At 43.1% G+C, this 72,089-nt stretch overlaps 2 protein-coding genes across 3 annotated transcripts; one reads left to right on the top strand and one right to left on the bottom strand.

The window, feature by feature from the left end:
- The first annotated feature begins 47,860 nt into the window (after window positions 1-47,860).
- LOC136539421 (uncharacterized) lies at window positions 47,861-50,438 on the top strand. Its single transcript, XM_066531375.1, has 5 exons — window positions 47,861-48,064; window positions 48,462-48,713; window positions 48,812-48,955; window positions 49,040-49,765; window positions 50,009-50,438. Exons 1-5 carry the CDS (start codon window positions 47,933-47,935, stop codon window positions 50,252-50,254), a joined length of 1,500 nt encoding a protein of 499 aa, XP_066387472.1. The 5' UTR covers window positions 47,861-47,932; the 3' UTR covers window positions 50,255-50,438.
- A 977-nt stretch (window positions 50,439-51,415) lies between these two features.
- LOC136539420 (uncharacterized) lies at window positions 51,416-56,821 on the bottom strand. Of its 2 annotated transcripts, none has more exons than XM_066531372.1 (14): window positions 56,568-56,821; window positions 54,848-54,959; window positions 54,642-54,754; window positions 54,388-54,510; window positions 54,041-54,306; window positions 53,413-53,488; window positions 52,844-52,930; window positions 52,661-52,741; window positions 52,538-52,570; window positions 52,387-52,440; window positions 52,250-52,291; window positions 52,017-52,095; window positions 51,833-51,903; window positions 51,416-51,762 (listed from the first exon to the last, which is right to left on the bottom strand). In XM_066531372.1, the coding sequence occupies exons 1-14, from the start codon at window positions 56,736-56,738 to the stop codon at window positions 51,700-51,702; spliced, it is 1,371 nt and encodes a 456-aa protein (XP_066387469.1). In that variant the 5' UTR covers window positions 56,739-56,821; the 3' UTR covers window positions 51,416-51,699. The 2 variants fall into 2 exon arrangements, with proteins under 2 accessions (XP_066387469.1, XP_066387470.1); XM_066531373.1 differs by having other exon boundaries at window positions 54,041-54,270.
- Between the last annotated feature and the right edge of the window lie 15,268 nt (window positions 56,822-72,089).

Here is a 72,089-nt window from a genome sequence, read left to right as displayed (position 1 = left end):
ATTTGCCAGTTTTTTGGTGAAAAATCATTGTAGTGTTAACCCTAACATAATTATACGTAGTATAAGTAGCATCTGAGTAGTTAGTTTGTTACTAAACTCTTTGGCCTTGGCTAGCCCATAGTCCATAGCGTCAAGCGCAGAGCCCATGCACGTGTAGGAGGAATTGGCGTGACCAAGGAACCATAGCTGACCACCCCTAACGCAGAGCGCAGAGCCCATAGCATGTGTAGGGAGAGATCGGAGACTGGGTCTTCTCCATAGAGAATAGAGCGGAACGTGTGTTGCTCAGCGGTTGGCAAAATAACTTGGAGGTATATGTAGTATTAGTAGCATTCAAGCAGTTAGTTCTTTACTAGGCTCTTGGCCTTGGCTTGCCTATAGTACATAACGTCAAGCGCGGAGCCTATGCATGTGTAGGAGGAATTGGCATGATCAAGGAACCACAGCTGACCACCCATAACGTAGAGTGCAGAGCCCATAGCATGTGTAGGGAGAGATCGGAGACTGGGTCTTCTCCATAGAGCACAGAACTAAATGTGTGCTGCTCGGCGATTGGCAAAACATTTTGGAGATATGGAGAAAATAGCAGAGCATTTATGGTGATCACATATTGGAGATATGGAGAAACATGGCAGAGCAGTTATGGCGATCACATATTGGAGATATGGAGAAAAGTGGTGGAGCATTTATGGCGATCACATATTGGAGATATGGAGAAACATGGCGGAGCGTTTATGGTGATTGCATATTGGAGTTTATTAAGGAGTAGCTTAGAGCCGGTGACCATAAATGGAGATTAAACCATCATGGAGAAATAATGGAGACAAGTTATGGTGACCAAAACTTTATTCATCATGGAGTGGAGAATACATATCTGGAGCGTTTCAAGGATAGAAACGTATAAGGTGCTTGATGTGCCATGAATTGGGGATATCAATTCCGTCCAAGTCATATAGACGATAAGACCCTGGTCGGGTAACCTCTTTGACCATATAAGGCCCTTCCTAGGGGGAGGAGAGCTCATGCATCCCTTTGGCTTTTTGTTTTCTAAGGAGAACGAGGTCGCCGATAGCAAATGAACGACCTTTGATGTTGTGGTTGTAGTATCTTCGCAAGCCTTCTAGGTACTTGGCTATACGGACATAGGTGATCAGGTGTTCTTCCTTGGCCCTATCGACGTCCTTAGTCTGAAGAGCTACGGCTTGCTCTTCATCACAATGTTCCACCCTAGGTGCTTGGAAGGTAATGTCCGCTGGAAGTATGGCTTCGGAGCCATAGACCAAGAAATATGGAGACACATCGGTGCTGCAACTAGCTTGAGTGCGTAGTCCCTAGACCACAGCTGGTAGCTCTTTGAGCCATCTACCCAGATGCTTTTATTCTTTCTGATATAGCCTCTTTTTTAGGGCATCAAGGATCATGCTGTTCGCCCATTCGACCTGTCCGTTGGCTCTAGGATGGGCAACAGAGATGTATTTGATGGAGATGCATCGGTCTTCGTAGAAATCCCAAAAAAGATGACTAGTAAATGTAGTTCCAAGGTCATTGTTAATGCTGTTTGGGAGACCAAATTTGTGGATGATATCTTCGAAGAGCTCGATAGCTTTCTTTGAAGTAGCCGAAATAAGTGGTTTGTATTCGATCCACTTGGAGAACTTGTCAATGGCGATGTACACGTACCAAAAACCACCTGGCGCTGGCTTGAAGGGCCTGATCATATCTAGTCCCCAGCATGCAAAAGGCCATGAAGCTAGGATGGTCTACAGCTCTTGCGCCGACAAGTGTATTTGCTTGGGGAAAAATTGGCATCCTTCACACCATCAGACGAGGTCTTCTACATCGAAGATGGCCATGGGCCAGTAAAAACCAGATCAGAAAGCTTTGTTGACCAGGTTTCATGAGGCTACGTGGTTGTTGTAGGAACCAGAGTAAATTTCAAGAAGTAGTTTCACTCCTTCTTGGGTAATGCATTTCTGCAGTATCCCTTCCTTAGCACTTTTCCTCATCAAGTTCTCATTTACTAGTACGTAATGCTTGCTTTGACGGATTAGGCGTTTGGTTTCAGTCTTGTCGGTAGGTACATCAGCGCTAGTGAGGTACTTGATGAACTATTCCCACCAATCGGCAGCCGGCGAAGGTACTACAAGTACCAGCTGCTCAGCGGGGGGAATTTCCTAAACTTCCTTCTCTTCCTTAATAGACGACATAAAGAGGTCTTGAATGAAGACCCTCGATAGAATCATGGCGTGAGAAGAGCCTATCTTAGATAGGTGGTCGGTGAGCTGATTCTAATCTCATACCACATGGTGGTACTTGATACCGTAGAACTTCCCTTCGAGTTTCCTGATTTCGGCGCAATATGCGTCCATCTTCTCACTAGAGCAGGACCAGTTTTTATTGAGCTGGTTGATGACCAGCGCGGAGTCCCCATATACCATGAGGCATTTGATGCTGAGCTCAACGGCTATACGGAGTCTGTGGAGACACGCTTCAAATTCGACGGCGTTGTTGGAGGCCAGAAAATGTATTCGGAGAACCTATCGGAGCTTATCCTTGGTCGGCGTAATGAACAGAATGCCAGCACCAGCACCATTGATGTTGAGGGCGCCATCAAAGTACATCACCTAGTGCTCAAGGCAAGTAGCGGGGATGGGCTCTTGGATCTCGGTCCACTCAGCAACAAAGTCAGCAAGCGCCTATGACTTGATGGTAGGCCTGCTTCTGAATTCAATGGAGTAAGTGCCGAGCACAACAGCCCACTTGATGATGTGGCCATTGGCCTCTTTATTGTAGAGAATGTCCCCTAGAGGGAACTCAGTGACCACAGCAATCTTGTAGTATTCAAAGTAATGGTAGAGCTTGTGTGACATGATCAGAATAGCGTATAGCAGTTTCTAAACTTGAGGATAACGAGTTTTGGGCTCATTAAGGACCTCGTTGATGAAGTAGACCAAACATTGCACCTTATGGTGTGCCCGGCCTCCTCGCATTCGACGACGATAGTTGTGCTAACGACACAAGAGGTGATGATGATTTAGATCAGTAGAGTTTTGTCTGGTTGAGGCACTGTCATGATCGGAGGCTTTGTTAAAAACAACATGAGCTGCTCGAAAGCTATATCTGCCTCCTTTGACCAGGAGAAGTGCTCGGAGGCCTTGAGGAGTTTGAAGAATGGTAGTCCCTTTTTGCTGAGGCGTGATATGAAGTGGTTGAGAGCAGCCATGTAGCCCGTAAGCTTCTGTATATCCTCTACAGACATTGGTCGTTTCATGTTGGTCATGGCAGAGACCTTGCCGGGGTTGGTTTCGATGCCACAGGTGCTGATGACGTAGCCTAGGAGTATGCTAGATGGAACTCCAAAGATGCACTTTGAATGGTTCAACTTCCATCAGTACCTTTTTAGGTTGGTGAATGTTTCTTTGAGGTCGACAATGAGATTATCGGCGGTCTTGGACTTGACAACCACATCATCGATGTAAGCTTTGATGTTGTGGCCTATCTATTGATTGAGGCACATCTAGATGGCCCTTTGGTATGTTGCCCTAGCGTTCTTGAGTCTAAAGGACATGGTGGTTAGTAATACGCACCGAAAGGCGTGATGAACGATGTCTTGATCTGGTCTTCTTCCTTGAAGGAAATCTGGTGATAGCTGGAGTAACAGTCAAGGAAGGAGAGCAGTTCGTAGCTGGCGGTGGAGTCTACAACCTCATCTATCCGAGGTAGACCAAAGGGGTCTTTAGGGTAGTGTTTGTTAGGATCAGTGTAATCAACACACATTCTCCATTCTTTATTCTTTTTTGAACGAGAACAGGGTTTGCTAACCACTTAGGATGATATACTTCTTTTATGAATCCGACAGCTAGGAGCCATTTTATTTCTACCCTAATAGCCTCCTTGTTTGGCGCGAATCGTCGGAGTTTTTGCTCGATCGGTTTGGTGGTCGGTGAGACATTCAAGGAGTGCTCGATCTTCTCCCATGGTACCCCCAGCATGTCTATAGGTTTCCAAGAAAACACATTGGAGTTGGCACATAGGAAGGAGATGAGCATGCTTTCCTATTTGGGGTTGAGGTGAGCCCCAATCTTCATGGTCTTGGAGGGGTCATCGAGGCTGAGGCGGACCTCCTTGGTTTCCTTAGACTTGGTGGAGGCACGAGGAGGCTCTAGCGATGGGATCTCTAGGTCATCGGCGAGCACCGTCTTGGCATCGGTGACCACTCTGGCCATCCAGATGGAGAGGTCGGTGGCTTCAGTGAGGGTGAGACTCTCTGTCTCGTAGGCATAGGTGATGGAGAGGTTGGCCCACAGGGCCAGGACTCCTACAAGCGAAGGCATCTTCAGCACCAGATAGGCATAGTGCGATATAGCCATGAACTTGGCCAGAGCTAGATGACCAAGTATGGCATGGTAGGCAGTGTTGAAGTCGACGACGTAGAAGTTGATGTGCTCGATGTGGTAGTTGCTAGCCATGCTGAACTGTACTGGTAGGGTGATCTCTCCAAGCGGTTTTGATGCCTTGTCAGGTACCACACCCCAGAAAGAGGAGTCGGAGGGTGTGAGATCTCCTATCCTGAGCCCTAGCTCCATTAGGGCTCTAGTGAAGAGGAGGTTCAGAGCACTCCCATGGTCATCGAGTACTTTTCTAAAAAGCACTTTCTAGATGGTTGCATCGAGGACGAAGGGGAAATGCCCTGTGCAAGGGATGATTGCCCACTGATTGGCCCTGCTGAAAGTGATGGGGACCTCAGACTAGGGGTGATAGCTAGGGTTGGCGATGGCATCTTCCGTATTGACGGCGAGCACCCGGCAGGGGGTGAGCTTCTGTTCTCTTATGCTTTTGGCGGAGGCGAGGCCCCCAAAGATGGTGGCAACCACCTTGTCATGATCCTAGAAGGCATTATTGTTGCCCCTAGGTGGTCAGCGGCCTCTGGCTCTATCGTTGTTGCCATTGTCTGGCTTTTTGTCTTGGAACTCCTTAGCCAAACTGAGGCAGTCCTTCATCTTATGCTTGGCATTCTTGTGGAGAGGGCATGGGCCATCGAGGATCTTCTTGTATTGCTTGTCATAGCTGCGCTTGGTGCGAGGTTCATCAATAGCGGCGATGATATGGTCTGGTCGACGGTGACAATATTGACCAGACTTGGATCCTTCTGGCCAGTCACGACTGCTGTCTCGATGGTGACTTCGGTCGTCATACCGGCGGTCACTATGGTACTGGTCATCATAGCGATCGTCACTACGGTGAGTTGGGCGATGAGTGCCCACATCCTCGTTGAAGCGCACCTCAACTTCCTCGGTGTTGACGTACTAGTTGGCAGTCATAATCATCTCGCCAATCCTCATTGGTGGCTTATGATTGAACTTAGAGTGGAGGCCATGGTGATGGAGTCCTTGGATGAAGGCGGTGATGACCTCAGCTTCTGTGATGTTAGGAATATAATTTCTCATCTTGGAAAAGCATCTGATGTAGCTACGGAGGAGCTCGGACGGCTTCTGGTAGATATGGTTTAGATCATGCCTGATGCCCAACTAAGTGCATGTATCCATGTAGTTATCAGTGAAGACCTTCTTTAGCTCTTCCCAGGATCTGATGGAGTCTGGGGCAAGGCTTGTGAACTAGTTCATCACGGTTGGCATGAGCATAATAGGGAGATGGTTCACCATGATACTGGTATCTCCTCCAGTGGCATGAACAGCAGTGGCGTAAGCCTATAGCCACTGTGTGGGGTTCATCCATCCCTCTTAGGGCTCGACCCTAGTGATTTTGAAACCATGGAGCCACTGGAGTGTTCGAAGTGCCCTCATGAATGCCGAGGGCCCTTCAGGATTGTTGGTGCCATGATCTACAGCATTGCCAGCATTGAGCGGCTCGAGAGCTAAGTCTGGGTTACCGAACTCTTGCTCATACTCTTGATGGTGGCGTACTTCTTCTTCATGATGACCGAAATGGTGCTCGTCGATGCGTCATCATGTGTCTCGAAGATTGTTGAGGTCTGCTTGGATGTCCTGGTCGTGTTGGTGAAGGTGTTCGATGCGGTTGCCCCTAGCTCCCCCTGGAGGGGTTGTCTATTGTCATGATGCTGGTTGGTGAAATGACTTGGGCGGTAGTCAGATCTTGGCGTGGCTAATTGGCAAATTGAGCTTATGGAGTACAAAGGCCTCTAATCCTAGCGGATCTCGTTGACCTAGCAGTGCACCGCTTTAAACATGGCGGTGATCTTGGTGATCTCCGGTGTCTGTGGGAGCTAGGCGAGCTCATTGGCAGCCATGGCCAAGTTGGCGCTTGGAGTCTTGTAGACGTCGTGGCCGTCAACACAGACAAATTCGTCGTCGAGGTCGTGTTGGAGTTGGCGTGGCCTTCCTTGTGAGTCAAGCTGAGCCTCGACCATCGCAAGGGCAGCCTCGTTTGCTCAGTGCTGTGCATGGTTGACATTCCTATTGATGCAGGCAGCGTGGTCCTCCTCAGTTTCCCCTTCCCATGGGGGGCTGTCGACGCTGACATTGAAGATTGCACCCCCACAGAAAGGAGGGAAAGGAAGTTGTTCGGTGGTGGTTTCGACGACTATCTCCGTAGAGCCCTGGGACTTGGAGTCTAGATTCTCCTCCAAGATGGCTTGGAGGGATGCTTTGGGGCATTGGCTAACGTGTAGCATGTTAACTGTTGGTGAGGGCTGGTCAGCGATCTGGTTGGTGAGAGGATGGATATCTCCTACCCGGTCAGTGAATTTGCCCCTTAAGGCATCTTGGTAGGTGGCGGCGATGTTGGTGAGCCCGAAGGGTAGAGCCGTAACCCCTGGAGTTTTCTGAGTAGCCTCCATTAGATCTAGATCAGAGGGTGGTCGGCGCTGAACCAGAGTGGTCAGAGCCGATTCTATAATGGAGAGGCAATCGATGAGCTTCTAGACGACCCTATCGATGGATGCGATCAGATCATCATTATTGATTCACCTCCTCTAGTAGCTGGGGAGTGAGCAGTGAATTGTCGACGAAGACAGCCTCGGAAGCAGTTCCAAGATTGGATCTACAATCGCAGGTGTTGGGGTGATCGGCGCAGTATTAATCTGCATCGGCTCAATGAGCTCTCTGACTCTGTCAGCATTGATGATCCACGAGATCAATCTGACCATGAAGATCTAGCCAGGCTATGGGAGGGGAGAAGAGCTTGTGGAACGTACCATCTTGTTCGACATGGAAATAACATGCACACCCCTACCTGGTGCACCAACTATCGACAGAATATCATCGGCAGTCCTCCAAGGGGTATCCAATGAAGGTAGATTGATCGGTAGAGATGCATGTAATTAAGAACAAGAAGGCAATAGAGACACACGAGTTAGACAGGTTCAGGCCATTAGTATGACGTAATACCCTACTCCTGTAGTTTGTTGGATTGTATTGGCTATTGTATGATATTGCGTGAGTTTGGAGGGGTCCCTGCCCGCCTTATATAGTCCGAGGGGCAAGGTTACAAGTCGGTTAGATCTAGGATATAACCGCAAAGTAATAACAGATTACAGGAATCATGGGATCATACGTATCCTAACAGATCTTGTAATATCTTTAGGATATCTTCCTAGTATCTTGTGGGAGGCGCCGAACAGCGTCGTGCCCTGTAAGGCTTCATCTTGTGGGCTGGGCCACCCCTGGGGGCGCAGCCCATGTGGTCTATCGTGGGTATTCAGGGTTGTACCCCCCACAGTTGAGGGTTTAAAATTGATGTTAGTGACCATCAACAATTTTCACCAAGATTAACCTTTGGCAGTCCCTGAGCAAAGCTAAACTCTGTAATGGATCAGGAGTTGCTACAATGTGTTCACGCCTCAAAAGTACACAGGTGTTCAATCAAAAATTCTCCTCCAAATTAGAATAAACTAATCTGACTTTCAAACTTACCCATATTACCTTCAATCATGGGACTTCTCAGCCTTCACTTGGGTCTTGAGCAATTGAAAGACTGAACGATCAAGTCAAGCACTATATCTCAAGTTCTTTGTTCCACCATTGTTCTAGAGTTTTTATAAGTTTTTAAAAATAAAACTCAGACATTTTAGTGTATGACACTCTCAAGTCTCTCAATATATGTGGTATTTGTGGATCCTCACCAAGGTAATAAAGATGTTATGCCTTTTTCTTCCTACCACTAAGGCTTTATATGGAGTTCATAGGTAGGGAGAAAGCTAGAGCATACTTGCAATGCATATGTTGTAAAGTCAAACCTCGGATCCAAAGAGAGTTAAGTCATACAATCAAATCAAGATATGCATGTGTGTGGATATATGGTGGCAAACCTAATTCTACTTTGCTCCTTGAAAACTTATCTCTCTTTTGAAAACTTGGAAACATTTTTGCTAGAGAGCAGGGGCTATCTTATTCATCTCTTCTTTTTTTCAGGCGGGCATCTAAGTACCCATTGTTTTAAATATCTCAAACACTTTTGTGTCCATTTTTTCTCATCATCATTTTTTCTCTTCTTTTTTTATGAATAACTTTTGCATAGCCCCATGTCTCTTTTCTGCAACAAAACTTTGAGAGATAGCGACAAGAACTTGGAGCATTTATTTGGTGGATGAAAAAACTATCAAGCATGTTTTGTGTTCACTCCTAGTGTGGGAGTAAAATATTTTTTTGGTGGATCTAGATGGAAGGCATGTTTTTGCGCCTACCCCCAGTGTAGGAGTAGTGCATATTTGGGTGGTGTGTATGTGGTCTTGATTTTAAGAGCATGTAAAATCTCACATAAGGGTCAACAAATCTTGACAAAACTCAATGCAAAAGCAAGAAACATATATGTGGAGGTTTTCCTAGCCTAACTAACATGTAAGGCTCTCATGGGCATTCAAGCTTTGTCATACATGAACTCATCATGTAGCATTTTTGTGTTTTTTCAAAAGATAAATCTCTAGAACTTTAATGTCACTTAGAACAAGATAAATAGTAGCTCAAACCATCTCATATCATGTCCATCAATGTGGGGGATATGAACCCCGGTATCCATAAGACAAGACATGGGCCGCACCATCAGAGGTGGCCTAGCCCACAAGATCAAGGCGTGCATGGCACTAGTCGACGTGCACCGCAAGATATTGTATAGTACCAAATAGGATACTTTCCTTGTAACCCTACCCCTCCAGAGTATATAAGGAGAGGCAATGTAACACCCCAGGTGTTTGCCTTCCACATTTGCACTGCATTTCATGAACATGAGCATCATTCATCCCTTCGTGAACTTATATCACATGCAACATGATTTCGAAACATTGCAACATGTTGTATATTTCATGTGTGTTGTCTCTTTTATGAAATATAAAGTGTGCAACACTTGAGTGCAACATGTGCCACTCACTTAGTGAAACAAGATTAGTTAATACTATGCAACAAGATCATGCAACATGTGAAACATGACTATGAAACATTTGCAACATTTCTTGTGTTTTTCATTGTTTCAGTACATACCTTGATTGATTCTTGTGTGACCAATGCATGGTGTGGCTAGAAATGCTTGTAAGTAACTTAGTTACACATAGAATGCCTTTTGGAACATTGTTCATATTGATCATTTTGCCTAATTAGGTTTCCAAGTCATGGTTGACCAATTTGGACCCCTAGAGCTCCTGTGTTTGACTGTTTAAAAAGTGTAGCTTAGGATGTTTGCATGTCTGGGCAACCTAAAGCAAAGTTGTAGAGAATTATATAAGGAACAAACTTTGTTTAGAAGTCAAGTCTTGAAAATGTGCACAACATGTTCAAAAAGGTCCCACAAGTCAGAATTTGTGCTGATTCAACACTTGGAAAATTTCCTAAGTCTAAAATGCAATGTCAGTTTGATCGAGCCGACTTTGGCTTGATATAACTCGTGATCCATTTAGAATTAGGTCTTGGTCCTTTAACATGAATTGTAGCCAGTACTTAGGGCTACAACTTGTATCTGGACAGTTTTCGCTGTTAACCAATGGATTAGGAGAAGAAGGGCCATCATGTATCGCTGTCAGGCGCCGTTGGTTCACTGAAACGAAGCTACAGTGACCGACCGTCTTCAGACTGTCACCGCCATGTGTACGCCACGCGTCGCCGGCCGTCTGATCACGCAGGCCACGCGTTGCGGCCGTCCTGGCGCCGCTGCCACTGTCCATTGCTAAAGCCGCGCCTCTCAGCCCTTCCATTCACTCCTCCCTTGCCTCCTCTATTCGTCCGAAGCGCAACAGCGGAGCCACCGCTCCACCATTGCCGCCGAGAGCAAGCGCCGTCGCCCAACTCACTCGCCGCCGCGAAAATGCTACCACCAATTAGCCCAAAGCTCCACCATCATCTCACCTAGCTTGTCCAGCACGCCATTGGGCCAGTGAACCGAGGTAGGGGTCGCATTTAGCCTTTCGCCGCCGTCCGGACTTCGCCAGAGTTGGAGCTCCCTATGGCCATCGCTGCACCACTTCTCTCTTCTTTCCCTAGCTCCCGTATCACCTTCCCCATCATGCGCTGTTGCCCGGGTGATGATGTCACCACCCACGCCGGTCCAGCCAAGCCGAAACACGGCTGCGCGCCGCCATGTGCCATGGCCGAGCCGCCGAGCTCCGTGGCCGGGGTACCTAGAGGTCGGTAGGGTTTGCGGTTAGGGTACCAATCGACGTAGTAGGTCTAGGCGGTCACGTTGGTGCCGTTCTCATCGCCGGTGAGGTCACCGTCGGCGAGCTACGCCGTCTTCTGCGCATCGCAGCCGCCTCCTCTGCTTCGCTGTCGCTGACCAGTGGGGTCGGTTGACGGCCGGGTCCCAAACGTCAGTGACTGAGTTTGTGAAGATAGTTCAAAAATACAGTTTTGAATGCTTATTTGATATTTTTGTATCTCCTGATATGTAGATCCAAATTGGATGGTTCCAATTTTGTGAGACTCACAGTTAGGTCTAGTATTTAAGAAAAATATGTCTTGAGCATATTATGTAGAAATTTTGGATGAATTAAATAGGAACTTGAAAAGTGTTTTTGCATGCATGCAAACTTGTTTAAATCATATCATGAGTTTCTTTGATCCAAAAATTATGAAATTTTGTGGGTAAGCTAGTCTTGTATAGTAGAAGCTCTGGTTAAAATTTGAGAGTCATTGCATGTGTAGTTTTTGAGTTATAGATTTTCCTTTTATCATCAGTAGATACTTGGGTGAATTTTAGTAAATTATTTATGAATCCGTTGGCCATGAAGATTGTTGGAGAGTATCCTAGTACCCTAAGGATGCTAGGAAAAATATGAAATCTGTTGCTCGACACTTTTCACTAAGGTTTCCTAATTATGCCATTTTAAGTCATTCTGCCTTACCATTTTTGTGTAGGTTGTTATACTTACTCAAATGGTGTGAAATTTTTATGGTAGTCTACTTAGAGCATGTAGTGTCTACTGTAATTTTTGTAGAATTAATGGTGTAGTTTTCATATATGTTTACTATTTCCACTAATTAATTAAATAAATTAAGAAAGGTATTAAAAGAAATGTTTTGGGGATGAACACCCTACTTTCTGGTGTGCTTGTGATATGTGTGATATGTCAGTAAAGTTGGTTTTGTCCAATTAAGTGTTTATATCATAAGTTAATAATTATTTGTTGCATCATGTCCCTCTGGATAGATCTGGGGACTTTGGAAAGTTCCCCATGATAAATTGGTTTTATGTGATTGTGATGAATACAAAAGCTGTTGATAACTTATGTATCTAGCTCCTGTCAAAATTTGAGGGCATTTGGCCCAGTAGTTTAGAAACTACAGCTGTTTAAAGTTAGGTTCCAGTCCTTGCTTGTTCTCTGCCTTGTGAGGACAGAGTTCTATTGATTTATGAGTTCGACCTGGTAAAGGTTAGAATCATGCTTTGAGGTCTTAAAATGTTTTGTAGACAATTTTATAAGCTTTCCAGGTTGTCTTGTTGCATATCAATTGGATTTATAAATCTCCAGTTATGGCTAGTTTACTGTACCGATATATAGTCTCCATTTGGTTGTAATACAAATGCTTGAGTGTATGCTTGTGCAATGTTCTCATTGATTGTTTTAGGGGTTAGCCTAACTTGAGAATATGCTTAGGTGCAGGTGCTAGGTCATTAACGGAAGATGAGCAATTATACCTTAGGTTATATAAACGTGGTAAGTGAAAGTGATTTGAATAGGGCTTAAGTTGGAATATGCAAACTACAGCGAACATGTGCATTCCCCGAGCATCCCCGACATTTGTACATGTGCATCCATGATATTTATCTTGCGCATTCATGCAATAGGTGTGCCAGAGGGAGTGACATTGCTGGAGTTCGAGGGAGCCAACCAGGAGGAGGAACCCGAGGTGCAGGAAGCCGATGAAGCAGTCGCCGCGGAGGAATTGCCCGAGTGCCCTGACCACCAGCCTTCCTCGTTCCTGAAAGGCAAGCCCCGGAGCATATTAAGCCTCCTATGTTTTCACAAATACATTGAGTATCTTTCATTGTTGATGATGCATTAAGTATAGGAATTGGTTGAAACCAATTGCTGCATTATATATCCTTCCTTGTCCAGATATCGCACTGGAATCCTATTTAAGTTCAGGAACGGGTTAAATGCTTAGCCATGCTTAGTGCGGTAGAAGTCAGGTGATTTCCTGTCACCTGCGAGCTTTAGGATGAGGTGGATCACGGTTGGCTATATTTGCTATCGTGGAAAAGAACCATGTGAATAATGAATTAAGACCGGGCGGGGTCTTGTGTAGGTTTGAACATAGTGACTCCATCTGAGTCGTTTAAGGACCGATACGCTGTACGTCCTCATGTCATGTTGAACGCAGCCTAACACTTAGCTGGCCGGATAAGTTGTTCCGACCGTGAAGCCTAGTAGCTCGATTTAGGCCAGGAACACGAGCAGTGGTGGCACTCTGGAGGTAGTAAGGATGTGCGGAGAGCCATTGGCATAAGTCCAAGGCGGGTTAGAGTCCCAAACAACCTTGGCAGAGTGGTTCTCTGAGAATGCCGATCTGTTCGGACCCGTGACTCCTGAATTGTACCAAAGGTGACTTGTTGCGACCCTGATGGGGGAAGCAGGGTTTGTGTTTAGGAATACCCTTCCAGCTGGATAGGAATCAATTCGAATCGCTGTCTCTCCCGGATAGTGAGAACTTGACTGAGCAGCGGCAACGTAGATTCAATTAACTTAACAATATGGTTAAATGGATGATGATAAGGTTGCCACAATGAATACCTGATATGGTTATTAATGTTTGCACCCTAATAAAATGATTGCTTAGTACAGGTGCTAATATAGATGACAGGTTAATGGCTAAAAAGTTACTGCTAGTTCAGGTTAAGAGTTGATCATTATTACTTATGCTTTTCTGCAAAAAGAAAGTGTCAGCCAGCTCCACTACATTAAGCTATGCATAATCTTTGGTGTCATTTGTTTGGTTTTCGACGGGTAAGTCTAGCTGAGTACATTCCCATACTCAGGGTTTATTCCCTCTTGTTGCAAATGACCTCCTATATCAGGGATTCTGCAAGTATTGTCTCCACCGGCAGGTGATGAGGACTAGATCATGGGCATGATCTCCTTTCTCTTATCTGAATGCTTTTGCGGTCCGTGATCAGCAAACCAGTATGTGTATTTGAACTCGGTGTGTGAGTTAAACTATTTGCTTCCGCATGTTTACAAGACTTGTTTTGTAATAACAATGACTCTGTGATGATGTAACCTATTTGCGAGCGTATGCGAAATGTTGTAACGTACGATATGTTATGTTGAATTACTGTGATCTTGGTTGCATGCAAGTTGGTTTGAAATCCTTCGAGATTTCGGTTGACTACCAGGTTTATATGGGCTCAAGTTCGAGAATTTGATCGTTTCGGCGATTGTTTTTGTACTTGTGCTCTTATAAATTGGTCGGTTCTGCGACAGCTGGTATTAGAGCTAGATTCAACATTAAACATGTCTTATGGCTATTTAAAACAAAAAGCTTTTGTTGTTAAAATGGTTTTCAAAACTTATAGTTATATATAAGAGTTCAAAAATCAAAATTTTTATTTTATACTGGTGATCACATCCCTTATAGCCCACTTAAGGACTTCTAGGTGGCTTATATATAATTACTAACTTGGGGGAATTGATTGTCTCTATTTCGTCGTCCATGCGGCGTGATATTGCATGGATACCATTCGTTTGAATGGTAATGTATGGATCAATTGCCTCTACGTAAGGTAAGAGTGAGTTGTGAGAGCATGACCGTCCAACCGTCGGTCTAGGGGAGAGCTAGTTGTGGTTACTGGAGTATTTACATGTTGCATACATGTATATATGAAAGTACTTAATTGTGGGTACATTTCTCGGGTAGTTTGGATGCCGAAGTATATATATTGGGGGATGTATATATGGAAAGTATCTTAGTACTGCTTGTGTAATTAGCATTACATCTTGTTGGGTTGGGCTGCAATGAAGTTTTTCTGCAGGTACGCTAACAACGCACTGTGTAGATCGACTAGTTACCGCTATTTGAGAGAACGTATGTATGCCACCGTATATTCCGCTAAAGCTTAAATTTTCTTAGGTTTGTGAGGACGTACGGAACAAGCATGCATCATATTCACTCATGACATTCATATTGCATTACTCCCTCCCTTATAATTGCTTATCCCAAGTATAAAGTGAAATCTCTCGGCAAGAAGTTAGAAGGAGAGGAATACCCAAAAGAAGTCCAAGGTGTCTCCGATGTGGACAGTGATCACTTCGACGAGTAGTTCGTTAGCAAGTCTCAATAGTTAAGCTTTTGCAGTCATACTTGAAATGTACTTTAATTTGCTCCCTTCGGGATGCGTAACGTTATGGTAAAGTTGAAAACTTGCCATGTTGGAATGCACTGCGTATGGCGCTAGTAATCTACTTGATGATGTGGTGATTGGAGAATGAATTATTGCCTCTGTTTATTGTATGAAGTTTCATTCTCGTCAGTAAATACAGTTTGGCACGATTATGTTGTTCCTCTCCAATGTGCTGACATCATCAATAATTACTGGTTGCGCATTGTGCAGATGCCTCGTACTCGTTCCACTGGTGCGAGTGATGATGATGATCTTCCGCCACCACCACCCACACCCACGGAACTTATAGCAATGCTTGTGGAAGGACAGCGCACTATGGCCGAGGCCCTCCGTACGATTGCGAATCGTGATGGCCGTGGTCCACGACAAGGACCGGATCCAAATCAATACAGTGATTTTGAGGATTTCCTTGATACGAAACCCCCAATCTTCAAGGAGGCTGAGGAGCCTCTACAAGCTGATGAGTGGTTGAATACTCTCGAGCAGAAGTTTCGTCTGCTCCACTTGACTGAGGTGCTAAAAACTGAGTACGCATCGCACCAACTTCATGGGTCTGCTGGCATCTGGTGGAGTCATCATCGGTCCACTATGTCTGCTAATGCCCAAATCACTTGGGATCAGTTCAAGTCTGCTTTTAGGGGAAATTACATTCCTCCTGGTCTTATGGCGATCAAACATACAGAGTTCATGAAGCTGACTCAGGGAAGCAAGAGCCTGAACGAATACCTGCAAGCTTTCAACAACCTTGCAAGGTATGCTACCGAGTTTGTGGACACAGATGCCAAGAAGATTGCAAGCTTCAAGCGGGGACTTAGCCCCAAACTGATGAAGACCATGGGCAATTGCAAGTGCGCTCATTTTAATGAGTTTGTGAGTGATGCTTTATCACAAGAGAACAACAATGCTGTATATGCGGCTTCGAAAAGTTGTAAGAGGGCCTATGAGGCGGGTGCCTCACAATCTAAGGCTCCCGTCGCACAAAGGACTCCATTCCGTCCTCCAGCGTCAGCCGCCAAGTTTCGCCCACCACAGAAGAAGAATCCCGCCAAGACGGGGTTCTGCAAGGCATTTACAGTTGCTCTTCCCAAGGGCACTACCAGTCAGGGCAGTTCCAGGGCTCCACCAAGCAACATGCCATGCTGGAACTGCAACAAGATAGGCCACTGGGCAAGGGAATGCCCTTACCCTAAGAAGAATAATTACCAGGGTGGCCGTCAGGGACAAGTGAACCACACTAATATTACTGAGATTCCTTCAGGAGAGGTAGTAACTGCCAGTAAGTTTCTGATTGACCAACACCCCGCAGTTGTACTATTTGATTCAGGTGCTTCGCATTCCTTCATTAGTCCATCATTTGCATCCAAGTTTATGCAGAAAACATATACTGTTGAGGGTGAGGGTTATTGTATTAGGGCTGCCAGTGGTATTATCCCAACCAAGCTGGTAGTTGGGGATGTACAATTTGTGATAGAGGGGCGAAGTTATTGGGTCAATCTGGTAATTTTACCGGGGCTAGGTATCGATGTGATATTGGGAATGAACTGGATGAGCCGTCATGGAGTGCTTATCGATACATCGACTAGGGTAGTTATGCTCAGAGATCCTGGTAATTAGGAGGGTTTTCTTGTACAGTTACCCCGAGACATCAATCTTTCTTGCACAACCAATGCGGTGCAAGCAAAGTCTCTGGCAGATATCCCTGTCGTGTGTGACTTTCCGGATGTTTTCCCCGATGATTTGCCTGGATTGCCCCCGGATCGAGAAGTAGAATTCAAGATAGAGTTGCTTCCTGGTATAGCTCCCATCTCTAGAAGGCCATATAGAATGCCTCCCAATGAACTAGCTGAACTTAAGACCCAGTTGAATGAACTGCTAAAGAAAGGCCTTATCCGCCCTAGTTCATCTCCGTGGGGGTGCCCAGCCATCTTTGTGAAGAAGAAGGATCAATCTCTACACATGTGTGTAGATTATAGACCCTTGAATGCAGTTACAATCAAGAATAAGTACCCTCTGCCATGGATAGATATATTGTTTGATCAGTTATCTAAAGCAAAAGTCTTTTCCAAGATTGATTTGAGATCTGGGTATCATCAAATCAAAATTCGGCCTGAGGATGTCCCAAAAACTGCATTCTCTACAAGATATGGTCTATATGAGTACCTGGTTATGTCTTTTGGATTGACTAATGCCCCCGCACATTTTATGTATCTGATGAATTCAGTGTTTATGCCCGAGTTGGACAAATTTGTGGTGGTATTTATAGATGACATCCTGGTCTATTCTAAGAATGAAGAAGATCATGTTGAACATTTGCGAGTGGTTCTTACTAGATTGCGAGAACACCATCTGTATGCAAAGTTCAGCAAATGTGAATTTTTCCTTCGTGAGGTACCTTTTCTTGGACACGTGTTGTCCGATGGTGGAATTATGGTTGATCCCACCAAGGTGCAAGAAGTATTGAATTGGAAGGCTCCCATCTCGGTGCACGAGGTTCAGAGTTTTCTGGGGTTGGCTGGCTATTATCATCGCTTCATCCCGGATTTCTCTAAAATAGCCAAGCATATGACTCGATTGCTGCAAAAAGACATGAAGTTTGTCTAGACTCCTGAGTGTGATGCGGCTTTCCATACCCTATGAACTCTTCTAACATCGGCTTCAGTTTTGGCGCAACCGGATATCGAGAAACCTTTTGATGTGTTCTGTGATGCATTAGGTATTAGGTTAGGAGGTGTTCTTATGCAAGAGGGTAGAGTCATCACTTATACCTTTCGCCAACTTCGGAAGCATGAAGTGAATTATCCAACGCATGACTTGGAACTCGCTGCAGTTGTTCATGCTTTGAAGTCCTGGAGATATTATCTACTTGGCAATGTGTGCAACATCTACACTGATCATAAAAGTCTCAAGTACATCTTCACTCAACCAGAGTTAAATATGCGTCAGAGAAGATGGCTCGAGTTGATCAAAGATTATAACCTTCAAGTGCACTATCACCCAGGCAAGGCAAACATCGTCGCGGATGCCTTAAGCAGAAAGTCTCATTGCCACTCGTTGATTGAGAGTGATGTCCATTTGTCAAAGCTCCTTCATCCTACAGTCCTGCACAACATCACTATCAGTTGTACTCTATAGAGTCGAATTATCGAGCTACAGAAGACAGATGCAGGTGTGTTTCACATCAAGCGCAAGATGAAAGAGCAAGAAACCAAACATTTTCGAGTAGATGAGGAAGGCGTGTTATGGTTCAAGGATAGGTTGGTAGTTCTGAAGGATAGAGAGCTTAGAAATCAAATCATATCCGAAGCTCATTCCTCTAAACTATCTATTCATCCTGGTAGTAGTAAAATGTATCATGATTTAAAGCCTCGATTTTGGTGGACCAAAATGAAGAAAGAGATAGCCGCTTATGTGGCTAGGTGTGACACTTGTTGTCGGGTCAAGGCTGTGCACATGAAAGCTGGATTACTTTAGCCACTCTCTATTCTAGGTTGGAAATGGGAAGAGATAAGTATGGATTTTATAGTTGGACTCCCTACCACACAGAGGAATTTTAACTCAATTTGGGTAATTGTGGACCGACTGACCAAGTCGGCACACTTTATTCCTGTCCGCATAGACTTTCGTCCAACCGACTAAGCGGAGTTGTACTTCAACCAGATAGTCCGACTTCATGGGATCCCTCATACTATTGTCTCAGATAGAGGACCACAGTTCACTGCTCGCTTTTGGGAGCACTTACACGGATTATTAGGGACTAAGCTCATAAGAAGTTCTGTCTATCATCCACAAACCAATGGGCAAACTGAACGAGTGAATCAAATCTTAGAAGATATGTTGAGAGCGTGTGTCATCTCGGCTAAGGGCTCATGGGAAAAATGGTTACCCCTAGCTGAATTCTCGTACAATAATAGTTATCAAGAGAGCATAAAGATGGCACCGTTTGAAGCTTTGTATGGCCGGAAGTGTAGAACCCCGTTGAACTGGGTAGAAGCCGGTGAAAGGAGATATTATGGAATTGATTTCGTTCAAGAAGTTGAAGAACAAGTCCGTACTATCCAAACCCACATGGCCGCAGCTCAAGCTAGGCAGAAAAGTTATGCTGATCGACGTAGGAAACCTATTGAGTTCGAAGTTGGAGACTTCATTTATCTAAAAGTCTCACCTATGAAGAGTGTCCAACGCTTTGGTGTGAAGCGAAAGCTTGCGCCGAGATATGTTGGTCCATTTGAAATCATTGGACAAAGTGGTAAAGTGGCATACAAGATTCAATTACCTCCTAAGATGAGCGCTATCTTCAATGTCTTTCATGTATCTCAATTGAAGAAATGTCTTTGCGTCCCTGAAGAGAGAGTTCCATTGGGGGATATCGAGTTAAAATCTAATTTGACCTTTGAAGAAAAGCCGGTTCGAGTGATTGACACTCGTGAGCGAGTGACTCGGAGTCGGGTAGTCAAGTTCTACAAAGTCATGTGGAGCAATTAGGGTAGTGAACGCGATGCAACGTGGGAAAGGGAAGACTATTTGAGGGATGGTTATAAGGAATTCTATCAACAATGGTACGCTTTTCAAATCTCAGGACGAGATTTTTATAAGGGGGGAGGGCTACAACACCCCAGGTGTTTGCCTTCCACATTTGCACTGCATTTCATGAACATGAGCATCATTCATCCCTTCGTGAACTTATATCACATTTAACATGAATTCGAAACATTGCAACATGTTGTATATTTCATGTGTGTTGTCTCTTTTATGAAATATAAAGTGTGCAACACTTGAGTGCAACATGTGCCACTCACTTAGTGAAACAAGATTAGTTAATACTATGCAACAAGATCATGCAACATGTGAAACATGACTATGAAACATTTGCAACATTTCTTGTGTTTTTCATTGTTTTAGTACATACCTTGATTGATTCTTGTGTGACCAATGCATGGTGTGGCTAGAAATGCTTGTAAGTAACTTAGTTACACATAGAATGCCTTTTGGAACATTGTTCATATTGATCATTTTGCCTAATTAGGTTTCCAAGTCATGGTTGACCAATTTGGACCCCTAGAGCTCCTGTGTTTGACTGTTTAAAAAGTGTAGCTTAGGATGTTTGCATGTCTGGGCAACCTAAAGCAAAGTTGTAGAGAATTATATAAGGAACAAACTTTGTTTAGAAGTCAAGTCTTGAAAATGTGCACAACATGTTCAAAAAGGTCCCACAAGTCAGAATTTGTGCTGATTCAACACTTGGAAAATTTCCTAAGTCTAAAATGCAATGTCAGTTTGATCGAGCCGACTTTGGCTTGATATAACTCGTGATCCATTTAGAATTAGGTCTTGGTCCTTTAACATGAATTGTAGCCGGTACTTAGGGCTACAACTTGTATCTGGACTGTTTTCGCTGTTAACCAATGGATTAGGAGAAGAAGGGCCATCATGTATCGCTGTTAGGTGCCGTTGGTTCACTGAAACGAAGCTACAGTGACCGGCCATCTTTAGACTGTCACTGCCGCGTGTACGCCGCGCGTCGCTAGCCGTCTGATCGCGCAGGCCACGCGTTGCGGCCGTCCTGGCGCCGCTGCCGCTGTCCATTGCTAAAGTCGTGCCTCTCTGCCCTTCCATTCACTCCTCCCTTGCCTCCTCTGTTTGTCCGAAGCGTAACAGCGGAGCCACCACTCCACCATTGCCACCGAGAGCAAGCGCCGTCGCCCAGCTCACTCGCTGCCGTGAAAACGCTACCACCAATTAGCCCAAAGCTCCACCATCATCTCACCTAGCTCGTCCAGCACGCCATTGGGCCGGTGAACCGAGGTAGGGGTCGCATTTAGCCTTCCGCCGCCGTCCGGACATCGCCGGAGTTGGAGCTCCCCATGGCCATCGCTGCACCGCTTCTCTCTTCTTTCCCTAGCTCCCGTATCGCCTTCCCCGTCATGCGCTGTTGCTCGGGTGATGATGTCACCACCCACGCCGGTCCAGCCAAGCCGGAACACGGCCGCGCGCTGCCGTGCGCCATGGCCGAGCCGCCGAGCTCCATGGCCGGGGTACCTAGAGGTCGGTAGGGTTTGCAGTTAGGGTACCAATCAACGCAGTAGGTCTAGGCGGTCACATTGGTGCCGTTCTCGTCGCCGGTGAGGTCACCGTCGGCGAGCTACGCCGTCTTCCGCGCGTCGCAGCCGCCTCCTCTGCTTCGCTGTCGCTGACCAGTGGGGTCTGCTGATGGCCGGGTCCCACACGTCAGTGACTGAGTTTGTGAAGATAGTTAAAAAATACAGTTTTGAATGCTTATTTGATATTTTTGTATCTCCTGATATGTAGATCCAAATTGGATGGTTCCAATTTTGTGAGACTCACAGTTAGATCTAGTATTTAAGAAAAATATGTCTTGAGCATATTATGTAGAAATTTTGGATGAATTAAATAGGAACTTGAAAAGTGTTTTTGTATGCATGCAAACTTGTTTAAATCATATCTTGAGTTTCTGTGATCCAAAAATTATGAAATTTTGTGGGTAAGCTAGTCTTGTATAGTAGAAGCTCTGGTTAAAATTTGAGAGTCATTGCATGTGTAGTTTTTGAGTTATAGATTTTCCTTTTATCATTGGTAGATACTTGGGTGAATTTTAGTAAATTATTTATGAATCCATTGGCCATGAAGATTGTTGGAGAGTATCCTAGTACCCTAAGGATGCTAGGAAAAATATGAAATCTGTTGCTTGACACTTTTCACTAAGGTTTCCTAATTATGCCATTTTAAGTCATTCTGCCTTACCATTTTTGTGTAGGTTGTTATACTTACTCAAATGGTGTGAAATTTTTATGGTAGTCTACTTAGAGCATGTAGTGTCTACTGTAATTTTTGTAGAATTAATGGTGTAGTTTTCATATATGTTTACTATTTCCACTAATTAATTAAATAAATTAAGAAAGGTATTAAAAGAAATGTTTTGGGGATGAACACCCTACTTTCTGGTGTGCTTGTGATATGTGTGATATGTCAGTAAAGTTGGTTTTGTCCAATTAAGTGTTTATATCATAAGTTAATAATTATTTGTTGCATCATGTCCCTCTGGACAGATCTGGGGACTTTGGAAAGTTCCCCATGATAAATTGGTTTTATGTGATTGTGATGAATACAAAAGCTGTTGATAACTTATGTATCTAGCTTCTGTCAAAATTTGAGGGCATTTGGCCCAGTAGTTTAGAGACTACAGCTGTTTAAAGTTAGGTTCTAGTCCTTGCTTGTTCTCTGCCTTGTGAGGACAGAGTTCTATTGATTTATGAGTTCGACCTGGTAAAGGTTAGAATCATGCTTTGAGGTCTGAAAATGTTTTGTAGACAATTTTATAAGCTTTCCAGGTTGTCTTGTTGCATATCAATTGGATTTATAAATCTCCAGTTATGGCTAGTTTACTGTACCGATATATAGTCTCCATTTGGTTGTAATACAAATGCTTGAGTGTATGCTTGTGCAATGTTCTCATTGATTGTTTTAGGGATTAGCCTAACTTGAGAATATGCTTAGGTGCAGGTGCTAGGTCATTAACGGAAGATGAGCAATTATACCTTAGGTTATATAAACGTGGTAAGTGAAAGTGATTTGAATAGGGCTTAAGTTGGAATATGCAAACTACAGCGAACATGTGCATTCCCCGAGCATCCCCGACATTCGTACATGTGCATCCATGATATTTATCTTGCGCATTCATGCAATAGGTGTGCCGGAGGGAGTGACGTTGTTGGAGTTCGAGGGAGCCAACCAGGAGGAGGAACCCGAGGTGCAGGAAGCCGATGAAGCAGTCGCCGCGGAGGAATTGCCCGAGTGCCCTGACCACCAGCCTTCCTCGTTCCTGAAAGGCAAGCCCCGGAGCATATTAAGCCTCCTATGTTTTCACAAATACATTGAGTATCTTTCATTGTTGATGATGCATTAAGTATAGGAATTGGTTGAAACCAATTGCTGCATTATATATCCTTCCTTGTCCAGATATCGCACTGGAATCCTATTTAAGTTCAGGAACGGGTTAAATGCTTAGCCATGCTTAGTGCGGTAGAAGTCAGGTGATTTCCTGTCACCTGTGAGCTTTAGGATGAGGTGGATCACGGTTGGCTATATTTGCTATCGTGGAAAAGAACCATGTGAATAATGAATTAAGACCGGGCGGGGTCTTGTGTAGGTTTGAACATAGTGACTCCGTCTGAGTCGTTTAAGGACCGATACGCTGTACGTCCTCATGTCATGTTGAACGCAGCCTAACACTTAGCTGGCTGGATAAGTCGTTCCGACCGCGAAGCCTAGTAGCTCGATTCAGGCCAGGAACGCGAGCAGTGGCGGCACTCTGGAGGTAGTAAGGATGTGCGGAGAGCCATTGGCATAAGTCCAAGGCGGGTTAGAGTCCCGAACAACCTTGGCAGAGTGGTTCTCTGAGAATGCCGATCTGTTTGGACCCGCGACTCCAGAATTGTACCAAAGATGACTTGTTGCGACCCTGACGGGGGAAGCAGGGTTTGTGTTTAAGAATACCCCTCCAGCTGGATAGGAATCGATTCGAATCGCCGTCTCTCCCGGATAGTGAGAACTTGACTGAGCAGCGGCAATGTAGATTCAATTAACTTAATAATATGGTTAAATGGATGATGATAAGGTTGCCACAATGAATACATGATATGGTTATTAATGTTTGCACCCTAATAAAATGATTGCTTAGTACAGGTGCTAATATAGATGATAGGTTAATGGCTAAAAAGTTACTGCTAGTTCAGGTTAAGAGTTGATCATTATTACTTATGCTTTTCTGCAAAAAGAAAGTGTTAGCCAGCTCCACTACATTAAGCTATGCATAATCTTTGGTGTCATTTGTTTGGTTTTCGACGGGTAAGTCTAGCTGAGTACATTCCCGTACTCAGGGTTTATTCTCTCTTGTTGCAGATGACCTCCTATATCAGGGATTCTGCAAGTATTGTCTCCACCTGGCGGGTGATGAGGACTAGATCATGGGCATGATCTCCTTTCTCTTATCTGAATGCTTTTGCGGTCCGTGATCAGCAAACCAGTATGTGTATTTGAACTCGGTGTGTGAGTTAAACTATTTGCTTCCACATGTTTACAAGACTTGTTTTATAATAACAATGACTCTGTGATGATGTAACCTATTTGCGAACGTATGCGAAATGTTGTAATGTATGATATGTTATGTTGAATTACTGTGATCTTGGTTGCATGCAAGTTGGTTTGAAATCCTTCGAGATTTTGGTTGACTACCGGGTTTATATGGGCTCAAGTTCGAGAATTTGATCGTTTCGGCGATTGTTTTTGTACTTGTGCTCTTATAAATTGGTCGGTTCTGCGACAGGCAAGGTCCCCTAGTCGACACCTACATACATCCCATATTCAATACAATACACTAAAGACACAGGACGTAGGGTATTACATTGATCAGATGGTCCAAACCTGTCTAAATCGCTGTCTCTACGCCTTGTGTCACCATCCGGTGCCTATCACGCGCACCTCCACCGATCAATCTACCTTCATGGGATACCCCTCAGAGGACTGCCGAGCATCTTTTGTTGATAGTTGGCACCCACTATGGGGCATGTGCGTGCTGATTCCATGACAAACTAGATGGGATCTCAAGACTTATGTCCTAGCGAGATCGACTTTCATCTTGCCTATGATGTCTACATGGAGATTTGCTGCTAAACTCAAGTCGTTGTGTGAAGACCAATAGCCTAGATCAAAGACTTGCATGGTCATGCAACAATCAAACCCGACGTCTACTCCAATTAAGGTGGGGCCAGCAGGTTTCCATTAACTTGGTGAAGGCATCAGGCGAGTACAAGAAGGCGCTAGATCCAGCCAACAAGCAACGACAAGCAGACAATGAAGGAATCTATACACCATGCAAGCTAATCAAATTAGTATGGGCATACTCATGCACATGTGTGTACACCGAATTATTTCTTTGGCTGTACTCGGTGCTTTTGGGAGATCTGGCTACATACAAGCACGAGCTGATCAAGCCTCCATCGAGTCACAAACGAGCTGTCTGAGCCGTCAAGTGAGCTATTCGTGCCGCATCTATCTACTCGGACATCATGACTTGCTGGCTCCTCTACTCCACTCAACATCAATAAAGCTAAGTCACGCTTTAATATTTTTCTAAATATGCTCTGATCTTCGTATATCGCCATAATGTTTCTCTGAGCTTTTTTCTCCATGTTTGCTCTCCAAACGATTTTCTCTGCGTATACCATCTTAAAGATGACATACAGCTAAGCATAAGGCAAATCCCCGAATAGTCATGTTGACGCTCGGATGTCCCCAAAGACAGCCCTGTCTCTGGCTTCTCCCTACACGTGCACGAGCATCTGCCCTCTGCATTACGGGTGGTCGGCAGCGGCTCTGTGGCAACGCTTTGTTCTTCCTACATGCACATGGGCTCCATGCTCCGCGTTATGGTTAATAGGCTAGCTAGGGTTGGAGACTCAGCTACACACTAACTGGTCGGGCAGTTTATATTAAATATAAATACATCTTCACACCAATTGATCACCGAGCTACATACGTTATTTCATCACCATTGCTGATTCTTCTTCGGAGTTCATATATTTTTACATCACGTACTACACATTCTACATATTTGTATTGTAGGATCATTGTTCAGGTGATCAGACCACCTGGTGCTTGGACTTCTCCACCAATCAACTAGTTGGACCACTAGGTTCATAGACTTCATCGCCGACCAGTTGATCGGACTATTCATTGGTCGCTTCTACTCAATACTCGCTTCGCCATCGACTAGTTGACTAGATTGTTTGTCACTCATGCTTCATCATCAGCTATGCTGGGGACTCCTCAGTGCTCGGACATCACCAGCTACGCCAGGGACTCCTCAGTGCTTGCCATCGCCAGCTACGCCAGGGACTCCTCGGTGCTCGGACATCGCTAGCTACATCGGTGACTCCTCGGTGCTCAGACATCGCCAGCTATGCTGGGGACTCCTTAGTGTTCAGATTCTTCATGCAAGCATTGCTAGCTAAGATGAGGACTCCCTTGGTGGTTGGATCTTGCTATGTCTTATCGGTGTGCTATCAAGCTGCTCCATGCTGTTCGGATTAGGGTGCTAATCTTGGGCAGCACATCTGGGGTCTTGATACGTGCATGTCAGATGACGTCGGCAAGCTTTCAAACTTCTTTTCTTTGACCCTGCTACAAGATTCATTCTTCATATTCCAGCAGGCTCAGAGACTAAGTGGCTACACTTCACCTAGTGGTGAATGTAGTGCTTATTTCTTGATTTACCCTCCTTATTGATGGAGTCTAAGTGGCTACACTTCTCCTGAGTGGAAGAATTTTCAAATTTTATCTTAAGCCCCTTACATTCTTCTAGCAAGCCTTACTTGGCTAAGTTTGAGGTCTCCTAACCAGTTAAACTAGTTGGCATCTACTTTCACCACCTAGGTCAGCAGTTAAACTGGTCGGTTTCTACTTCCACTGCTCGAATCACCAATTAAACTGACCGGCTTCACATCAAAGTGCTCAGACTTATTCAAGACAGCGTTGCTTAAAGGATACAAGGCACTCGGGGACTAGCTGTGGGGCATATGACCCCCGGTATCCATAAGACAAGATATGGGCCACACTATCATAGGTAGCCTAGCCCACAAGATCAAGGCATGCATGGCACTGGTCGACGTGCAATGCAAGATATTGTATAGTATCAAATAGGATACTTTCCTTGTAACCCTACCCCTCCATAGTATATAAGGAGAGGCAGGGGTCCCCTAGTAGACATCTACATGCATCCCATATTCAATACAATACACCAAAGACACAGAATGTAGGGTATTACGTCGATCACATGGCCCAAACCTGTCTAAATCATTGTCTCTATGCCTTGTGTCACCATTCGGTTCCTATCACATGCACCTCCACCGATCAATCTACCTTCATGGGATACCCCTCGGAGGACTGTCGAGTATCTTTTGTCGACAGTCGATTACCTAGACTTAGATCAAGCATTCGCTACCCACGACTTTCAAGTTTAGAGTAAATCTTTATATCAAATCAGTCATATCCAAAACTCAGAAGAATTCGAGGCTGAAAACTAGGTACTTGAAAGAAATTACAATAGAGCAACTATTCATCATTTCCATTTAAGAGATTATTTTGAGTCCTCTTTATTTTATTTAGCTCTTAAAAACAAATTAAAGCAAACTAGATACACCCTTTTTATTTTGTTTTCAATTCATCATTTTCTTAACTATTTAAAAGAAACTAAAACTAGAACAAAGGGAAAGCATACTTACCTGGATACACGAGAGTGCTTCTCCCCCAAGCTAGCTCTTTTGGTGAGGGTTTGGTGTTTTAAGTCCTTCAAACTAGACTTCTCCTTGTGAAGTTCATTGATCAAGTACCTTGGTTCGCTCTAAAGATGAGGATTCTTGTGGTGGTGCCTCTAATGGTGATGTCACCTTTTTCCTCCAAACCCGTCTTGGTTTTGAGTTTTGATTTTGGGTTGACAGGTTCAGTGCTTCCACTTATAGAGATTGGGGAATCAATGACTCTCACACACTTTGCTTGAAGTGTGTCCTGCTCATAAAGACAAGGTAGAGATCAAATGCATGGGCTCTGTTGGTGAGAAAACACCAACATAACCAAAACTTTCCTTATTCTTCTCTAACCTTAGGAACATTGAACAAGATGAAGTTGATGTTATGTGCTGTGTTCAATTATGTCATGGGTGATAAGACCAAAAGATTATTTAAGTTCATTTGATAGAAAAGATTGAGTTGTTTAACCTATGGAAGGATTGTCTATCTTTACATAATGTATCAAACTTTACATGATTATGACTATCATCTTCCAGAGATAGGATGTGCAATATTTTAGCTCATTTGGTTAAAACTATGAAATCAAGAAAGTGGTGCTAGGAACAAGCTTGAAGAACTAAACATGTTGAGTTAATCAGGTTGGATCAAGTAAATTTGTAACTCAAACATGTTTTATTCTTATTTATTGCATATCAGAATCAAGGAAAAACTTTTTAAATAATTATCATTTACCTTTAGATGTTACCTTTGTCATTAGAGCGTGATGACACCATGTGATGAAGGGTAGATGACTCGTGATGGTCCTTCCTATTTGCTTGAAGTTTTCCTTGTTTTGCTAGAATTGCAGTACGAGGTGTTCATGAGCTTCTTGTTTCCTAAATTGCACCCTTTCTTTCTCATCCTTTTGTCATGCCATTTTTTTGCTCTTTGATCTTTTAACGCCTTGTTAGACCTTCCGCCTCACTCATTGTTTTATACCTACAAAGGATTAGTGGACAACACATACCCGAAGGAAAATACAATTTTGAAACATGGGTTGTTTGTCCTGAATTTTGTAATTTCCCTCTATGCTAATGAAAAGATAGTGTTAGAAGTATTTTAGCATAGTTTTTGTTTATCATGTTCTATACAAGCATGGCTTCAAGGCAAAGGTAACTTGTAGCTAAAGACAAAGTGAATGATCTTTAATACTTACAGTTCTTTCATCCATGATGAATGAGTTGTGTCTTCTTTGCGCCATGTTATTGGAGTTCGACATGTGTCTTACTTCATCTTTGATTTGAATTCATCTCATGACTTACCCAAATTGAATTGAGAATTTCCTACAGAGGTTAGTCCAACAAAATATTCAGTATCTACTAAAGCAGTTTTTAGTTCAATAACCAAACTAGACTCCATGTCTAATTTGATTAAGGAAGGCATTTTAACCTTTGGAAGTATGTTGAGTACTTCCAAACCAAAACTTACTATGGTAGACAAAGGTAACATGAAAGCATTATAGATATTTACTCAAATGGGGATGAAAGAACATGATTGTTATTTAGCAAATTGAGCATGTCTTAAAGGTAGAGACAACCAAAATAATTTAGCAACATGGTAAGAGATGTATTTTTAGGGAAGTCTATCCCCCAACTTGCATTTTGTAGAAAAATCAAGTTTGGATGGATGTAATTAAATGTTGCATGATAAATGGTTGGACATACCTTGGGTCATCATCCTTCATTCTTTTTGCTTCAAACCTGGAATGGTTAGTGACCAAAATAACCAAAGGAATATTTTCATAATTATATTTATATTCTCATTTCACAAGAGCATCACAACAAAAGATGAAAGCTCATGTTGTCTCCCGAAAGTGCTTGTTGTAGGATAGAAGCTCGTCCTTGGGAAACCTTCGAATTGTGTTTTAAATTGGTGAAGTGGTTTCCCCTCCAACACCAACCTTTGGGTACCTATCTCAAGATGCACACAACAAGATCTACAATATTTATGATAAACATATGCATCTACAACCACCCTTTCAAAGTTTTTATAAATAGAAAGTATGAGGGGGTTGAAGATCTCATGTGTGGCAATGTTGGAGAGACCAATTAATTTAGAAGATTTCTCATGTGAGCATGGATTTGATGAGGTGCTAATGAAATAACTTCCATGGTCATCGATGTCATCTTCCTGCTCCAATGTTATTTCTTCATGAATGTCTATAGGCGGAAACATTGTCTCCATCATTCCATGCCTATGACATTCATTGGTCATTTTGTTGTCCAAGATTTCCCTTGGATTGGTGACTCTCGGGTTGATCTTATCTAAAGCCTCATCCATCCATTCAATGGCAACATCACATAAGTTCTTAATATCCTCTAGCCATTGTTGTTGCTCTTCTTAGTCTTCCTTGTGCCTTCATGACTCCTATGCTTGGGGTGTCTTAGTAGATTTCTAGGATCATCATGAGTCTTAGAAGAAAGAGCATAAGAGGGATCATCAGAGTCAAGGATGGGTTTAGAGATATGTTCAGATGAGACATCTAATATGGGCATAGAAGGGGAGAGAATAGGAATGGCTTCTAGATAGCTTGGCTCTCCTTATATGGTTTCACTAGATATGCCACCCTTGTGTTGTTCCTAATGTCCTATATGGGAACAATGATGCTTTCTAAGAGATCCCTTCTTGAGAGGATTTGAATTATATTCGCTCGAAGGTCTCTTGTGGAACTAGAAGTTTAAGCTTTTCCCAAAATCAGCATAAAAAGATCGTCCTTACAAGAAATTTCAAAAGGTTGAATTTCTCCTTCCCTTGGAGGATTTTGAGGTATTGATGGTTCGGGATTGACAGCTAAATCTTGGGATTAGAGTGGTTGTGATTTGGCTATCAAAACTTCCTCTTCTTGTTCGAGAGATGATTCCTTCTCTTCCTCAAGGAGTTCATTATGAATGCTAGTGCGGGGAGTCTTTCCACAAATTCTATCAAGCATAGATCTTGCTTTACTAATAGACAAATGAAGGAAAGCTCCTCTAGAGGCTTGATCAAGGGTTTGAGCAAAATTCTTGCTAAGACCCATATGAAATATTGAAGGAGCATCAGGTCTAAAATACCAAGGTCGGGGCCAGTGGTAATGAGGTCATTAATATGATCACATGATGTGCCAAGAGATTCTTCTTCTAGTTGTCTAAAATTTAAAACCTCTTTCCAATGGCTAACTACTTTAGAGATAGGAAAGAAACGTAAACAAAATTTAGAATATAACATTTCCCAATCTCCTTGCATACTTCCTATGGTTTGACTATACCATTGTTTAGCTCTTCCCATTCAAGAGAATGGAAACAACTTCCATCTTAAGGTCTTGTCAGACATGCCAGCGATATGGAAGCATGCACAGGTCTATCCAAACTCTTGTAGGTGTGAGTATGGGTTTTCGTTGCCTTCTCCCAAGAAGAATTGATCTCGAATCAATTTTATAAAACACAGACACAGCTCATAGCTAGGTGCTAGTGTGATAGAACCGCCCAATTGATACAAGATCAAGTACGGCTATCCCCGTTTAACATGTTGACGCATGCATACTTTCACCTATATAAACCTGGTAGTCCACTGAGTGTCACGAAGGACCTCAGTAAATCAACATCATAACCAAGATCACATGATTAAGCAAATACACATCACATACATAGAGTTGCAGCAGAAATAATATTACAAATGGGTTCACAAATAATAGTACAAGTATGGGTTTCAAAACAGATTAGGAAAACAACATAGCTTTCAAATGATTACATTAATATAAGTTCCAAATACATTGCTAGCATAAGTGACATCCTCTGATAAAAGTATATAGATGAGAAATAAATATAGGGTCACTAAGCCCACCGGTGGTTAGCCACCATCTTCAACAGGTCGAGAACTTCACCAGCAACATGGTGGGATAAACCCTAAGTACTCGAATGTACTCAGCTAGACTTACCCATCATAAACCAGAAACAAAGTGACACCAAGGAGTATGCAAGGCTTTATAGGTGGAGCTAGCCTGACAAAATTTTGCATAAAAGCCACTAGTTGAGCTATACATTTATAATTCGGTAACCAAGTTAATTATAGTTATTCATCTCTAGATTAGCACCTATACTAGAGCAATCATGTGATTAAGCTAACAAGCATTAGTAACCATATCCGATGTAACATTTCCATATTCATCATAACCATCAAATTCCATCAATTAATGGTACATTGCCACTGCTCAGTCAAGTTCTCACTATCTAGGAGAGATGGCGACTCAAATCGATTCCAAACAGTTAGGGAGTTATTCCTAACACAAACCTAGACATACCTATGCCAAGGTAGTCTTAGGTCACCTTTGGTATAACTCAGGTATAGTTGTGGGTCTGAGTAGCGCCGCACCCTCAGGGATACTACCAGTCTGCTAGGAAGTTCAGACCTGACCTGCCCTTGGACTCATGTCACTGGCTCCCTGCACATCCTTACTGCTTCTAGTGTGTGCACTTTTACTTATCGGGTCCTAGCCTGAGTTGAGCTACTCAGCTTCGTGGTTGGAATGAGTTATACGGCCAACTAAGTGCTAGGCATGCGTTCAACATGATATGAGGACATATAGCGAATCGGTCCTTAACCGACACAGACGAGGATAAATAGGCACCAAGACCTCCATGCCTTGTTGCTTCTCTATCATAATCCTGCCAGGTCTCCTTTTATTTATCAATACATGGTTATTTCCACAATAGCAAATATAGCCAATCGTGCTTTGGTATTCACCTATATCTCGCAGGTAATAGGAAATCACCTGACTTCTACCGGTCTAAGCATTGCTAAGCATACATTCAATTCTGGACCTACATAGGGTTCAAGGTATATTTCTAGACAAGGTAGTTCTATGCATCAAGTGGTTCCAATCAACTCTTATAACCTAATGCATCAAACATAAAGGACTCAAGTAATATTTGTAAAAACATAGGAGGCTTAGAATGCTCTAGGGCTTGCCTGGGATCCAACACAAGTTAGTTCAGTTAGCTCGCGCTGTCTTGGTAACATCTCTGGTCCTAGCACTTTCTTAGTCCTTCCATCTTCTGGATGGATTCACCAAACTCCATCTTTGGGTTTGGCTCCATCATCGCGTCCTTCATGTGGTGCATCTAGCATACCTAGATGGATGCAACAATGCAAGTGCATGAATGCAAAGACTAGCAATATGAGATGCCTCGCATAAAAGTATTCAAGATGAGCATAAGGTTACACCAAACATATATAAGCACTCCACGTTACTTAGTTAAACATCCCACAACCTATCATGCTAGGATAGCAAGGAAGGTAGCACCAAGCATGACATAACTTTCACAAGGTTTTAGGTATATTAACTTAACACCATCAAATACATGAGCCACACTTAGCAACACACAAAGCAAATCAAGGTGAAGCAAACAATTTTAGGTACAAACATAGATTCTGAATAGCAGCACTATAGTCACTTGTTTTAATCATACCTAGAGTTCTAGGCATGAAAAAAGTGTGATTCAAGACTTTCTAGAAAGCTAATGAAATTATCTAAAACTTTGTTATTAACACCAAAATCTGATTCAACAACTAACAAGGTCAAAATAAATCATGAAGCAAAGCTTATACAACTAAGGACAGAAAGCTGATATTAACTTCAGAAATGCATAACTTGAGTTCTAGACATTCATCAAACATGATTCTTAACTTTATAAAAAGCTTATTAAGTTATATAAAATTTTCTCATTATCATTTTAAGATGATTCTATAGCTAACAAGGTCAAAATACATCATGAAACAGAGCTTATACAACTAAGGATAGAAAGCTGATATTAACTTCAGAAATGCATAACTAGAGTTCTAGACATTCAACAAATATGATTCTTAACTTTATGGAAAGCTTATTAAGTTATCTATAACTTTCTCATTATCATTTTAAGATAATTCTACAGCTAACAAGGTCAAACAACACTAAAAAGGCATCTCTATTTAGATTTAGACATAAATCTACCATTCCACTTTGAACAGCTATAACTGGAGTTGTAGACCACCAAAAAGGGTATTCTCTAACATTTTGGAAATCTTAGAAAAATAACTACAACTATCCTATCATCACCAATATATGATTCCATGTTTAAATGAGCCAAACAATACAATCATTCAGATCTATCCAGAGGACATGCAAAACCTAACAGCAAACTTCTAAAATCTATAACTCCTAAACGATCAGGTCTAAAATCATGAAATTTTAGGACAAGCAATATAAGTAAATTATCTACAAATTTAGTATTCACCCCATTTATAGAAAATATCATTTGATCCATAAAGTTATCATCACAATAGAAAATGCACATACAACCATTTCAGAATATAACAATTTGATGTTTCACTTGTTTTGCTAACAAAGAGCAGGCACACATGAGCCATTCAAGAACTTCAACCACCACTAACATAATTAGCAACACTTTATTGAACACCAATCACTCAAAGCATCACCAAATATAATTACAAGCTTTATCAACCATTATGCTTCTAGTAATCCTTTCTCCTAATAAACATATATATAATTTGAGTGATATACGAGAACAACTAGTTTGGGGCTAAGATTTTTATAAGTGGTAGATGTTATCAAAACATGTCTATTGTACAAATTTCACATGCTCAGGTTTTATAATTTAATTATTATGAAAAAGACAAACTGCTATTATAAGAAAACATGAAAAAGCAAGATAAATCTAAAAATCATCATTTTCTATAAACATATAGCCATATTATGGTTTATCATGTCACAATATCACCATGCAAGGGCAAGGGAACCACATTTCACATTTTTTCATATATAAATTATTTATAAACCACTTAAAACCATTTATTAAGCATTAATCAAGTTAAATTAATCACTCAACCATACTGCATCTAATGAACATGAAATTTTTACCACCGCACACATATAGCATCAGTAGCCTACCATAAAAATTTCATAGCAATTAGAGCACCACAACTTTATATTTGAGAATAACCAGCAAAATAAGCTAAAATTGCCTATTTAACAAGATTAAATCAAAACATTACAAAAATAGTATACAACTAGCATGTTTAATAATTTTATTAGCTAGATCATGTCATCACAAGATTAACGCAACTAGAACTACCATTTTTGGACTTCTATAACTCAAGATATGCATCCGACAACTTAAAAGGATTTTTAAAAGCACTTTGCAAGAATAAATAAAAACAGCAGAAACTTTTTACTAACACATATCATATTATGACCCTAATGCATATATCTACTCTCAAGTATTCCAAAAAGTCCTCATTTGCTATTTTACGATTTTTCTATGATTTATTATGATTTTCTAAAGTTTCAGCCATAAAAGAAAAATAGATTTGCACCGAGGACCCCGAACTTTCATGAAAATAGATTCCAACAAATAGGTCCTTCTAGGCACTATTCAATTGAGTCATAGACTTTGCAGTTAGCCCCCTGCACTTGTTCCAATTGTTGCGCAAGGTCCCTCACGCGGATCAAAACAGAGGAGGCGGAGGAGGATTGTTGGTCAGGTGATTTCCGGCCGGTGAGGTCATCGTCGATGTCGGGGAAACAATAGGGGAGCACCAGGGGGTCCACGTGCATCCATGGGATAGCTTGGCTCAGCTCAAGGTGGCCCTAGGTGGCACGACCATGGTAGTAGCAGATCAACGGCCGGTGAGGGCAGGCTCGGGGTTAGCCGGCCTTGGCCAGCAGGGGCCGGCAGCAGCGGGGAGCATCAGGGCGTGCTCGCGCACCTACAGTGGGGCATAGCCTAGCCAGAGGCAAGCCAAGGTGGTTGGGCCATGTGCATGCATGGCGTGTAGAGGCACTGCTCCGGTAGCAGCAGGATGCAGGCAGCGGCGCAGCTGGGAAGGCGGCGCGGGAGAGGTGGTGTGAGGTGTTGGTGGAGGATTGGCACGCTGAGTGGCTAGAGGGCTTCTGTAGAGGAGGAGCAGTGGCTACACGAGCTCTGCTCCTCGACCAACCATGGAGAGAGCGAGCGGGGAGAAACAAAGAAGAGAGCGATCTAGAGGAAGGAGGGGCGAGCGCTCGGCCTTTTCATCCACGCGGCGTGAGTGCTAGCGAGGTGACAAACATGCGAGCGAGGGTTCAGGCCATGCGGCATCGCTCCCCTGTGCACGATCGGACAACAGTGTTGCTCCTAAAGCTTTTTCAAATCGGTTCAAAAACCGACTGAATCCCTAAATTTATCCCCTCTAAATCCCGATTTCGTGTTGTAGCGGATCAAACTTTCTTACTACGAGTTGTAGAGCTATATGTGGTGAACAACTTTGCTTAAAGGATCCAAGTGAGATTCAGATCAGTTTGAGAGATCCAGAGCTCTGAAGATGAGTAAACGAAACTGCAAACAAGTTCTGAACATTCAGACCAAAGTGTTGTTTTCAGAGCTAACATTTGATTTTGAGATTGAAGTTTGAAGGTGCAAACGTGATCAAAACTTGATTAGATTTATTTTGTTGTTTGGAACACAAAATGTACTTCAACTCATATTAAGGAATCCAGTTGAGTTACTATATGAATTTAGAAGATAAAAATTCACAAACTTGCCATCATGCTGCTACTGATCGAGGACTTAAAAAAATTTCAGGAGTCAAAACAACACTGCATTCAAACTTGAGACCACTATATGAGACACTTAGAAGTTGAATCAGGTCTTGGTCCAATAATAAAATTTGTTGTACTCCACTTCAACTTTAACTTTTATTTAAGGTCAAACTTCATATCTAGTACATAAACCATTTCTTCATCATGGTCAGAGTAGCACCTTGTTAAACCCTGGAATTAGGGTTTTCGACCAATTGAGGCCTTTTCTTAACATTTGCTCAACATGAACCCTCCATGACTTTTGTTGTAGAGTTCAATTAGAGTCATTTGGGTAAGGTAGCAAGGTTTGGTCGACATCTCATATTCCCATTTACTTAATAAAGCAATTCAATCAAGGTTATAACTTATCATTTCATGTGACTTCTTGATTCCAAACTTCATGAAACTTTTCCACTGGTCAAGATGGAAGCATGTTGATGTAATGTACATGAAACAAGCATGTTTAACATTACTCATGCCTAACCTTAACCAGAGTCCACATGTAAGCAAAGGTGTGTTGTCCAAGTTCAAGTTGCGACTCAATTTCATAGATTGGATCTCAACACCTTCATTATTACTTCTAGATTATGAACTAGAGATCATAATCATTGCTTGACATAGTTTACTTAAGTCCAATTCCACTGCTTAACTTATGACTAACACCCGGGGTGTTACAGCTAGGATAGGCTCTAAAGATTTTGGTGGCTTTAGGCTTGTGCTCGTGGGTTTAGCATATTGATATATAGAAGTGGAATCCATAGTAAAAAAAAGCAAAAAGAAGGAATAAAAGATAAAATGTCAAATTAGGCTCGAAGTTAATTCAGCAACCATTTCCCAACAACGGTGCTAGAAAGCTTGTTCGTATATTCAACGTACACAGATAAATCCGTAAATGCATGGATACCGCTATAGCTTTCACCTAGAAGTATTCCAAGTATTGTATCCACAGGGAAACATGTGAGACTAACTATGGTCTAACTTAACGAGGGGTAGCGTCTAGGTTAAGGTTTAACTTAAGTAGGAGCAGCAACTAGGCTAAGGATAAATAGGAGCATAGAGAGGATAACTGAGGTTCTCTAATTCTAACTTAGGTAAGCTATGCCTTCTACTATTTAACTTTGGACATTACTAGGGAAAGACACCAGCAAAGGATGCTTTCCTTTGTAACTAGGTCCTACTTGGCCTACAGATGGGAGGTGGACTACAAAGGATCAATGATGCAACATAGTATGAGGCAATATAGTACTGATGTCACAACCACGATCTACCACCGATCTAGAATGCAGGGTGCATCCACGATTAACCTAAGTCTAAGCACCACGCTTACACTCACGATTAATACTCTACTCCCCCTAGGAAGAGAATAAAGCACTCAAAAGAGAGTCATGATCCTAATGAACAATATAAACAAAATACTTGAATCAAAAGTTAATTACCAAAGAAATCTCAAAAGCAAGCTCAAGTAGAACTTAATTCCACCAAGATACAAGCCGTAGAGAGAGCACCGACAGGCCGGCATCTCCTCCAAACTCTTCCCTCACTCTCTATCTCACTATTTCTAATTATAAGACTAAATCCTATAGAGGACTAATCTTCTCTTGATAGCTGGCTCTGATCCTGATGAGGAGAATATGAATTAGGGTTTTAGGATGGCTCCATAGAGGGTGATAGGGGCTGGTATATATAGGCCAGAGCGTACAATGTGAGCCCTTGGATCAAACCGACTTAAAGGACGGTGTAGATTGGATCTCAATGGTGGTGGAGAACCGACATTCAAAGCGAAGACTGACAGGTGGGTCCCATGGGCTTGCCTACCTATAGGTGGGGCCAGTCGGCCCCACATGTCAGCCCCTCAGGGTCTGCTTTGGTGGGCTACCTTTTGGAGTGTTCTAGAGTCTTCCTACGTTAGTTTCATTGCGGATAAATATGATTTACTTTGATGAATAGGTCCTCCTTGATAGTTTTCTGAATAAACCCTGATAAAAACATAGATTCACCAAAAATCATGAAATTTATTAGTTTAGACGCCTATACCTTTGTTTGGTGATGGAATTAAGTATAAATACATGTTATGTTGATGGTTTATAATTGATGTTAGTGACCGTCAACAATTTCCCCTAAGCTTAACCTTTGGCAGTCCTTAAGCAAAGCTAAACTCAGTAATAGATCAGGAGTTGCTACAATGTGTTCACGCCTCAAAAGTACATAGGTGTCCAATCAAAAATTCTCCTCCAGATTAGAATAAACTGGTCTGACTTTCAAACTTACCCATATTACCTTCAATCATGGGACTTCTCAGCCTTCACTTGGGTCTTCAGCAATTGGAAGACAGAACGATCAAGTCAAGCGCTATGTCTCAAGTTCTTTGTTCCACCATTGTTCTAGAGTTTTTATAAGTTTTCAAAAATAAAACTCAGAGATTCCAGTGTATGACACTCTTAAGTCTCTCAATATATGTGGTATTTGTGGATCCTCACCAAGGCAATAAAGATGTTATGCCTTTTTCTTCCTACCACTAAGGCTTTATATGGAGTCCAAAGGTAGGGAGAAAGCTACAGCATACTTGCAATGCATATGTTGTAAAGTCAAACCTTGGATCCAAAGAGAGTTAAGCCATACAATCAAATCAAGATGTGCATGTGTGTGGATATATGGTGGCAAACCGAATTCTACTTTGCACCTTAAAAACTTATCTCTCTTTTGAAAACTTGGAAATATTTTTGCTAGAGAGCAGGGGCTATCTTATTCATCTCTTGTTTTTAGGCGGGCATCTGAGTACCCATTGTTTTAAATATCTCAAACACTTTTGTGTCCATTTTTTCTCATCATCATTTTTTCTCTTCTTTTTTTATGAATAATTTTTGCATAGCCCCATGTCTCTTTTCTACAACAAAACTTTGAGAGATAGCGACAAGAACTTGAAGCATTTATTTGGTGGATGAAAAACCTATCAAGCATGTTTTGTGTTCACTCCTAGTGTAGGAGTAAAATATTTTTTTGGTGGATCTAGATGGAAGGCATGTTTTTGCACCTACCCCAGTGTAGGAGTAGTGCATATTTGGGTGGTGTGTATGTGATCTTAATTTTAAGAGCATGATAAATCTCTCATAAGGGTCAACAAAGCTTGACAAAACTCAATACAAAAGCAAGCAACATATATGTGGAGGTTTTCCTAGCCTAAATAACATATATGGCTCTCATGGTCATTCAAGCTTTGTCATACATGAACTCATCATGTAGCATTTTTGTGTTTTTCAAAAGATAAATCTCTAGAACTTTAATGTCACTTGGAACAAGACAAATAGTAGCTTAGACCATCTCATATCATATCCGTCAATTACCTAGACTTAGATCAAGCATTCGCCACCCACGAGTTTCAAGTTTAGAGTAAATCTTTATATCAAATCAGTCATATCCAAAACTCAGAAGAATTCAAGGCTGAAAACTAGGTACTCAAAAGGAATTACAACATAGCAACTATTCATCATTTCTATTTAAGAGATTATTCTAAGTCCTCTTTATTTTATTTAGCTCTTAAAAACAAATTAAAGCAAATTAGATACACCCTTTTTATTTTGTTTTCAATTCATCATTTTCTTAACTATTTAAAAGAAACTAAAACTAGAACAAAGGGAAAGCATACTTACCTGGATACACGGGAGTGCTTCTCCCCCAAGCTAGCTCTTTCGGTGAGGGTTTGGTGTTTTAAGTCCTTCGAGCTAGACTTCTCCTTGTGAAGTTCATTGATCAAGTACCTCGGTTCACTCTGAAGATGAGGATTCTTGTAGTGGCGCCTCTAATGGTGATGTCACTTTTTTCCTCCAAACCCATCTTGGTTTTGAGTGGGGAGGATATCGGGTCCCACTTAGATTACCCATCGACCCCGATGAGGCGCACTGCTCTGACCATGTGGTTACGGTGGACATGCCTCTCCCCACGTGGGGTGAAACCAAACCCACCTATAACAAGGCATCATGACCTCTCGAGGTCAGCAGGGACACTAGGGAAAAATAGGAGACAGGTCCTCATGACCCCAAAAGAGAGTCGAGGCCAAGCCACGATCAAAACTCCTCCCAGCACCTCCAGGTCCAACGACTTAAGGCTAGCTTCGGAGGCTCACAAACTGTCAAAAGGTCCACAGCCTCTCTGGGAGAGATCGACGAAGCAGATAGCCTAGGTAACACAGTGGTGTCTTCAAAATGAAGAGATGTGGATCCCAAAGCATGATCACAGCTCGGTCACACGGAAAAAATAAAAGGTACAAAGCCTACGAGCCACTGCATGGTTGCCAAAAGCCTCGTGACAACGTAAAGAGAGGTCGGGGAAATGGTTCCTCGAACCATCAAGCCAAAATGGTCCTTCTAGCGACCCTAGGCGAAGGCAAGACCCTGGCCTCGGGGCTCGAGGGCTCGTCGCCGCTGTGGAAGCCTAAAACTCAGGGGAAACTTTTCCTAGCTTAGCACCTTCGAAGACAGGGGTGGACATACCACCCTGAGGTGCCAAAACCAGGTATCACCTCGAAGATGATACCATGAAAACATCTAGGGGTGAGCGTCATGAGCGCGAGGAGCAACCAGGAGCCCCTTACGAATCTCCTTGCCGCACCTCCAGACCAAAGCACACAGGAGAGGTCAGGGTTGGTGGTCTTAGAAGCTACCACCATCACACCTTAGAAAACAAGAAGGAGATGACTCCCATAGTTTTCTAGGAAAGTTGATCATGGCCACTGGGACCAGTGTTTCAGTGAACCCAAACCTAAAAGGACTAGGAGCTGCCTAAACCACTGAGCCTAGAAAACATCCTAAACATCCCCCAGTCCTTTCCTGCTCGCAAATCTCCTTCTAGCACCAGCTGCTGGAAAAGGCAACACTGGCTCTGGCTACCACAAGCGACCCCTAGTGGGACGCATAATGGGAACCACGTAGTTCCCCTCAGACTTCCCTCTCACATTTCATCACTCTCTCGACATCTAACCACTCAGAGAGGCAAAAAGAATAGCTTGTAGTCACAGTCATGAGTGTTTCAAATGGTAGAAAGGTCTCCATTTATAGGCCAGGGATGGACTGAGCAGCCCAAAACCCCTACACCACATGACGAACCATGAGAGGTCACAGCCAATGTTAGATGCCCATGTGAGGTTGGGAAAATCAAGACTCTCACAAAGGCAGGGATGATACAGCATCGACGAGACCACTCGGTCCCGCCTGGGTCATGAACCCCGATACGCAGCACACTAACACAGCAGGGCTCAGCGGTCACGTACCACATCGCCAGGGCATCCTGACAAGCGGAGCACAACAACCACCTACCGCATTGAACGCACCAGCCCGCAAGGGGAACATGCACTCGATCATCTCTAAAACTGGACATAGGGCTCTGGCCTAAACTAGTATAAATCCTCGTGTCTTTTGGATGCTACCATCGTCTTCCTAGAGCAGCGCGATAATCGTATTAATTTACTAGTCTGATTTACAAAACACCGACACTAAGTGCTTTCCCATGAGACAACTGCCACCATTAGCACAAGTTAACATTTTTCAAATTACTTAACAAAGGTTTTCAAACTCATTTTCAACCGCCACTCGATCCTAGGAACGCACGCAATGTTAGATCTCTTAAGTGGCACTAGATGACTGGTATGTAAACAAATTTTCCCTTCTTGATAGTATAACCATCTGTCCTCAATCCGGTTAAGCATTTCTCTACTCAACTTTAGACCAGTGAAATGAAATGCCCTACAAATATAACTTTGTCTTGTGCATTCCATTTCATCTCCTCCATCGATGATGTCACACAAACATCCAACCTTCATCTTCATCAAATAATGAACAATGATCATTCATAGGTGTAGCAAACCGCGCTACCTTTGATCATTGTCCATAACATGAAGTTCCTCCATCACTCTCCATCAAGCCACTTGACCATCAACACAAATCAACATTTGGCATGACCTTTCATGAATGCTATGATCCACTTTATGTCATCACATGACCTTATTGGTTCATCGATTCCAACTTCACTTGCTCTTCACCATTGCCCTAGTCCATCGGTGCCAAGCTCTCTACTCGCATCTCACTGCCTTGATGATCCATCACACCTGAGCCTCTCGCTTTCCCTTCATGCTTGCAACTTGGTCCATCATAGTCAAGCCATGCCTCTTGATCTACTCCACCTAGCCATATGACATCATGTCATGGCTCATATGCAATGAGCTTCTTCGTCTCACTAGTTTAGCACCATCAACATATCCAAGCCACATATCTACCATGGCTTAAGTGTTGCTCACACTAATGTACCTGTGGACTAAACACCTGTGTATCTGAACATACAACACATTAGTCCTCCTAAGGTGGTCATGTAAATACCAAACCAAACTAGGACTTTCACACATGGATTGGTGTGACTAAATAGATATACTAATGTCATCTTTGAAAGGACTCATGATGTCGTATTGAGGGGGTGAATAGAAGTTTCTGAAAATTACAACTTAAAGTCGGAAGGTATACTAGGTTTTTCAATTGATTGGAAAACTAAATAGGAGTATAAACCTTGCTGCTAAGTCCATACTGCAATCAAAGAGTGTTAGTAAGGTATATGGATTTATACCTGCAACACAAAGTGATTACCAACAATAGCTTTGTGGGATGTTTAGAAACAGCTTCAAACATCGCTCCTTTTACTTAGGCTTCACGCTTGATATTGTAGTGCACTGAGATTTTCTAAAAAAACAAGCATAACCCAAAAGTAGATCGAGACAAAGACAAATATGTAATGTAAAGTATATGGAGACATGGAATTGTTTTACCAAAGTTTGAGTTTCCACTTTGAACCCTACGTCTTTGTTGAGAAAGCCATGATCGATCAATTGTGATCAAGCTCTAGTCAGATTGCTCTCAACTGTTTTCCCCGCCGAGGTCATGGGCTATGGATACTATCAATAGTTCTAAAAAAAGATGAGATAAAAGATTAAAAAGTATTATGATAACACATTTACATTATTAACAATATATCAAATTAAAGTTTGCCAGTGAATCATGATTTTAATTCTATCTATTTTCAATTTCAAACATGATATTCCTCGATCTAGTTCCAAACGTAGACATACTTATAAATTATTATTATGGCTAACCATGTTTTTTTGAAAAAAAGAAGAAGACCACCAAATTAGAAATATATATCATGTGACAATTAGGTCGATCTATCTCACCTATTAGGAAATAGATTATAGCCCTATTAATTTATTTTAGACTTTCAGACCAGTTCAATTGATTTGTTTTTATGGATCGGATCAACTGCATAATGGATTTTATCAAAAAAATGCATAATGATCGATCCGGCCCATTACCATCCCAACCGTAGTCCGTAGACGACCTTCGTCTCCTTGACACGTGTAACCTCCCTGCAGGTCGGCAGCATGTAACCTCCCGGTAGGTAGGAGCGTGACGGCCTCCCCCAATCGAGATTTTTTTTTATTTTTAACACATTTTTAAACTATTTTTAAAACTGACACTATTTAATTTTTTTCAAAAACGCGGCTATTTGGACGGCGCGGCTAATTCACGTTGTCGCCCCATGCATGGAGGCGTAGCAGGGGGCAGTCAATGGCTGCGGCGACCGCTAACGTGGCAGGTCTGACGTGCCACCCGTCACGGCATGGTGGGCCTACCGCGCCACGTGTCACAGCGCGGGGCTGCTGCGCCACGCATCACGACGCGATAGACCCTTGTACCTGGCCTTACTTCCCTTTCTCTCTCTGTCTCACTCGGCCACCACCACGCCACGCCCCACCGAGCGTGCCCCGTCGTGCTGTGCCCCACCATGCCGCCACCACGCCACGCCACACCTGCCATGCTCCGCACAGCGTGGCCACGCCCGACGTGTCACGACACGCCCCGCCCAGCATGGCCACGCCCGATGCGCCCCGCCGCGCCACCACCACGCCGCGCCCACCCGGCGAGCCCGCGGCCGCCACGCCCGTCGTGCCCCACCCGACACGCCACTCCACGCCGCCACCATGCCCCGTCGCGCCCCGCCCAGCGCGCTCGGCCATGTCGTGCCTACCGTGGCCACGCCCACCCAGCGAGCTCGCTGTGACCCTGGGCGCCATGCCCCCCGCCGCGCCCGCCACCATGTGCTAGTCCTCCCTAACTCCATCTCCATCTCCCCCTATCTCGTTGCCTCCCTTACTATCGCCACTACCCCTCCATCTCCATACTGCCATGCGCCGCCCATCCCCATCGTCGTCCTCTAGAAGGGGGGATTGCCGCCGGCCGGCCGGCCATTGCCACCGCCCTCCAGAAGTAGGCCACTACCGGCCAGCCATTGCCGTCGGTAGCCATCTCCTTTCTATTGGTGGATTGTGGTGACCCACAATCTTTGTCGAGGTAATGCTCTTCTGCATCTCTATCAATTTTTTTGTTAGGGTTAGGATTCAAATTTAGTTTGACTGGATAGAGATTTATACAATTAGTTAGCACAGATATTTAATGAAGTTAGTAAATATAAGTTATGTATAGTTTTGTAGTTAGTTTTGTAGTTAGCTAGATTACTTGAACGAGGAGGAGGACTATGATGAGATTGGGATGTCTCAGCTTGGTGATGCACTATTTCCTACAAAATTTGATGAACAGGTACTTGAAACATCTCTTCGCCATATACGTCATAATTACTTAAACATTGTAAGTAATGATGCCAATATTGTAATTGTAGGGTCCTGGTTACACTCAACAGAACCGCCGGGTGTACCGCCAGTGAGACCGTACCGACGTTGGGTTCACCCCTAACGTGCTGCCTTCACGTTCGAAGAGGCAGCGACGTCCGTGGTACCCATATACTCCTGGGTCGTAGGAGTTCTTTAGGATAACATGATGCACTTGTACTCGGACACCCATATACTGATGGAACATGTAGTATGCCGAGTAATGTCGAACTTATGTCGAACAGTGGTATTGTCGAACTTACAATGACTTGGGACGTGTACAAGTTAGTATTGCTGAACTTGTGTATTGATTGTCTCATGCACTTAACCTTCCTATTGACCTATTCGTTAAACCGACACGACGACATAACAAAAGTGACTTGTTCCTTTTACTGCCGCTTTGACCGCAGCGCCATGGCTGCTGGCGCGTCAGCCTTGCCGCGCTGTGGATGGTGGCGCGGCAAACCCATGCTGGGCGCTGGCTAGACTCCCTTCTAAGCGCATCAGCAGCAGCAAGATTTTGATGCATATAATTTAGGGGGTTTCGAAAGATCGCAATGGTGAGAACAACTTTTTATTTATCTTTTTTTTAAACAACAGAGCATAGACATGACACAAGGTCATTAGTGATTGGTACAGTCTTCTAGATAATATTTGGACAAGATGGGCACCAAACTAAGACCCAAAATTAATACCCGAATGTGTGACAATGACAAAAGCAAAAGCATTATTTACAGAGAACGTAACAAATACATGCAAATTACAGTATTGTAAAACCATTTTTTGTGACAAAAGTTTTATGAGATAACACAATATCCGTTACAAAAATTAAATAGTGTTTGTTACATGGGTACAATACATAAATAGTTCAAATAAAACACAATGTAGCACCGAGAAAGTTCTACCACAATACAAATACCAAATCTAAAACATTGAACTAGCACATTTGTACTAATCCTCAGTCTGAAACATACTGAGTAAGCAACTCGTCATTCGAGTACTAGTCCTCTACCACAACCTCGTTGCTGTGGCTAGGCTCACCTGCATTGCCCTGATCTGCATGTCGTCGCCTATAGTAAGCTGCCTTCGCTTCACCTGCGACCTCTGTGGCCTGAGTCAAGAACATGTCCTCCTCCATCTGGTTAATGTGGCTAGGCTCACCTGCATTGCCTTGATCTATCTATCGCCTGTAGTAAGCGGCTTCCGCTTCATCTACGGCCTGAGTGAAGAATGTGTCGTTATCCTCCTCCGCCTGCAAGCCGACCTCTACAAGAGCGATGAGCTCGCTCAGTCTACTAGTGTCGTCCTCAGCCTCCTCCGCTTGCAAGCCCGCCTCAGCAAGAGCGATGAGATCGCTCAACCTGGCAGTGTTGTCCTCATCCTCGTCCTCTTCATCAGACAACATAATTAGAGATTGAACAGTGCAACCAGCTCGCGTTCTGTGCTCATGTAACTTCTTTTCCTCAAATCTTGCATGGGCCACCTCTGCGGCATGGTCCTCACTACATCCAATCCCTTCATGTATAAAATGTAATAAGTTAGCAACGTGATTATATTACATTTAAAAGCAGACAATGAAAATAACAAGGCCTCCAATGACTCACTGGCATATAATGCAACAACATGGTCGTTCAAGACCTGCATCTGTACTCTTTCCTCCTCCCTTGCCTCCTTCCTTGCCCTCTCCTCCTCTAACGCCCTCCGTCTCTCCAATTCCCATTTGTCAAGCCCAACATCGATCGGGTTACAAATACCGCGGTATCAACCATATGGCCGCAATAATGGCCTATTCCAAGGTCCGAATAGACTAGACCGTAGTTGGATTTAACACCACATTCGCACTTGATTGGAGGTACTTTGTAAATTAACCTTTCTTTCTTCTTTTTCTTTGTCTTTGGTGGCTCCGGCCATTGATTCTTAGGACCATAGAGCCACTCATTGAAACGTCACTTCGCAAATCCATAACGTTACAAGAGAATACATTAGTACACGCACACATATAGAGATAAACATTTAAACAGATACACTTTCCACTTACTTTGTGTTTGTTCAGACACACAAACTCCAACGTATTCTTAGGGTTTATTATAGCTCGATCTCCGCATTCGCATAGAGGAGGTTTCTCGAGTCCTCTAACTGCGACTAGGTGCTTCTCCTTAGCCTTCATTGGCGGGGAGTTAGGGGGTGGAACCCACCGCTGGGAGTGCTCACGTGGATGTCTCCTCTTATACCAATCGTTAAAAAGAAGGTACCTAAGGTCAAACTTGTCTGCACCGTCGATCCACTGAAAGAAAAAGCATCTCTCATGGGCCTACACAATAAGATTCCAATAAAATATTAGTAGCCTACTTACACAAATGAAGAAAATAGATAGTGGAAACAATTACTTACATTAAAACGACTGCATGTGTAGAAGCAACATGCCGCTGTGTCAGGATGTCTCGATTGAAACACATCGGCCGGGAAACCACAGTCACAGTTAGGGACAGGGAGGTCATGAGGGACAGGGGCATCTTTGCTAGACGCGTCGGGATATAATTCTCGAGGACGACCCTGTTTTCGCCAAAACTCCTCCCGATACATTTCTTGCATCTAACAAACGGTTGTAATTTAACAAACAAAAATCAAAACATCACAAATTAATGTCAATGGGAACCATTTGCATTACAACAAATAAAATATAACATACACTTTAGTGCAAACTCTATCTTAGATACAAACATGAAAACTATATAAACACTATACTTTGGTCAGTAAAAAATAAAATTTGATACATCAACGATGTGTCCATATATTTATTCACATATAAAAGTTGAGATGCAAACTCAAACAAACAAAATTCATATAAAAATTGACCTTAGAATACATGGTAATCATAATTCTAACTAACCAATTAACTTTAACATTAGCAATCCTAATCATAATCTTTCAATCCAACGTTCTAACGAACTCATATTTTTCTCCATACCCTAACTACTCATTCAAATCATTCGATCCACCGTGGAGGCCGAGAAGGAGCTTCAATACCCTGACAAGGCCGAGGATAAGCTTCGGGGAAGGTAGGGAGACGGTTGTTGTGTGGCGCGGAGTGAAACAGAGAGGGAGGAAAGGGACTGGGCCACAGGCCTCTATTTTGCTCTGCCGTGCCCTGACGGGTGGCGCGGCAGGGCCTGCCACGTCAGCGACCAGCGGGACGGGACGTCGCCACGTAAGCACCCTTGCCGCGCTTCCATGCATGGCGTGGTAGCGTGAATCAGCCGCGCCGTGCAAATAGGCGCGTCCAAAGGTGTTAGTTTAAAAAACCAGTGTCAGTTTTCAAAATAGTTTAAAAATGTATTAAAAATAAAAAAAAAATCCCCAATCGACACCGCGGACCGCAGCTTCCTTCGTTTCACCCCTATTCCTCGGCCCCTTTCGCTTCTCGAGGACTTGTGCTGCTCGCCTTCACCCGTTCACCGCACAGCCCAACACCGTCTCGTCACCATGCGCCGCCCGTGGAGGCACCCGGGCCCAGGGGCCGCCGTCGCGGCGCGCCACGGCGCCGCGGACCTCTGCCTCCGCGAGGTCGGGGACCTCCTGCCACGACGCTTCGCCCGCCGCGCGGCCGGTTCCGAGGTCAGTTCCCCCCTGCCTTCTGTAGGTCCGTTCCTTCTCCGCACTGTGCCCTTTCAATCCCCCGTCGCTCCCGCATCTCAATCCTTGTCGCGGGGGCGGATCGGCGCGCGCAGCGATCGGGCTGGACGGCCGGTGTGTTCAATGGGGTGGCGTGGTCTCGGGCCCGGGCCGCGTGGCGCTAATTGGGGGCGTGCTGAGTTCCATTTAGCTGGGGAGCGTTGCGTGGTGCCGGTTGATGTGATTTCCGTGTTGCGTAGGTGTTTGGTTGACGTATTGGATTGGTTATTTGCCCTATTAGAGTGTTCAACAGGACAGTCGGAATCACAACAAATTAATCAAAGTTAGTGAATACTGGATGCATTTGTTGTGGGTTGCTGATGGAATTACCTCTTTACAGGACCTTGTGATGCGGCTTCAGATTCATCGGAAGCTTGACAGGCACACGGGCTGCGTCAACACAGTGAGCTTCAATGAGGTCGGTGACACCCTCATATCGGGGTCCGATGACCAGAGGGTGATGCTGTGGGACTGGGACACCGGGACCGTCAAATTAGAGTTTCATTCAGGACATGGCGGCAATGTGTTCCAGGCACGGTTCATGCCCTGCTCAGATGATCAGACAATTGTCACTTGTGCTGCCGATGGCGAGGTTGGTTTCTTAGCTCCTTGCTTTCTTGTTCAACCTTTAGTTGATCGTATTCACCTTCTCAGTTTTCATCAGCTGTGATGCTCTTGTGCCTCTACCAGGTGAGGCTTGCCAAGATACAGGATGGTGGTGACGTCTCCACAACATTGCTTGGTGAACATGGGGGAAGGGCTCACAATTTGGCCATAGAGCCCGGTAGCCCTTATATCTTCTACAGCTGTGGTGAGGATGGCCTTGTTCAACAAGTAAGCCATTAAACACGTGCAGTACTCAGGTGCTTGTAAACTGAACTATAACCAAGTTTAATTAGCCATTTATTTCTTGTGCAGTTTGATCTCAGAACAAACACGGCCTCAAAACTATTTCTTTGCAGAAGCTCCTTCATTAAATCACTATCCTCAACTCGTGTCCAACTAAATGCGATTACAATAGATCCGAGGAACCCAAATCTTTTTGCTGTTGGAGGAAGCAATGCATATGCTCGTGTATATGACATCCGCAAGTGCAAGTGGGATGGATCATCTGATTTCGGTCGCACATCTGATTGCTATTGCCCACCACATCTTGTTGATGATAAGAGTGTTGGCATAACAGGGTTAGCGTTCTCTCACCTGAGTGAGTTGCTTGTATCTTACAATGAAGAGAATATTTATCTATTCCCTAAAAATGGAGGGCTGGGATCTGACCCCAAAAAATCTGTTAAGATTGGAGCAAATGAAGGGTGCAAATCAACAATGTCAGCATCTGGACATGATGTTTCTCAACCTGCACCTCAGGTATATGTCGGTCATCGCAATTGTGAAACTGTGAAGCGTGTGTCTTTCATTGGGCCAAATGATGAATACGTTGCTAGTGGGTCAGACTGTGGTCGGATGTTTATTTGGAGAAAGAGAGATGGGAAGTTTTTACGAGCCATGGAGGGTGATGAGTGCATTGTAAATTGCATTGAGCCTCATCCTCATGCTATGACAATTGCGAGCAGTGGAATTGATAATGATGTAAAAGTTTGGACTCCCTCTGCGATTGAGCGGGCACCTGTGGTAAATGTTGATGAGGTAATATCTCCTGGCCATCTATGTCCCCTTACATCTCAACCTTTGGCCAACCTTTATTCTCCGCATAGTGGAGAACTGTAGCAATCCGTTGTTCAGGATGCCATATTTATTGATCTGGTGGAGACATTTGCACATCACTACTTTCTCCATGATTTCGTCTTTCCAGTTCAGCATCATCCATTTTTGTTTGATATTTGAAATTTAAACATTTACAATTTATTGAGTACCTCCCTTGTTTGGCAGCTCCAGTCTAGACCTCGCAAGAGAAGAGCCAAGTTCTGGCGCTTTGACTTACCAGATCTGTTGATCCAACACGTACTGGCATCAGAACATAGGCAACGATCAGCTGAAGAAGATTCATCAGAGGACCATGAGGACAACACAGGATTACTTAATCTAGTGCTACGGGCTGCAGTTGGAGGTGTGTCATCATCTGATGATGATGATGATGACGATGATGATGAAGAGACCTCTGATGCCTCTGAATAGTGTTGAGTTAAGCGATCTATTGTCCACCTTTCAGGGCCGTTTCAAAATTGTAAATATACAGTAATAAGTTATCGCGCTTTCATGGATGATATAACAGAACAACTATGATTTAGTAGCTTGTCATTTCTATGTTATAAGTATGATTTTAGTGGGCTATTTTAATGAAAAAATTGGATTAACCAAATTGTGTGCTATCTTATGAAAATCTGCAATGGTGTTGCACCATAAAAACTTTGTGGTTCATTCCTGTGAAGATTACCTTGATGTCTATTTTCTCACGTGTAGTAGCAGGATGACTTAATGTCATATGATGATTTGAGGGACTCTTTTAGCTTCATTTCATTGCTGGTTTGTACAACTTACTGATATGAAAATGGTGTATGTTGGTGTGTGAGAAATGTGTTCGGTCCCTGCAAAATGCCTGATGGATTGGAACGTGGAGGTACATTAGAGAGTACCTTTTTGTTTCTTATTCTTCTCAGCTGCAATATTCTGGCTTTGTTGTTACTTGTTGGGCATTGCAGCCATATGGATTACCACAGAGACAAACTTTTTTCTATTTTACTAAATACAAAGTATTTACTGACATTACTGAATGAATATGAGATCTGAATAGGATTTCTTTTTTTGTGAGGCTTAATCATATCACTTCACTGGATCTATGATATCTGTTTGCTATATATATTTCCTGCGGTAGTTGCTTATGATCAATAGGATTTAAAGGTTGCAGGTTAACAAGTGCTTTGGAGTTTGGTGTTATTTGCTTGAACAATAATAATTGCCAGAAGAAAAATGATCAACTTAGAGCCATGGACTTTGTAAATGAACAAGGAATTCACATAAGTAAATTTGTTACATAGTTCTGCAAATGGGAGAAAAATAGAAACAAAAGTTGAGCAATAACAAGACAGTGTTCCTCATCAATTTCTCAGTATATTCTTCTATTAGTCATGCGTCAGGACACATGGTTTATGACAGAGCATTACATCATGTGGAACAGGACACAGTATTCTGTGGAAAGCGCATGAGCTAGAAAGCCTTTCTGTTTTCTAAAAACCTGCTATATTTTGTCTACTGATTGTTCGAGACACATTAGAATCAGGACTGAAAAAGTTGAATTGCTCAGCGCAATTAGTAACAACATTGCTTAGTTATTTCAGCCTTACGTACGTTCCCTACAAGGCAAAGAATTAGCAGGTCTGTTTCAAGTATGAATGTACTCAAACATATGAAGGGTTTCTGATATTTACAATTCTTCCCGCTGGCCGCTGTGCAGTGTTGATCAACTAATAATGTGGCCCAGCAAGGAAGTTATACAATACTAATACTACTCCATTTGACATTGAATAGTAAATGGTAGTAGAAGACTAAGTGTAGGATGTAAAGACTATTTACAAGCATGTGTCTACCTTCTTTTACCCATAATACAGAGGTCAATAGCTCATCTATTTCCTATCTGGCTGCACTTCCGCTGGCCTCATACTTATGCTCGTTGCAAACGCTACCAGCTGCAAGAAGTTGATATCAAAGAACGAAACAGCTTTATTGTAGCAATGAACATATTCAGCTGGAACCTACCGTTGCAAATCCAGCACAGGCAAGGCTGAAACCTTTGAAGTAGTAAGGCGTAGCTTCTGATAGACACCAAGCTGTGAAGCCAAATGGACAAATTAGGATGGAAAACAAAATCTGAAGAGCTTAACTTGTTCTTAGTTTAGATGTGCTAATAAGTTAAGACAATGTCAATCATGCATATATATACCTGTGAGAGGAGTAAAAATTAGAGGAGATATGACACTTGCAGTTGAGCTTATTCCAGTGATGCACCCTTGGACCATTCCCTTGATTGCAAATTAAATAATGCAAAAGGAGTCATGGTGGTAGAACATATATAAGAAGTTTGCCATTTCATTTGTGAAGAAACTTCATTTGCGTTCATATATACTGGAATTGACGGAAACTATCAGTTGCTTGTGATTCACCCATGTTTTTTACCTGCTCAAAAGGTCCTGCTTTCTTTGATACGATGCTTCTTATCTGTTGAAAAATAGTCAATAAAAAAAGTTATGTTCAGATGTCGTAATGAACCAGAAACAAGACTAGAGAGCGTCATTATAACAAAAATTACTTACACAAGGTGTGACCAACATGCTTAATATCACACTGCTTGCGGCAAGATAAGGGACCTTTAAAAAACATGCACAACGTGAAACTTAGAACAAACAATTAACGCCAATCAAAATCTCATAGAAAAAAAATACTGCCACTAGATCACTTGCATACCCAGAACGACCATGCGATGCTGTATAGGAATGCCTGCACATCCAAGACGGAGCAAATCAAATAGTTATTGCTGAATTAACCAGAGACAAATATGCAGTACATCCAACAAAGCAGCATCCTTACCTGCCCGCAGCTCGCTATAAGTGCTATGACAAGTAGCTTCTGTTCACCTAGCTTTGGCACTAGGAGTGGCATCACAGTTAGCTGCATCATCATAATTCTTAAACGGCTTTAGACGCAGCTAAGTAAATTTGAGCACTTCAGTGGTCACACTCACACATAAAGTCATTCAAGATAAAATTGTACCTGCGAGAAGCTTCCTGTAATGCCAATGATCAGTAGCAAATTGGCATACTGGTTCTTACTATAATGGAATTTTGCCTTCAGGAAGTACTGCATTTTGCAGCCCAACGGGAAGAAGAGTTAGAAGCAACATTCAAAAACGCCCGTCAGTCAGATGTACCATACTCCTCTGTCATAAGAAGAAAGGAAATCTCGCTTTGCAACGAGTCAAACAATTCTAAGTTTATTATGAACCAAATATATGAAAAAATATCAATATTTGTGATGCATAGTAATTAGTATCATTAGTTTAATCATGTAATATATTTTTCATAATACCTATTTAAAGATACAGACATTGATAAAATTGTAACTGTTTGATTTCTTAGGAAGTGCAATTTTCATTCTTTTAGGGGAGTATATGATAGTGCAATATTTGGCATTATTTAAATATAAGTTTAGTTCATGAATTCATGCACTGAATTCTTTCAGGAGAATTGCATAGTATTTATGTCATTATATTGATCCATGATATTTGCATACTCTTCATCTGTAATGTCTGTGTGCTTTGTAACAGAGCAAAAGAGGTGTACCAGTAGTGTACTTAGTAAGCCTGCCTCACCAAGGCTTTGGAAAAATGTGACGACGGCCGCCCTGGAGAAAGTTGAGCTGCAAAAGTTGTTTGGAGCATTCTCCATTTTAGAAAAGTTTTTTGGAGCATTCATGAGGGAATATTGAGATGGAGACACATATGAAGTTGTATTCTTATTTAATCAGCATGCTCTGGTGACCGTACTTTTCTATATATCTTTTATTTAATTTAATACAATGACATGCAGAGAAAAAAAAATCTTATCTAACCATCTATTGTGGTTTATTATTAGGCAATAGGATAGACGTTAGTTCACTTTGTGACTTTGTGTCATTCTCTGAAAGAAACTTGTGCACTGCCATTCATCGGGTGCATCATCATCTAAAAAGCTCCGGGGGGTTGTTAAGAACGGGTTTCACCTAGTGCATGTTGATCGTGTAGGCTTAGGTTTATAGAGTGGGTTTTGGGCTTTTGGCAACAGTTACATATATGCTTTGCAATGCAGGTTGCAGGGACCCAATGCAGCCCATTACAACTTTTAGTTAAGGGGGCGGGGAAAAAAAAGATCAAGAGTCCTGTCAGGAGTCGGTTTATTCAGAAAATGGAATGGGAGGCTGAACAGACGTCACCTGGTGGTAAGAATGGCCGCTAACTCCGACAGCGACGGCGCCTTCCGAAGTGGCAGAAGCCTCGGCGACGCCTCCTCGCTGCTGGTGCTGGAGGAGGGAAGGCAGAGCGGCCGGGAGGCCTCCTCGTCGCTGCCGCTGCTGCCGCAGGAGGACACGGAGGCTCCGCCGTCCGTCTCCTGGAGGAAGACCTTCATGTAGACGGCCGTCACCACGGCTGCCGCTGCTGAGACCTGCAGCGCAAGCATATATATATACGCACGACGCTGCTGCTGGTTACTTGGTTTGCCGGATCGGATCGGATGCCAGAAAGGAAGAAACCATCATCATCATCGTATATATATTCCGACCTGAAACGTGGATGAGGCGGGGAGGAAGCGGGCTGCCACGGTGCTGGCGACGAAGCCGGCGCTGCAGACGCCGGAGAAGACACCGAAGGCCGCCGCGCGCCGCGTCTCCGGCACCCTGTCAGCCTGGAGTGAGCACGTAAGGGCTCATCGTCAGTGCATGAATGGATCCAGACAAACTTGCATCGTCGTCTGTCAGCTGGTGAGACGGCAGCTTGCATTGATGGGAGGCAGCAGAGATAGTAATATGGTGGTACCACGTAGGCAAGCGAGAGGCACATCATGGTGCCTTCGGAGACCATCGCCGTAAGCGTCTTGGTTATGTAGTACGCGTAGAAGTAGCCCTTGGTCCGGCCGTACGCCAGGATGCCTTAATTATATATGTGATGGAACAAGAACAGAATATAATAAGTACGTAGGAGTAATGTCAGTCCGCAGCAATGGTTCGGTGATTGATGATTACCGAGAGGAACGATGGACGCCGTCGCGGGTAGCGCCAGCAGCGCCTTCCGGCCGTACCTGTCGGACAGGTTGCCGACCACCGGCGTCAGGACCAGCGCGCCCAGGCCAGTAACCTGAAACAAACACGCATGTTTCAGAATTCGAATTCGACAGATTGAAACGGCCGGATCGAGTCTGTTGGGCTGTTCCGCTGGGCCCTGCGCGCGCGCGCCCGCTTGTCGCCTCGATCGGCGTCTCACGGCGAGCTGACATGATTTTTGCGGAGGCTGCAGCTGCAGTAGTGGGCTAGTGGCGGATCGAGTGGTGTCGCCGGCACGCCTTCCTCTCACTGTGGTCCGATCCGAGTCCGAGAGCAACTGGACAGCCGGGTTACTGGGGCGGCGTGGTGGCCGGCCGATGCATGCGTCGCGGTCTCGCCTCGCCTTTCCGGCAGATTTGACAGGCATTGGTACTAGTAGCTTTTCACCACCGCTGCGTGAGACCGGGCACTGCTCCTTTCACGCTTAAATTCTTTATTTACTGCCAGTCGGGTACTAGAGTACTAGGCGACGACTTTTGTTCCCGTTTTTACCAGCTTCGGGACGTACTACGGTGTGCCTTTTGCTTTTGAGTTTTGACATCAGGCCGGGAGCCGGGAGCGGCCGGTCCGGGGGAAGGAACAAATGGTAAAGAAAGAAGGGTGGTCGGTGCGGCGTTTGTTTACTTGAGACGTCGGCAAAGTCTCCGGAATGCGTGCGTGGTGGAAATCGCCGGCCGGCCGGCCGCGCGCGTGACGTACCACGACCGCGGCGGCCACTTCGCCGGTCGATCTCCCTCTCAAGTGCGCGCAGTGCTGCAGTGCTCTAAAGGAAGTTACCGGAGGCGACAAGGACAGTATAATGGGCTGCTGCATGCTCAAAGTGACCGGCATGGCGGTTACAGCGCCATCACCATATCGCGACGACGGCGACATTGAAAGCTAAAGCACGCCGGGGACCCGGGGAAACGCACGGATCGGAGCCAGGAAGCCAGCTGAGCTGACGCCCTCTCACGTCACGTCTAGTCTACCTCACGCGCGCACTCTCTGCCAATTGTAAACCGGCATCTCGCTAGTTCGCTCGCTTTGTGTCGAATTCAGGGCACTGAGCTAGACAGCTACTACTACCCATCAGTGGAATTAATTAAGAAACTTCATGCAAATGCGTGCTGATCAGTGGGCCAGCCAGGTGTCGATCCCCACTGCGCACTTCCTAAATCTCCATGTTCATGGACGGAAATCCATTGAGGCCTTTTTTCTCAGCTCAGGGAACACTCAAGTGGAACGAAGACGAAGAAGCAACCACGATCTAGCTCCACCCCCGTACCGTACGTGCTATAATCAATCGGCTTGCGGAAAGAGTGAAAGACTTCTCGTGCATCCTGACTGGTACACAAAGAAAGAAAGAAAGAAAACAAAAAAAAAAAAAGACAGGCAGCAGCGGCTATCGATTGCAAGCTTAGGTAGTAGAGGCGGTCCAAGGGTTGAGCTGCACTAATTAAACTATTAAAAACGAACGAAATCAAAATAAACGCATGCATGCACGATTGCGCGCCCAGCTCGCGGACGCAGCGAACCAGCATGCATGCAGATGCAGTGAATTGGGGAAGCTAGCTAGCAGGGAAGGATGAAGAAGCAGGGATGATCTATCTCGCTCGGCGCCATGAGCTAGACAGGTAGGGTCGTAGGGAGGTTAATGAATTACCGCTTGCTGGAGACCAGTGAGGTAGATGGCGAGGGAGCACTCGTCGCGTCCCGGGCAGAGCGCCGCCATGGTGACGTCGGTCATCACGGGGGCCACCATGAAGGCGGAGAAGCAGAAGAGGAAGGCGAACACCAGCAGGTGCCCCAGCCCCGCGACCTCCTCCGTCGTCATCGATCAGTTCCCCGGCCGAAACTCTCTTTTCTTTCTTATTCTTATTAATATACGCGCGCGGCCTCTCTTCTATTCTTTCTTGCCCTCCTGAATATATATACTAATATAAGCTTATTAGGTTCATTCGCTCCTTCTGGTTTTATATATACTGAGATGCTATAGCTAGCTAGTAGCTTTGCAGGGCGCTAGCGGCTATAGCAGCGTACGTCTCAGATGTCACCGAGAGTACAGAACACAGAAGAGAGATCCATCGTCGACCGATCGATCGATATGTGCTTAGCCCAACAAGCAAGGAAAGTCCACCAGAGCCCAGATCAAAAGCAAGGTAAACTAAAGGTGTTGTGGACTGTGGACATATATGATATTGCGGATCCGATCTGGGTAGCATTTTCTTGAAGGTTAGCCCGTCGAATCGAAATTAGAAAAAGCACTACCCGAAACCGGCACTTTGCGAATGTTTTGATGTTTGCCGAGTGTATTTCTTTGGGCACTCGGCAAACAAGCTATTTGCCGAGTGCTGCGAAAAAAACACTCGGCAAAAATAATTACACTCCGCAAACGAGGCAATACTCGGCAAACTAGAAAAAAAAACACCCGGCAAAATTATGCACTCACTAAATAAATATGTTTACCGAGTGTAATTATCTAGCACTCGGCAAAAAAATATGTTTGCTAAGTGTAATTATTTGGCACTCGCAAATAATTTCATTTGTTTAACTTCTGACCTTTCTACTCTCCACGTACAACATGTGGTATTCCATGTTAAAATTTAGTATATTTGTGGATAAATTTGCTATATTTAATTAATTTATTGCATTTCAAAGAATTTTTTGGTATAAGTCAAAATTGATATGCAAGTGATTCAAATAATAGAATAAAATTAGTAGAAAAATGATATCCATGTTATTGAGTCCAGTGTGAGGCCTTACCCGAAAAATAAAAAGAAATTTCGAACATCTTGTTCAGGAAATGCGACCACGAACGTGTGACCGAATGATTTTTAAATTATAAAAAAAGCAAACAAAGTCTGAAAATCATGAGATTTGTCATGACGTGATGATATCATACGTGGAGGCTGTGGTAAAAAATTGAGAAGGTTTCGCATAATTTGTCACGTACGATGTTTACAAACTGAAGCATCCCAGAAGAAAAATCATAGCGTTGAGATGGAATCAGTAAGATTTAGAGTCAAAATAACGATCGAATTGGGGTTTGACTTCAAAACTTTTTATCCAGGCAATAAAGAACATAGATTATTTCATGTGAAATTTTGGTAATTTTTTGGATCCGTTTGTAATTTTAATTTATTAAGTGCAATTATAGAATTTTAATTGATATAAATTAAATGTAAGTTGTAACTGCATAAAATAATGGAATCATATTCGTAGAAAAATCATATATATATTGTTGAATCAATTTGACAAGATATTTTCAAAGTACATCGAACAAAAAAAGGAAAAACACGTTATGGAAAAAAGGAAATAAAAAAATAACTAATATATTTGCCGAGTGCCCAAAACCCTAGACACTCGGCAAACTCGGCGTTATAAAGTAACATGCCCACATCACCCAGGCTCCGTTTCTCTGTCTCCCTTATCTCTTCCAAAGAGCACGACGCTGCCCCTCCCCTCTGTTTCTCTCTCTCCCTTATCTCTTCCAGAGAGCACGTCTAGGCTCGGCCACCTCTGTTTCTCTCTCTCTCTCCCTTATCTCTTCCAAAGACGGAGGTGCTCATCGCGCTCTCCCTAGGGTTCCCCATCGACGAGCTGCTCCCCGAGGAGCGGCCACTCCTCCCGGCCCACATCGCCGACGCGCCCAACGACTACATCGTCATCCACAACCACATCCTCGCCTCCTGGCGCGCCAACTCGGGCACTCCGCTGCCGCTCACGCGCTTCCAAGAGACCGTCGCTGCCAGCTACGACCGCCTCGTCGCCGCCGCCCACGGGTACCTCGCCCGCGAGGGCCACATCAACTTCGGCGTCTCCGCCGCCTTTCCCGCCACGCCGCGCCCGGACGCCGCTAGCCAGGGCGCCGTCCTCATCGTCGGCGCGGGGCTCACGGGTCTCGCCACCGCGCGCCAGCTCCTCCACTTCAGTCTCTGAGTGCTCGTCCTCGAGGGCCGCGCGTGCCCCGGCAGCCGTGTCTACACGGCGCGGCTAGGTGGGGACAGGGCCGCCATCGAGCTCGAGTCCGGGTCCAGCACGTCCGCCGCGGAGCACGCGTGCGCGGCGCTGCTTCCGCAAACGGCGGCGTCGCGGGACGCGTGCGCGGCCATGGCTCCGCACGGCGGGGTGGCGGCGGTGGCGGGGGGAGCCGCACCGGGCGGCCGTGGGTTTTTTTTATATTTTTCGAAAAGCCTTTGCCGAGTGTCGGTTTTAGCACTCGGTAAAGTATTTGCCGAGTGCTCGACAAAAAACACTCGACAAAGACAGCTTTGTGAGTCTTTGTTTGCCGAGTGAGGTTTACCGAGCGTAACACTCGGCAAATCCTTTGCCGAGTGTTTCTTAGGCTTTGTCGAGTGCCCTGGGCACTCGACAAACCTACTGTTTTCAGTAATGAAGGATCAGCAGCCAGGGGGGAAAGAAAAGGACGACAGGGTAGAAAGCAATGCAGTGCATATATATAATATAGGTGATATATAAGAATCGGTTTGCATTGCTCACTGCACGAAGGGAGAAGAAAATTGGCGCTGCTGGTGGTGCCTTTCACCTTCGTTCGTATTCCTTTTCATATTTAACTTGCCTGTTGATACATATATTCGGTGGAGATCAGCGGCAGCAGCTAGCTTTTTTGAATTCTTTGTAACGTGCTGCGTACGTCCACGAGGACGGCATGCCATGAGCTGCTAGCTTGTATATTAGCGAGAAGCATCGTCATAGTATAGAGAACCAGTGCTTTTTATATTAAAAAAAACATTTTGGAAAAGCATGCAAAGCGTCTTAGAGCATCTCCAAAAGTACCATATTTTTCTTCCCAATTCTTGGTTTTTAGCAAGATTTGAGAAAAAATCCCTCTCCAATAACTCATAATTCTTCCTCCTAAAATTTACGGACTTGAAAATCCTCCTCCCTTGCCCATAACTTTGCACGGAGTCACGCGGATACTCACGTGTTCTTCGGCCAATTAAAGGTGGAAGGGCAGATTCTGGGGCGGCGTGTTCTTCCACTAATTCCACTTCACCAGGTTCACGCAAAACTGCGTGATGCGTCCGAGAGGATTCCCGCGCGCGTTTTACTGGCTCGTCGTCTTCGCGGGCTTGCGGAGTGCCTGCCGAGTTACCCACGTCACGGATTTGAGATTTTGACGAGTGCAGCGGCCACAAAGGCAGAGAGGGGTTTGTCACGGTCCGGTTTCTGGCTTTTCTTATTTTCCTTTCTTTTACTTTTCGTCTATTATTATTACAAGAACCATTCTTGTTTTTCTTTTTTTTTCTTTTACCTTGCATATTTTTTTAGTCACCCAACAAAGACCCTTACAAACATGCACACATCCTTACTCTGCTCCTATAGAGACCTCCAAAAGATTAGGCACGCAATGCACACTACTACAGATATTATTTATAGGGGCGGCTCAAGATCATTTGTAGGGACGGTTTGACCAGCCGTTCCTACCAAACCGTCTCTACAAATTATGCATTTGTAGAAGCGGTTCCCAGACCGCCCCTACAAATCAATTTGTAGGGGCGGCTGATGTTATCAGCCGCCCCTACAAATCGATTTGTAGGGGCGGCTGCTACTACAGCCGTCTCTACAAATCAATTTGTAGGGGTACCAGCCGCCCCTATAATACCTATTTGTAGGGACGGTTCAGTCTAGAACCGCCCCTACAGTATATTTTCCCGTAAAAAAATTTAAATTTACAATTCAAGTTTGACCAAACCGCCCTATTTGTTTCCGCGTATTCCCGCGTTCGCGTTGCGACTGATCGATCAACGTTTCGAACCGCGTTCGCTCAATGTCCCATCGAACGCCCCGCGACCAATGTTCCGAACCGCGTTCGCTCAAGAGTATTATATAAACTATAAGCACAAGAGTATTATATAAACTACAATTACAAGTCCAATTTACAAGAATATATACAATCCATCATTAAATAGACATAATTCACAAGGTAGAACCAATATCAAATTTCATACACATTGTTATCAACGGCCTAGAGCTAGTCTTTCGGTCTCATGAAGGTGTTGGTACTGAGGATTTCTACCTAAGTCAGACTCTCGGTCATGCTAGGTGCCTTTGACATGTACAATCTAGTCCAATATGAAGTTGCAAAGGTCATCGATGAGCTCTAAGAGTTGGTCATCCTTGTATATGTCTCTTTTCATTTCTTTCTCTTCTTTCCACTACAAGTGAACAAGTTTCGGTTTAGTATTTCATACAATGTTCGAAGTTTTTATACTACGGATGAAGAGGTTCAAACTTACCCTTAAGGTGTGTCTCCTGTAGGCACCGGTGTTACTCATCATAGAACATACATAGTATCCACAATGTACACTCACAGGCTTCTGCTTGGAGGCACTGTGTGTTTTACATATGGAAATGTTAAGTAATGCTTTTGACAGCCATGTAATGAAGTAGTAAAGAAGTAAGTTACACTTACCACATATAGTGTTTTTATAGCTAACTTTTCATTCCTTGCTGGATCATGTCTTCCATGATGTTTAGTGACATAGAACCTAAATGCACGGTTCGAATTATTTTAGCAAATACAACTTGTTAGTATCCAAAAGTGAACGTTACAAGTATATATATAAACATATAAGCTAATGAGGATTGTCGATATGTATACGTCTTGAGAATCAATATGAAGTCTTTATATGTCACCAGGTCCCTATCTATTGAATCAAAGACCCATGTCATGCTCCTCCCGACATCGACGCCTATACAAATCTAGTGGTTGCTGCATGAATTTAATCATAGAACTAGATAAGCTCTTTTGCATCGAATAAAATATATCGAACAAAGCTTTAAGTATAGAGTTGAACTTACTCGAAGTTGTATGGTAGCCATATAGTAGAGTGCTGTTGGAGAATTTTGAAAGCCAGGGCAATGTATGCCGCAACCTTAAGGGACTCTTCCCTTAGTTTTGCCGTACGGATGTGCTCTTTCTCCCGAAGGGTCTTTCCAGCAGCTAGCTCTTTGGCATCCAGTTTCCACTGTTTAGAGTAATTAAAATTTGTTTGTGCTATAGCTTGAGGGTCTATATACCTAGCTTTCACACTTGGCATTTGTTTGACAATATGCACTTGCATTCTATAAATTACGACGTGGGTTAGTTACAATAAAATTTAAAGATTATATTCATATCATATCGGGAGGATAAGGACTTACAGACACCACGTGTGAATTAGATTCATCTCCATTGCTCCGAGATGAAAGCATGTCTGCATGTCATTGAAGTCAAAGATAATTTTTCCGACTGGGCTTCCAAATGTGCCGGTGGGGAAGCATGCTTGTACGAGGTCTATGCTCGTTGGGAGAACACGCAAGTACCAATCATAGAATCTTCTCATTCCAAGTGGTAGGCGCTGGATGTCCCAGTTTGGTAGGAAGGACTTGCCTCTTTCATATGTTTTCGGGCAATCCTTTGACCATTTGATGGCATCAACATTTGGATACTGCTTTGCTGTTTGGTGGAGTTTGCTAGTGACGGCCTCCTCAGAACCCCGTGATGTGACTTTTTTAACTTGGTTCTTAGGCTTAAACTGGTCATGGGAATACCACTTGTGCATCGACGAGACGTCTTTCATCGAAACATAAACTGGTCTTATGGTGTTTGGATGCTTCTTTTGAAGTTCCCATTTAGGCACGTCCTCATCTTCTTGTGCATCACCTTCTTCAAAAGGCACTCGTTGTTCATGTATCAGCTATGCTTGTTGAGAAGATTGTGGCATCTCATCATGCACTTGATCGGTACGAGCTGGAGAAGGTTGTGGCTTATCAGGCACATGCTCTCTAGGAGGCGGGAAAGAATGTGACATCTCAGGAATGTGGTGGTCATGAGACGGTGAAAATATCTCCCCGAGCTCAACAACTCACTCTAAATTTGGGAGAGGGGAATGCGGCAAAGAAGCAGTCAATATAATGTCATGTTTGTGCCAGAGGATGAACTGCCCCATAACGTCTCTGAGTAACACCAGCCCCTCGGTAGTTGCATAGTCTATCCTCCACTGCATGAACTCAGGCTTCATGATATCACCTTGACCCTAGTGTAGTCTGGCGGTATCTTATTATTGTGGTGTAAGCCACCGGGAGGATGTGCCACATCCGTTGCCACCTCCATCACAATGTTCTGTCGGCCGCTAAAAAACACCAAGGTGCAACTAGTTGGTTCCCGTATGCGATCGATGAGGGTTGTGGCTGTAGTGGAACCTTGGCTGCTAGGAACTTTCGGAGGGCTGCCAACTAATGCCAGTTCTCCCAGTGGCATCATTAATATTCGTGGCTCCATAGACAGTCCTTGCTCTTCCAGCGCCTTCGCAACTAGAGCCTTCACTTAGAGCTCAAGATTAGTCTCTCGGTCTCTGCCATGTTTCTTGTACATGTGCCTGTCCTCTTCGAATCCTTGCTTCCAGGTCATCCTTTTCCCTAGCCCCCTGGTGCGGCCTATGTGCTCCTTATTTCCCAAGCCAAGGCTAAGCTCGTCCCTCTCTCTAGAAGGATTAAATGAGCCATTTTCCTTGTCTTCAGCATATTTCAGTATCCTTGATACTGCCTCTTGGGTTTCTGGCTTATCAAACTTAAGATTACCGCCGGATGATTCTGTACTCCTCGCATATATCCAATTCCTTGAGCGTACCTTCAAATTCATCACATTGATATTCCCAGCAGCAGTGGCCTCTTCGTCCATCTTCCTAAACTGCTCTTCCTTGGCATAGTAGCCATCGGGCCTAGATGATGGTGGTGTTTGTTCCTCTTTACCAGCTCGATGTTACGGGCACTGAGCTCCAATGCCTCTAGTGAAGTCTTCTGAGCCATGAGCTCCTCCCATTGACTAGGAGTTATGTTGCCGATCTCGTTGAAGGGAGTTAACCCCTTTTGGATATACTTCTTGTTGAGCTCCGACCTCCAACGTCGGAATGACTCTCCCATTATCCTGAAAGCATTTTTTACCAATTCGTGCTTACCCTCTGAAAATCTAAAATTGAGCTTCAGCTGCCTATCCTATAGTTCATCTTTTTTTTCTCTGGTATCTCTTTCCAGTTATGGATTGCTGGGTTCAATTTATCTCTAACTAGGGCCTCGATTGCATGACGGAATCGTCCTCTTAATTCCTTTGGCTCAAGGATCTCCCCTACTAGCCCGACCTCCGTTATCACATAGCATGCCTTATCTAGATATTGATTTGCTTTTCTATCCTCTCATTTCCTCTTAGGCTTGGTAGTCATGGTTGTGTCTTAAGATTGTGGAGCAGAGGCCTCAATGTCCATCTCTGTGACTATTGCCTCTGCTCTCCTTTCCTCTACTCTGTCTTGTCCAGCGAGATGCCACGGACATCAACGTCATCTTTTTCGAGTTTCGGGAGGGGCCTATATATACGACAGGTCAAAGTGTTAGCAGAGGTAACACAGCCAAAGCTTTAGCAAAATTTACAAGCTAAGGCTTTATCCCTACCTCCTCATTCGGGTCAAAATCCTTCTCCAAATCTTCCTCCGTTGGCCTCCTTCTGGCTTCACGTGGGAAAGGATCCTTGGGACTTACATATCCCTCTTCTGAGTCATCATCATCATCATCCTCTTCTTCTTCGCCTTCAGTAGCCTCTCCTGCTCTTCCTTTTGCTCTCCCTTCCTCCTCGTCACACTGCTCCTGAGTAAGCATCACTTCTAGATCCTTTTTTAACTCATTATTGAACTGCTCCTGAGTAAGCTGGTCCTCTAGTTCTTGCTCCTCATAGGTTGGCTGCTCATCATGCTCAGGGCATCGGGCTGCACTGTCTGGTGTCCGTGATATTATTTCGCGCTTTGTTCTAATAGATGTAAAAAAGTGTGCTTTAGGTACGCAATAAGGTATAAGAAATAAAAAAGGTCTATAAATCAAAGTAGTCCTATAAAACAACAATATATCAAAAAATGAGTAGTAGCAGTAGTAGAGGCCTCAGAAATATATCAATCACCATTTGATCATGAACTTGGATCATCAAGGCATCATAACAGAGAAGAGAGGAGAAGGTAATGTAGGGCTGGCTGCTAATGATGTCAAGTTCCTCACAAGTTCTTGATCATCAGCTCATATTCCATATAATGTATGGACTTAGACAATTTCATCATCGGCAAAAGGAGAGGATAGGAGAGGAGAGATTTGGCAAAAAAAAAGCAACAGTTGCTTAACAAACATAGAGAGAAAAATATGTAAAAAAAAGCAGTTGTTGCTTTCCAAACATAGAGGATAGGAAAGGTGGCAAAAAACAACAGCAGGGAGTATGTACTAGTGTAGTAGGTACTGCCTCTAGATCAAGTATTGGCAGCAGTCTAGAATCCAGAGTGGACCAGCCGCAGTATTCCAAGTCAAAGCACATAGACACAACCAAGACCACCAATGGACACAGCTACGGTGAAAGTGAAACTAACCATTGGTAACTTGTTAAAAGAATATTCTAGGCAGAGCTACCTCCAAGAGCCTTTGCTGGGGGTTAAAGACCCACTAATGGGGTTCCTAGAGCTGACTGTGGCAAGAGCCAGGAAGCAAGCAACCATGTGGCAAGAGAAAAAAGAGATTCTACCATTACTTTCTATGATACGCAAACATGTAGTAACAGAATGACACTGATGATGATGCATGACAGCGTGAGATTGGTGATGGATGTGGGGTACAGACAGTGACATGTCCAGTCCTATGGCAAAAGTAGACCCAGTTGGAGTATTGTACTCAGAACTCTTTGATTAGGTGGAGACAGTATGATTAGATTTGGGCATTGATTAGCTCACTAATAAATTCATGCATGAATGCAAATGTCAGCTCATAGTAATTTGTGAAGTCAGTGCATGACAGTTTAGGTTCCGCCCAAGCTGAACCAGAGAGAAAGCCATGGAGGTTCCTAAGGGTCTGAAGGATACAGAGGAGGGTACTCATATACCGCTAATAGAAGCACAAATAACTGACCTAAACTGAAAATAAAAAAAATAAAAAATCATCACCATCCGCTAAATAATTACACACATCCACATTAAAACCTTAATAATTAATCCAGCTAAAGAACACTCAAGCTCCCTTAGCTTAGCTTAAAACAGTTCCAGCACATAAGACCCAAAACACATGGTGACCTAAACTGAAAATTGTACTTGAAGAAATAAACATGTAGATAAGCTGAAATTGCTTCTCTAGATCATAAAAAGGACATGCAAATGGGCAGTGTCTACTATCAGGTTGCTGTTGCACTGAGCATTACATGAAAAAATGCCAACATACTAAAAACAATAAGACTGAAATACTGATATTTGAAACACTGAACCTTGAAAGGGATAACTGAAACATTCAAACTCAAACTATAAACTAACAAATATAAGTTTTCAGCCGTACAAAACACAGACTGCTAGATAGAGGTTCAGACCAAGAGCTACACTTAGTCACGGCAAGGGAAAAGAAACAACAACTGCTGAACAGATAAGCTGCCAGCTCAAGGATTTGACTGCAATACGGCTGATACACTGCTTAACTAAAAGATGGAAAGCAACTGCTAAAAAGTGTGGCTTAACTGCTACTAACAAACAACAAAGAGGGCACTGCACTGCACTAAAACTAATGCTGCTGAACAGAGATTAATAGGAACATTTAAATTAAAAAATCATAAACTAATAGGAATATTTAAACTAAAAATCATTAAAAACAAATATACTAGTCATAATTGATCAATCAGCCAATTATCAGTGACCTATAATAGTAAAAATGTAGTATTACTAGCTGAAACTGAACTGCAATCACCAAAAAACAAAACTGCTAAACTAAAGCTAAACTAAGGTAACACCTCGAATCAAATCCACAAAGAAACCACTGAAGCTAAACTAAGGTAACACCTCGAATCAAATCTGTAACATGTATTTACACTCATGGGAACTTTGTTAGGACATTATTATTTGGAAACTTTAAAAAAAGACCAACCACTGTTGAAGCAACAAAATCTTTGCTATAGTCACAAAATAGAAGATATGAGCTAAATATTTTAAAAGCAGATGGCACATTCCTCCTTGAAACAAAATAGATGCACACTACTACTCAAGCTAGCAGTTCAGCACCAGTTAACTACATCTAATAAGCTCAAGGCCTTAAACATTCAATTAGAACATCACTACAAAGAAATCATGGCACTGAACAAATGAGAAGCACAATCAAATGGTAGTTGCATCAGTCTCATTCCAAATTGTGCCTAACAAAAAAATATTTGTCAACAAACATGTCCATAGAAAACAATTGTCACCTAATTACAGGCAACTCTGATCTTCTAGGATAGGGAATACAAACAGAGCAAACTGTGCCATGACTAAAAGCTAAAACTTCCATGTATTCTTAGACCTACATTGATAACACAACGGTTCTTGCCCCTACATGCAAACTACATTTATACAAAGAATGGCAGCAACGAAGCTTGAAAGTACAAACAACAGGCAAAATGATTCAGGTGGCAGACTATACAAACTTCCATATTCTAATCAGATATCATATAGGGAAACAGCTTTGTTTATTCCACACAAAACTGAAAACTCTATGCATAACGTTTTGACCATAACTGACAGCGAGTTCAGAAGCCCAACATCATCCTTCCTCTTCCAGGAAGTGTATGATTAAGAGCAGATAGTCCATGTCTCTGTTCTACTAGTTGCAACAACATGTATGCAATCAAGGTAGTAGCTAAGATCCAGACAACTAAAATCATCCAATTAGCATACTACCCTAAAATCAGTCCATTGACCAAATGAGGACCCTAACAAAATAGTGATTACTTGAAGCAGACAATAGCTATCAACAGACCATGCCAACAGAAAACAATATCCATTTCATTACCTGCACTTTCTGCGTTTGTCGTCGGTTATTCGGTCAAAAGTGAAGGCGACGAGGCGGCGCTCGGGGTCAGCGTCGTCGGGCACAAGCCTAATGGTGTCCTTGTGCAGATTAACGTAGTTCTTCACTTTCTATGCCTATTGGTGCTCCACGAACTCGGGCAGAGACCCCGTCAGCTCGGGTGGCTACGGCGGCGGCGGCGCGAGCAACGGCGTGTGGAGGGGCGCAGCGTGGGAGCAGAGAGGTGGTGTGGGGAGGGGCACAGCGGGAGCGAGCCAGTGGGGATGGTGGCGCAGAGCGATGCGCTCGGGCTCTAAAACCCTAGCGGGAGCACCATGGGCGCGGGGGGAAAAGTTGAGCAGCCTAACGACGTCGGGAGAAAGAAGAGAGCGTCCAACACATGTTCACCCGAGCGCCATGCTTATATACCCAGGACACTTTGTCGGGGTGGTTCCTAATCCAGCCGGCCCTACAAATAATTTTATAGGGGCGGTTCCTGATCCAGCCGCCCCTACAAATGCATTTGTAGGGCGGTTCCTGATCTAGCCGCCCCTACAAATATTTTTCATTTTATTAAATTATTAATTCTGTATTTTTTATATCACAAAAACACAAAGTAAATGTATATAATATTTTTTATTATTCTATATATGCACAAATATATATAAAAACAATTGTAGTCAAAACAATATAGAAAACAAACAAAAAAATTAAAAATCTGAATTTTAAAACTTCGACTATAATTTTAGGATATTAAATGACCTAAAATGAAAATATTGTAAACATAAAAGTTGTGTAACTCATCAACATGTACAACTTTTATTTTGGTCATCTTGTTATGTGACTTTGTTTCAACGATTCAAAATTTGAAATTCAAACAATTTTAACTTGAAACAATATTTTGAAAGAGTAAATGATTTCAACTAAAAAACTCATGAATACCAAAGTTGTAGAACTCATCAATATGTACAACTTTTATTTTGATCATCTTTTCATTTGACCAAATTTGAACAGTTGAAATTTTGAATTTCAATAAATAACAACTTCAAATAAGATTTTGAAACCTTAAATGATTTCAACAATAAAAGTTGTGAACATAAAAGTTGTTGCACTCATCACTATCTACAACTTTTATTTTAGTAACTTCTTCATGTGCCAAAGTATGAGTAAACATTGTTCACAAATTCACATATGACTCATAGTTTCATGAACTATACGAGAGATATATTGATTTGTGAACAATTTTACTATCACTTTGTCAAATGAAGAAATTACCAAAATAAAAGTTATAGATCTTGATGAGTTATACAACTTTGGTATTCATCACTTTTTCATCTGAAATCATTTAATGGTTGAAAATCTCGTTAAAACTTGTTATTTTTTTTAATTTGAAATTTTAAATTGCTCAAACTTTGTCAAATGAAAAGAATGACCAAATCAACACAGTAACTTGATAGGGCATTATTTTAGAAAATTTTAGGAAAAAAATCATCATATTTAGAGTTAGTATGAGGGAGAAAGACTAGTTACAAATTTTACCCAGAGATTAAAAAGAAAAATCACAACTGTTCATGATGATAAATGATGAACAAGTGTGATTTCTCTTTTTAATCTATGGTTGAAACTTGTAATTAGTTTTTCTCCCTCATACTAACTCCAAATGTGATGGGTTTTTTCCTAAAATTTTCTAGAATCATGCTCTATCATTTTAGTCTAGTCATCTATCTTTGTCACTAATTTTGAACAATTCAAATTTTAAATTTCAGAAAATGATAACTTCAAATCTGATTTTCAACTAATAAATAATTTCAGTTGTAAAGGTGATGAATTTAAAAGTTGTTGAACACATCACTATCTACAACTTTTATTTTGGTTATCTTTTTATTTGATAAAATTTGAACAGTTCAAATTTTAAATTTCAAAAAATGACAACTTCAAACCTGATTTTCAACCACTACATGATTTCAGTTGTAAAGGTGATGAATATAAAAGTTGTTGAACACATCACTATCTACAACTTTTATTTTGATCATCTTTTTATTTGACAAAATTTGAACAGTTCAAATTTTGAATTTCAAAAAATGACAGCTTCAAACCTGATTTTCAACCACTAAATGATTTCAGCTGTAAAGGTGATGAATATAAAAGTTGTATAACTCGTCAAGATCTCCTACTTTTAATTTGGCCATTTCTATATTTCATAAAGTGTTAAGTGATTTCATAAAGTTTTAGTAGTAATAGAGTGGATGTTGAAATAGATTCATCTGGATGTTGTAAAGGGTAGTCTCACATACATGCATAAATGTAGTCTCACACACATACATAAATATATAGTCTTACACACATACATAAATATATAGTCTCATATGCATGCATAAATGAAGTCTTGCAAACACACACTTACACAAACACTTCACGTTGAACAACTAGTTATCCCGCTGTAACGACTTTCCCCTTCACCTTTTCGTTCCCATGGCAATATGTCTTTAGGTAGGTTCTTTTCCACAATACTGATCTTCTTAGGAAAGTCTGTGAATAGCGGTATCTCATCGTAGTTATTGTAAGCTTCAACATCGTCCATGCCATCAACTCCGATAATATGCTGTTTCCCAGAGGTAACCACGTGCTTTGTCTTCTTCTTCGGGGGAAGGTTACTTTGTGGATCAGACATATAGAAAACTTGTGCGACACGTGAAGCGAGCACCCAAGGATCATCTTGGTAGCCTAGATTCTCAAGGTCTAGGACTCCCAATCCGATCTCGTTCAGTTGGTGTTGTTTGATCTAGTGGCATCGAAACAGGGTCACCATTATATCCCTTCCATAGTTAAGTTCTCATATCTCTTCAATGATGCCAAAGTATTAGATCTTTTGTCCCAATCCATCGAGAGCCTCTATTCAAACGCCGTTGTTTTGGTTCACATATTTACTATCCTTTGCATGGGTATAGTACGTATACCCATTGATGTCATAAGCATTCCAAGATGTCACTTGTCTCGATGGCTCCTTCGCCAACCTACTGATGGTAATAAAGTCTATGGTTTCTTCAGGCGGTATGTTTTGGTCCTTCAACCATGTAGTTAGTCGTTGCTTATGCTATTTCATGACCTAATCATCCGAACGACTATTTCTCTCTGCCATAATGATAGCCAAATATTCATCAATGTACGGTTGCATCAGTTGTGTACTCTGCAAGACACTGTAATGCGCCCGACTCACCTCTTTGTAATCATGGTCGATGAACACTTTTCTACCACTAGTGCCCTTCCCAGCAAGCCTACCGTTGTGATGAGAATCGGGTTTACCAATCCTTTTCTGTACTTTTAGGTACTCTTGATAGCACTCGACGACTTCTTCAGTAATGTAACCCTCTATCATGAAGCCCTCTAGGTATGCTCGATTATGCACGTATCGACTTAGAACCGATATGAACCGCTCGTAGGACCACATTTCATGCAAGTAGCAAGGGCCCGACGCCTGTATCTGATAAACCATGTGAATCATGAGATGTGGCATTATATAAAAAAATAGGAGGTAAACACATCGCTAGTTGGTTTTGTGTCTCCACCATAAATTCATGTAGGTCACTCAAGTCTTGCTTGCCAATCGTCTTCTGTGAGATCTTTGAAAAGAAGTAGCACATGCGGGTGATGGCCATTTTCAAGAACTCTAACTTTATAGCCTTGATTGTAATAGGTAGAAACACTGTCAGCATCACATGACAATCGTGAGCCTTGCAGTGTGTTATTGACAAGTCCATCGACACTAGCTTCTTCATATTTGCTAAAAACCCAGTCAGAACTTTGACCCCCCTCAGGAAAGTACATATAGCTCTCTTCTCGTCTGGTGTTAGGTTGAAGCACGCCGTGGGCAGAGTGTATTTTCCATTAGCCTTAGGTATCGGGTGAAGCTGTAGCATCACGTTTAGCTACACCATGTCTTTCTGTGCTTTCATACCATCCTTTGACTTGCCTGTGTCCATCAAGGTAGCAATAAGACTCTCAAAGACATTCTTCTGCACGTGCATAGCATCAATGGTATGGGTGTTGATGCGGGACCCACAGGATACCCCGCAAGGGAGAGAGAAGATCTAGTCCAACTAAGATTCTTCCTATGTAATCTTAGTAGTAGAACTATTAAGTAATCCTACTAGGAAATCTTATTGTAAACCGACTAGGACTCTGGCCTCCTGACTATATAAAGGAGGGCAGGGCTCCTGAGAGAAGAGGACGACAATTGTACAACACAACATATCACAATCAATCCAACGCAAAGGCTAACGCCGACTGGACGTAAGGTTATTACTCGATCTACGATCGAGGGTCTGAACTAGGATAAATCGTCTGTCTCTTGCGTTAA

This window comes from Miscanthus floridulus, chromosome 2, assembly GCF_019320115.1.
Source record: "Miscanthus floridulus cultivar M001 chromosome 2, ASM1932011v1, whole genome shotgun sequence".
NCBI lineage: Eukaryota > Viridiplantae > Streptophyta > Magnoliopsida > Poales > Poaceae > Miscanthus > Miscanthus floridulus.
This window is presented reverse-complemented; position numbering and strand designations above follow the sequence as displayed.

Bases quoted from the DNA above. Each gene is read 5' to 3' on its own strand.
- LOC136539421 (XM_066531375.1), top strand. From the start codon at position 47,933: ATGCGCCGCCCGTGGAGGCACCCGGGCCCAGGGGCCGCCGTCGCGGCG. The intron at 48,065-48,461 runs GTCAGTTCCCCC...ACCTCTTTACAG, and splicing joins GCCGCGCGGCCGGTTCCGAG to GACCTTGTGATGCGGCTTCA. The intron at 48,956-49,039 runs GTAAGCCATTAA...TTTCTTGTGCAG, and splicing joins AGGATGGCCTTGTTCAACAA to TTTGATCTCAGAACAAACAC.
- LOC136539420 (XM_066531372.1), bottom strand. From the start codon at position 56,738: ATGACGACGGAGGAGGTCGCGGGGCTGGGGCACCTGCTGGTGTTCGCC. The intron at 52,742-52,843 runs GTACAATTTTAT...ATGATGATGCAG, and splicing joins TTACAGGAAGCTTCTCGCAG to CTAACTGTGATGCCACTCCT. The intron at 52,292-52,386 runs GTAAGTAATTTT...ATTTTTCAACAG, and splicing joins GCATGTTGGTCACACCTTGT to ATAAGAAGCATCGTATCAAA.